General features: G+C 37.3%; 6 protein-coding genes and 1 long non-coding RNA gene across 10 annotated transcripts; 3 read left to right on the top strand and 4 right to left on the bottom strand.

Annotated features, from left to right (window-relative positions):
* Positions 1–9,892: 9,892 nt before the first annotated feature.
* Positions 9,893–12,162, top strand: LOC125490132 (protein ALP1-like). Its single transcript, XM_048628394.1, has 2 exons — positions 9,893–10,338; positions 11,221–12,162. The coding sequence occupies exons 1-2, from the start codon at positions 10,037–10,039 to the stop codon at positions 12,098–12,100; spliced, it is 1,182 nt and encodes a 393-aa protein (XP_048484351.1). The 5' UTR covers positions 9,893–10,036; the 3' UTR covers positions 12,101–12,162.
* On the bottom strand, positions 10,333–12,605 carry LOC119692320. The gene is made up of 2 exons (XM_038112483.2): positions 12,164–12,605; positions 10,333–11,151 (listed from the first exon to the last, which is right to left on the bottom strand). Exons 1-2 carry the CDS (start codon positions 12,339–12,341, stop codon positions 10,382–10,384), a joined length of 948 nt encoding a protein of 315 aa, XP_037968411.1. The 5' UTR covers positions 12,342–12,605; the 3' UTR covers positions 10,333–10,381.
* A 4-nt stretch (positions 12,606–12,609) lies between these two features.
* LOC119691677 lies at positions 12,610–18,263 on the bottom strand. Its single transcript, XM_048628398.1, has 3 exons — positions 18,088–18,263; positions 13,663–13,900; positions 12,610–13,588 (listed from the first exon to the last, which is right to left on the bottom strand). Exons 1-3 carry the CDS (start codon positions 18,109–18,111, stop codon positions 13,368–13,370), a joined length of 483 nt encoding a protein of 160 aa, XP_048484355.1. The 5' UTR covers positions 18,112–18,263; the 3' UTR covers positions 12,610–13,367.
* A 23,546-nt stretch (positions 18,264–41,809) lies between these two features.
* On the top strand, positions 41,810–44,190 carry LOC119692431 (protein ALP1-like). The gene is given in 3 exon segments (XM_048628393.1): positions 41,810–42,309; positions 43,269–43,392; positions 43,394–44,190. Coding segments are annotated over 3 exon segments (1,194 nt in total). The 5' UTR covers positions 41,810–41,992; the 3' UTR covers positions 44,147–44,190.
* Positions 44,191–44,694: 504 nt separating this feature from the next.
* On the top strand, positions 44,695–46,682 carry LOC125490134. 2 transcript variants are annotated; one of them, XR_007267481.1, is made up of 4 exons: positions 44,695–44,855; positions 44,959–45,149; positions 45,588–45,729; positions 45,888–46,682. It is a non-coding gene; the product is annotated as an uncharacterized LOC125490134 (long non-coding RNA). The 2 variants fall into 2 exon arrangements; XR_007267482.1 differs by lacking the exons at positions 44,695–44,855; positions 44,959–45,149 and adding an exon at positions 45,282–45,411 and having other exon boundaries at positions 45,888–46,681.
* Positions 46,683–46,866: 184 nt separating this feature from the next.
* Positions 46,867–48,866, bottom strand: LOC105393317 (probable basic-leucine zipper transcription factor N). Of its 3 annotated transcripts, XR_007267480.1 has the most exons (6): positions 48,836–48,866; positions 48,457–48,523; positions 48,163–48,295; positions 47,882–48,063; positions 47,711–47,783; positions 46,867–47,467 (listed from the first exon to the last, which is right to left on the bottom strand). XR_007267480.1 is itself a non-coding variant. In XM_048628397.1 (3 exons), exons 1-3 carry the CDS (start codon positions 47,933–47,935, stop codon positions 47,028–47,030), a joined length of 567 nt encoding a protein of 188 aa, XP_048484354.1. In that variant the 5' UTR covers positions 47,936–48,860; the 3' UTR covers positions 46,867–47,027. The 3 variants fall into 3 exon arrangements, 1 of the variants encoding a protein (XP_048484354.1); XR_007267479.1 differs by having other exon boundaries at positions 48,457–48,860; XM_048628397.1 differs by having other exon boundaries at positions 47,882–48,860.
* Positions 48,867–59,424: 10,558 nt separating this feature from the next.
* On the bottom strand, positions 59,425–61,362 carry LOC125488581. The gene is made up of 3 exons (XM_048628400.1): positions 61,174–61,362; positions 60,911–61,083; positions 59,425–60,447 (listed from the first exon to the last, which is right to left on the bottom strand). Exons 1-3 carry the CDS (start codon positions 61,274–61,276, stop codon positions 60,379–60,381), a joined length of 345 nt encoding a protein of 114 aa, XP_048484357.1. The 5' UTR covers positions 61,277–61,362; the 3' UTR covers positions 59,425–60,378.
* Between the last annotated feature and the right edge of the window lie 3,369 nt (positions 61,363–64,731).

Here is a 64,731-nt window from a genome sequence, read left to right as displayed (position 1 = left end):
TTCTAGATCTTGTCATTGTTTCTTCTCCTAACCTCGTCCTCGAGCATGGTCAATTAACTGCTGATTGTTTCTCCTACCATGATCTTCTTTATCTTTCTTATAAGGTCCGCACTCCTAAACCAAAAAAGCGTACAATTCTCCAGCGTGATTTTAAGAGAATGGACATGCAGCAGCTTTGTGAAGATGCAAAGACTATTGATTGGGCACAGCTGGATAGCATTAATGATATTGACGCGAGGGTCAATGTGTTTAATTCTCTCTTGACCAACCTCTTCGATAAGCACGCCCCTCTGCGTCCATTTCGTGTGAAGCAGCTGCCTGCTCCTTGGCTTACCGATCATATTAAAAGCCTTATGACAAAACGCGATCATGCCAAATATCGCTATAAAAAGCAACCGACTGATGACCACTTAAAGCAGTATAAAGAGCTGAGGAATCGATGCAACAGAGTGTGTAGAGATGCAAAACGCCGATACATTCATACTTCCATTGAAAACTGTGATACCTCGCAGTTATGGTCGTTTCTTAGAACACTGGGCATAGGAAAATCTCAGACAAACTCTAATGTTGATACAGACCTCGATGCACTCAATAAGCATTTCTCTACCCCACCTTTGACTATTAATGATCAAAACAAGGCTGAGGCTCTGTGCAATCTTGCTTCTACACCGTCCATTGATTGCCCTCCATTCACTTTCAAATTGGTCTCTGGTCGTGACGTTAAGAGATGTGTTTCCCATATTACTAGCAAGGCAACGGGAACTGATAATATTAGTATCCTGATGATTAAACCCATTCTCGAAATAATTTTACCACATATAACTAATATTATGAACCTTTCCTTAATCTCATGTTCCTTTCCTAGCATGTGGAAGAATGCTTTTATTGTCCCTCTTCCAAAAGTTCCCAACCCAACCACATTATCCCAATTTCGCCCCATTTCAATCCTACCTTTCCTGTCAAAAGTCCTTGAACGCCTTGTATTCGAACAATTTTCCAACTTCCTATCCACTCACCATCTCCTTAACGAATTTCAGTCTGGGTTTCGTACCGGCCATAGCACCGTCACCGCGCTCATAAAGGTCACCGATGATATCCGTCTAAATATGGAAAATCACCAAGTAACTGTGCTTACCCTGTTAGATTTTAGTAATGCTTTTAACACGGTTGATCTTGACATACTCCTTGGAATTTTACGATCTCTTAACGTATCTCCGACAGTCACCACTTGGTTCGAATCTTACCTTAAGGGACGCCAGCAGTGCGTTCGCACCGACGCAGAGAGCTCTGCCTGGTGTCCGGTACTAGCGGGCGTCCCGCAAGGCGGCGTGCTATCTCCTTTACTCTTTTCACTATTTATTAATATCTTAGCTAAACAACTTACTTCTCTCTACCACCTCTATGCAGACGATCTCCAGATCTACACTAGTGCTCTTCCGGAAGACATTAATTCGGCAATTGATGTCATCAATCAAAACCTGGACATAATATCTAAATGGGTAAAGAAGTTTGGACTTCTACTCAATCCTAACAAGTCGCAAGCTATTATGATTGGAAGTCCGAGGCTGCTGAATAGATCGTATTTGTCCCTTGATAGCAAGCTGTACTATGACGGTACTGAGATACTTTTTGTTAAATCAGTTAAGAATCTGGGCGTAATTATGGATAGCACATTTACCTGGCTACCCCAAGTAGAAGCAGTTAGTAAAAAAGTCTTTGCATCCTGTCACTCCCTTAAGCGCTTGCAATTTTTCCTGCCTCATCACACTAAGATTACGCTGGCACAGTCACTACTGCTCCCGATTCTCGATTACGCAGACGTAAGCTATCTTGACCTCACAGAGGAGCTACTTAACAAACTCGAACGTCTCCAGAATTTATATATCCGATTTATTTTCGGATTACGTAAATATGATCATATTTCTGAGTACCGTGCTGTACTAAAGTGGCTCCCGATTCGCCTTCGAAGGAATACTCATATTCTTTGTCTTCTTTATAATGCCCTTAATAATCCAAATGCTCCCCAGTACCTACGAAGCAAGTTCACATACTTGTCTTCCCACGGACGTGCTTTGCGATCACAGGAAAATAAAATGCTGAGTGTACCGCAACATACCAGTGCGGCCTATAGTGGCTCCTTTGCTGTCAAAGCTGTGAATCTGTGGAACTCGCTACCAGTGGAAGTACGGCTATCGTCATCACTTAATGTATTTAAAAATAGTCTTAAATTACATTATTATAAGACCTTGGGATGGTAATTGTTTTATTCTATTTTATTTATCTATTTATTTATTTATATATGTAATAGTATATTTATATATGTATACTACTATTTATATTAATATAAAACATGATAGTTAATATATGTAGGTACATAATAGTTATTTATATTTATTTATTTTTAGCTAAGAACTTTATATGTTAGGTCAGTGTTTTTCAACCTTTTTCATGACGCGACCCCCCTGGTATAAAAAAATATTTCGCGACCCCCTTGACCGGCTTGACCCTTTCGGTTTTTTATCATGTATGTATGTTACAGTATTCCCAATATTCATTCCATACAACGTATTGATGGTCTCCATGATTAGGATTCAAAGTAGTACATACTTATCGGATTTAAAAACACATGATTTTAGTTTTGCTTACTTAGAATACGTGTGGCCATCTGGCCATGTACATAGGTATGTACGTACAACTAATGCCATTGCGACCCGGAATTTCTTTTTCGAAATTAGCTTTTTCTATCTGACTTTTTTGAGCATTTCAATATCATGAATAAAAGTTTTCAACGGTGAAATGAAAGTAAAAAGACAAACTACCTGGCAGACAAAATAAATACTTGTGGTCGTCGTCTTTGAACCAGGCAGGAAGGCCTACCCACGCTACGTTTGCCTATTCGTGGTCTCCACTCGAGAACTCGTCTATCCCAACGGTTATCGGTTCTTCGGCAGATATGACCAGCCCACTGCCACTTCGGCTTGCATATTTTGACAGCTATGCCAGTAATCTTAATCCTCTGACTGACAGAAAACCTCATTTCCGATAGGATTTACCAGAGAAACCCCAAGCATAGCTCTCTCCATAGCACGCTGAGCGACTTTAAATCGTTGTTATTTTACCGTCAGTGCCCACGTCTCTGCACCATACGTCATCACTGGCAGGACGCACTGGTGGAAATCTTTAGTCTTCAGGCTCTGAGGGATGGCCAAGGAGAATATGTGCTGACGAAGTTTTCCGAATACAGCCCATTCCAGTTGGATGCGCCTTGCAGCCTCCTTGTCGAAGTTGCTTCTGCCTAGCCGAATTTGCCTTTTGTCTCCCCGAGGTAGACATATCTTGCACAAATTCGATTGTTGCCTCAATCACTGGCAGGACGCACTGGTGGAAATCTTTAGTCTTCAGGCTCTGAGGGATGGCCAAGGAGAATATGTGCTGACGAAGTTTTCCGAATACAGCCCAACCCAGTTGGATGCGCCTTGCAGCCTCCTTGTCGAAGTTGCTTCTGCCTAGCCGAATTTGCCTTTTGTCTCCCCGAGGTAGACATATCTTGCACAAATTCGATTGTTGCCTCACCAACGATCATCGGCTCCAGTTCGATGTGAGCATTGTACCTATATGACTTTCGTCTTGTCCAGATTTATACCCCGAAGCCTACACGTTGGGAAGCAGCATTTAGGCCACTTCCGTCTGCCAGCTGAGTTCCTGCAGAGATTCTGCCATAATAACGATGTCGTCCGCGAAGCAGAGAGGTGTGTCATGTACTCGCCATTTATACATATGCCAAGTCCGGCGGCATCGTACAGACTCCTCGATATAGCGCCAGTCGACTTGAAATCTCTGCAACGCTACCAAAATTTCCCATGTCTCGATGGAGTTGAAGGCGTTTTCATAGTCCACAAAGGCTAGACACAGAGGCTGATTATACTCTTCGGTATTCTGTGTAATCTGCCTTACTGTGTGGATGTGGTCTATTGTACTAAAACAGATCCACGATGAGATAATTTAGTCAATAAAAAACAAGCTCAGCCTTCTCATTTAAGATTTTTTTATTTTTAAAGTATGAGTAAGTATTTCTTAATAAATTAGTACTAATTGTCTTTATTGTTTTTGTACTAAAGTTCCCAGTTTTTTCGCCCTTTGGCGACCCCCCTACAGAAGCTTCGCGACCCCCCAGGGGGTCGCGACCCACAGGTTGAAAAACACTGTGTTAGGTTATAGTCAGATATGTTTATTTAAATTTGGATTAGGTTACACTTGATTGTCTCTATGTATACAGTAGTTTTATTTAATTTTAAGAGTTATAGGCTTACTTTTATTTCCACACCATAAAAGTTGACTGGAAGAAATCGCGTTTAGGCGATAAGTCCGCCTTTGTATATATATACTTGTATTGTTCTTTCTTGTACTTGTTAACTTTTACTTTAAACTGTGTAATTTGTGTATACATACAATAAAGTGTTTAAATAAAATCTTTGTTTCAGGTGTAAAAAGCCCATATCATATCCTAATTACATTTACATTTATAAAATTAAAATTAAAAGATACAAAAGTAAATATCATTAAAGTTTAAAGACAATATTAATATATATAGAAGTGTCAATCACAAGCATTTTCGTAGTAAACACAGGGCCGTATCGGGTAGAATATAATACGGTAGGTAGGCACTTTTCTACCGATAAATTTTGGTTGATTAACTTAATTGTATTTAATAGAATATAGACTATATTAGTCTTACTGAGTCCGGCCCATGATATTAGTATTTTTCAAACAACTATAAGTCCTTATGACTCATATGAAAACAGCATAAGTCTTGTATGGGCATATCAAACTGCTATAAGTCCAAACTGTTTATTAACTTTTACGCCTTTCTATGAGTGTTATTGTTAATGGATTTGTTTATTAAAATACATTCTTAAGGTCACAAGTCAACTGATTAAATCACGGGGCAAGTTCTATGACCATTAAATAATAGAGAAAACAAAAACCCCCATTTCCCAAATTTTCCGTGGACGTGACATATGGCAGTTTGATATTCATCCACTCAACTGTAAATGTAATTTTTTATTCATTATGATCATAAATGTTAACATAACTGTTTTACACAAACATTCTGACGCGACAGCATCAGAATTATTCCTTAAATAACTTTTATCCGACCATTGAACAATCAGCGCTAAATTAACTGCCAACGAGCCAACATTAGTCGGTGGCAACTGGCAACACTGGATTAGATCTGTCTTGTCTGTGTCGGTCTGTTGTTGGTCTGTTGTTTTGTCTAACTGCCAAAAAAAAAAAATATAACCTCTATGGCGTTCCTCCCGTGCCGGCCTGTCTGCCATTTGCATTTTGCAAATTCTCGAATATCCCGGTAGTTCGATTTGCATTTGACTTTGACCATTTGGCATTTTGTTTTACTTGTGATGTGATGAGGTATTGTTGAAAATGGTGATAGTTGAATCAAATTTAATTTCACTGTGAGTTGCTGTTGATATTGGCAAACAAAATTTAAGGTGATACAGGCTTTGATTGCGAGGTTGACGAGATGACGAGATTCCTTGGTTGTTTTCTTCATGGCTGCTCTACCCATTGGCACGCTTTGTCGGGATAGCTGCCCGCTTTCATGGTGGAAACTTTCTGACTGACTCATGGAAGGATATTTAATGTGAAAGTATGGGTTGTCTCTCAGCCAACAGGTGAATGCATTCATGTCCCTAGAAAAAAGCACCAGATTCATAAGGGGGCCATATTTGGCATCGTTCTCACTAAACTGAAGGCCCGTTTCTTCCTTGAATTGAAAGGACATGCATGCCCTTGTGTAGCGTTGGTCTTGATGTGTGGGGCCTGGAAGTGGAGTGAATCGACGGAGGGAGCTCACTCTCTCTGGAGCCTGTCCTCTTTGGGTCGGGAGACTTGCTGCGAGTTGTATCCTAATTACAGTCTGTTAACTGTGAGAGTCCTGTGGTAACCCTGTTGAACGATATTGCTAGATGCTCTGTAGTTTGTCTAAATTTATCCTGCTGCCCCTCCATTTCATGCGATATTACAGATAGATTTGTAGCCAAGGAGGCTATATCTGCTGACTGATGGCCCTTTCCCCGTTTCTGGTGAATGCAGTGGAGTACACCTGGGCTGGAAATCCGGGACACTTTCCTGGAATGCAGAAGCTAGGTTCTCCCTGATTACCTAAATATCTTAAACATTATTATCAGGGGATGATTAGCGCATCATCCCCTGATAATAATGTTTTGTTGTTGAGATCTGTCCCTCTTTGCATTCCATATCCAGACAACGGCAGAGATAGCATTGTTGCTCTGCAAGTCTTCATTCCCTAATAAGATATCAACTAAGGTCTGAACGTGGGTCTCCAGAGGTTCCAAACTTTTGCCTGGGATTACAATGCTTATTTCTTGTCCTTGGGATGGATCTTGGCAAGGATGACATGGACTCTGCATGGTGAATAGGTTGCTTATGTCAAAAGTTAAGGAGAGTTGATATATTCTAGTGATGGAATTTTGAAAGAGGTCAGTCAAAATGCAAAGATATTATCTTGAGTTGCTCTTCACTCATTTTATGTATTGTTTTTAAATTTAAGATTGTTTTCTTTGATACAGATATTTTGTAGTATCATACTTTCTTAACTTGTTGCATTGGGTTGACTAAACCCATACTTCGATCACCTACTTCTAAGGTTTACTTCTTCATGGGATTTTCCATTTCCTATATTTAGCATTGATCCCTAGTAAATTACAGGATTGGTTGAGTAGTTTACTTGCGCTGTTATGTTGGTTTTTTACTGAATATTCCTCTTCAGTTAAAAAATAATGTGCGATGGTGTATCATGTTGGGTAGATCTCAGGTTGGATACCATTCACTATTAATTTGATAATGTTGGGGGAATCCTGTTCCCAACCAATTGCTGCAAGGTGCGCCAATCTCCCATTCATGATATAAATACATATGTATAGGTACACCATAAATATTTCATTATAGAAAAAAGATAATACCTACTTGGTAAAAGCTGAGACTTTTACTAAGTAGGTAGATAACCCAAACACAAATGTTGCAATAGGACCAGAATTAGGGTGCTTTTTCACCAGAGATTTGCTAAGTTGTTATGGATGCATTTGATATCAACCAATCATGTACATTTTTTGACATAGCATACCACTATTAATACTTAACAGATTTTTCTAACATCAATGCAGCATACCTACCTGCATAGCACCCTTATTCTGTGTAAATTATTATGTATCCAGAAATATACCTGTGCTGAGTAATCTGAGTATACATAGATAGATGGATGGTTAGCACCCTTATTCTGTGTAAATTATTATGCATCTAAAAATATACCTGTGCTGAATATTCATACACAGAAGCCTGACTGCTTACTAACAAGCATAAAAATTAAAATAAGTAAAAATACGGTATTGCCCCTACAGTGGGGCACAACCGACCCAGTCCCTTTCCATAGGGGTATAACCGTTTCTAAAGAAAAAAAAAACATTTTGTCATTTTTTATTTTAGCGTCGATCGTTAATATCTGAAATAGCACATCGAGCAGCCATATAAAACATAATAAAAAAGTGATCTTTGAAGTAATCGCACGCAAAAAAGATAGATGAAAATTGTTAACATAGGTGTTTTCAATAGGTAAAAAAAAAGGTAAGCGTTTCATATTTTGTTTTATTAACTTAGAATTGTAGATATTTGAATGACAGTTAGGCATGAACGAGTAACCAGTCAGAGTGAACTTCACTCCCACTTTACTGGCAGAAATCACATATACGCAATAGCATTTCTACTAGTGAAAACTTGTAATTGGCTCTCTGTTGTCTATTATTTATAAGTGTTTTTGTCAAAAAAGCTAAGTTTTCCATTTAAAATAAAAAAAAGGAAAAAATAAAAATATATTATATTGTCGTCTTCATCTATGCCTGCACATGCCTCGTGAGCCCAACCAGGACAATTCCGACATTTTCACCAACCGTCACGTGATGGCGCTCCCTTAACCTACAATCATATTGTGCAATAAGATTAAATTGCGTTTTGTATCCAAATGACGTTTGCGCAATCTTCAATATTAACCCTAGACGATCAATTATATTGCACAATCTTAAATATTGCGCAATATAATTGATCGTCTAGGGTGCGCCTAGACTTGGAGTATATCTCCAGACAGTATATGCATTCACAGTCTTTGTCTCCATCTTCATCGTTACTATCTTGTTTTGCTTTCTTGTTCGATTTACTATTTTTTTTTGTATTTTCTTTCGTTTTAGATGTGTAGTACCTAGTTTCAAGCTTCTTCTTTTCTTTGACACTATCCTATCTACAATTTGTTTAAATGGCGCCTGGCATAAGTACCTACATATAGCTGAGTGTTAGGCTCCTGGTGCTATGCTTCTATCCTAACTTCTTCAATAAAACTCAGATAGAATTAAGAATAGACTGTATTGACTTTTAGGCACTGATTGTGTAAAGGCCGAGAAATATATTGCGCGGTCGCGGAGGGCTGAGCGAGTGTGTGTGCCGCGCCGCGATGTCTCGGAGCTCGCATCGCGCGAGTGGTGGAGACACGAAGATTGCCGAGGATTCCCGAGGCGATGTAGGCAGGTTGTAGGAACAACATATGTTCACTACATTTTGTCTGAGATAGTCATTCAGCATATGAGCCATTTTGCTACCTAACTTATCTGAGAAAAGAATTGACTCATAAGCATAAGGAGCTTCTAGAAGCAGAAAGGTAATCGCTGCTGAAGACAGGGCAATCTCGGGCTGGTCGCACGATGATGGGCTGCTCGTCGAGAAGGCTGGTTCGTCGTTGCAGACTGTAGCAAATGGCTGGTTATCATTAAGAGTACAGGCTGGTGGCAGCTGAGCGTCAGTTGGTTGGACACTACTCTACGTAATTGCGGGCTCGTCCTTGCAGATTGTAGTAGGTGGCTCAATCTCATCAGGGAGACAGGCAGGTGGCAGCTGATGCAGCTGAGCCTCAGTTAGTAGGACACTGCAGTCTTTTCCTTTTCTTCTTCTTCCCTTCCCCTCAAAAGGCCGGCAGCGCACCTGTGGGGCTTTGGTCTTGCAAGTGGCCATAGGCGGTGGGTAAAGCTCACCATCTGGTGTTGTTTCAATAAAAAAAAGATTTAGGGGTAAAAGAAAAAAGATTTCCAAAATTAGCTATTTCTATGTATAATAATGGAAATGGACAGGGTAGATACAATAACATTATAATATTAGGCGAGATAACAACGAGAGAGATAAAAAACTAAGATGTTGATTTTGTCCAGATCTGGCTTATGGATCATCCAGGTGAGGATCTGTAAGTTTTATTTTTTTATTTTATTTTATTTGGCACACACAACAGTATTAAAGACGTTTACAATATAACATAAAGTAAATTACATAAATTCTAGTCTAGTCTTAACACCAAAACAATGTGTACACAGCATGTTAGTGCAAAGAGCACAACCACTAATTACTTACAATAAATTAAATTTTTATAAATTAAATTTTAATACATAAAATTTAAAATTTTAATAATCACATACATTCAAACACATTAATAAATTAATTAGGATGGTCAATAAATTTAGATATTTTATTTTTAAAACTACCCAGTGAGTTTTGATATATGTCCGGCACTTCGCTTCTATTTTGAGCGTATATTTGATTAAACATGTTTGTTTCTATACGCGCTCATTATTTATTGTTTAGAGAAACCAACCACGTAGGTACTTTTTTATAATGCTTGTCACCATTATAATATTTTAATTTATTCAATCGTGAATTTTTAAAATTGAAATATAGTCTATAGAGATTTCCACCACTCTGCTCCAGCGATATGTTATCTCGTAACGTAAACCATTCGCAAAAGTGTACTCAAAACAAATGTAAACTTGGCATATGAGCCTGTCCAGACGGAGCGTTTTGCGCGCGTAAGCTCTCGCGCGTTTCAATTTATGTTGCGTCCAGATGCTGCGTTTTACGCGCGTTGCTACGCGCGGTGTCTGGCGGACGGATTCAGCCAGTTTTAAAAATGGAGCCTCTCACAGCGGTTGTGTTGTGGCTTGCGTACCGTCGATGGAAACGTCGTAAACGTAGAGAAAGTCGAAGATTTAACGTGCATCCAATTCTACGAGACAGAATGACGCAAAGTATGTTTATAACATTATACCCAAAGCTGAGAGAACACAACGAAAAGTTTTTCAATTACTTCCGGATGTCAGTAACATCGTTCGATGATTTGCTAAAACTTATACAAGATGATTTGACACCCAACAGAATCTATGTGCTAAAGGATACTGTTTCTGCCGAAGAAAAACTCGTGATTACTTTGAGGTAATAATATTTATTATTTTTATACTTTTTTCCCTTAATCAATTTAACAATCTCGGTATAGCTCCATCAATTCACTCTCTTGGGAATCTTGAGTAGACGCCGGTGATGGGTTATTGTAGTTAGACGCCGGTGATGGGTTATTGTAGTTAGACGCCGGTGATGGGTTAGATTGGGAATTGCGTTGTCCAGTGCAATAACGTGAAAACGAAGATGCTGAAGGGTCTGTTTCGTTATATCCTGTATCGTTAAAAAATCCTCTTTGTCCGCGGTGTGTCATTCCTGCTTGGTGATTATATTGTGGTGAAGGTGCAGGTGAAGGAATATAATGTGAAGGTGAATGACATGGGGCTCGTTGAGCTTTTTGGAGCACATTCATTAAATCAATTTTAGCTTGAAGCCTCATTTCTTCAGGTACTTTAATAAGCTCCTTATGCAGTGACAAACAAAATAGTTTATCATCATCAGACTCCGATGTTTGTGGCTGATTTCTAGGTGCTAAATTTTTGCTTATAATGGCAAGAAATTCCTCATCGGCTGCGTTCATTTTTTTTTTCTTTTTCGGCTGGCTAACTGGAGGTCTCATAACATCTTCCCCGTCGCCAGAAATGTCTTGTTCTTCAGGTGCAGCAGGCGAGGAAACGATGTTGCTATCAGTAGTTTTATTGCGTGTCGATCGTTCGAGGAACATCAAACGTTCAAAATATATATATTTATTTTTGCTGGCTTTTGATCCAGACGGTGTGGTTTTTATCCTTTTCATTTCTCTGACAAAGCCATCACGCAATCCTTTCCACTTCTTTTGCAATAACATTCCTGAAATAATAAAAAAAATATTGAAACGACCTTACTAAATATTTATATTTAATAACATTTTTTTTTCAGATATTTGGCTACAGGATGTTATTTTGCGGACTTGCATTATGCCTACAGATTGGGAAAGTCGACAATTATCGAAATAGTACAGAAAACTTGTTACGTCATATGGCTAAAACTGCAAAATATAGTGATGAGGGAACCTACGAAAGCAGAATGGGAAGAGATTTCAAAACAATTCCAAAAGTATACACATTTTCCAAATTGTATCGGCGCCGTAGATGGCAAGCATTTCCGTATCATAAAGCCTGACCATTCTGGGTCTCTTTTCTATAACTATAAGAATTATTTTTCAACTGTTTTATTGGCTGTATGCGATGCAAATTATTGTTTTATTTCTGTAGATATCGGCGCATATGGCAAAAGTAGTGACTCCACAATTTTCAAAGACTCCGTTTTGTATAAAAAACTTGTCGACAAAACTTTAGATATTCCAGACCCAAAGCCAATATCGCAAACAGATACAACTCCCTTGCCACACGTGATTGTAGGTGATGAGGCGTTTGGTCTATCTGAAAACGTAATGCGCCCTTATTGCGGTAAATCTCTAACAACCAAAAAAAGAATTTTCAACTATCGCCTATCCAGAGCCCGGCGTTACATTGAATGTTCCTTTGGTATTTTGGTAAATAAATGGAGAATATTTCATAGACCATTAAATGTTGACATTGAGTTTGCAGAAAACATCATTAAAGCTTGTTGTGTCCTTCATAATTACGTAAGGTTAAGAGATGGTTATAGATATGATGACACTCTGTACGAAACTTCCCTAAATAGTTTGAACTGTGAGGCAGTGAGGCCTAATGCGAGATCTAAGAATATAAGAGACAGATTCGCTGATTATTTTGTAAATGAAGGGAAAATCCCTTGGCAAGACAAGATGGTATAGTAGTTTGTAGTAGCCTACGTAGTTTAAGAAATAATCTTATTAAATAAAGTAATTGTCACTTACCCAACGTTTTTTTCTTTTCGTCGGAATCACCAGCTTCGCAAAAAATTTCGACTATTTCTTCCCAATTCCTACGTTTAATGAGTCTATTTGCGTAATCAGCAGATTCCATATCCCATATGGCTATTCTCTTTTCAACTTCTTCAATTAAAAGTTCGGTGTCGAAGTTATCGCGCTCCATTTCAAATCTAAATACGTCCACTCTCTATGGACACGCGCATACTACTGAACGCTCCAATGCCGCCAGAGTATCTCGACTCGCGCGGCGCTCGCGCGTAAAACGAGCGAGTCGAGAGTCGGGCGCATGACACGCGTTTTACGCGCGAGTTTTGAAACGCGCGAGAGCATCTGGACGGAGTGCTTGTAGCTCTAGTGCCTCGGGAACGCGCGAGTGTCTACGCGCGTAAGCTTACGCGCGCAAAACGCTCCGTCTGGACAGGCTCTATGTTTCTAGTCCTGTGTAGCTACTTCCCTGCAAGGCGTATATTTGAATTGTTAATTGTCGATGATTACCTTCACTTTCCCTACCTACTGTTTTATCCCACCGTGCCCTATAACGCTGTCATTATCGACATAGAGTAGAAACTTTAACAAGAGTAAAAATCGGTTAATGGACATCAAACTTCTGAAATTTGCCATGGACGTAACTCCCAATGACCAATATTCAGCAATACGCCCACGCACACACATTGCCATGAGGATCATTACCCACATTAGCCTAAATAGGTTGTTCCGCTCAATGTAGGGCAGTTGATTGATGTCCCCTATGAGGAGTGTTTCACTGGCGCGAGCTACTTGTATTGCCAACACTATGGACCCAAAATGGTTCCTGAGGGCTTCGTCCACCATAAGGCGTTTACACGATTCGCCCTCTTGAGTACCATTTGCTAGTAATAATGCCATAGTACCACCCGTGACTTGACTCTGTGTCCATATTTGGCTGCCAGTTTCTCTCTCAGATCTTTTGCTGCTTGAGCGGTGGTTGTGACCACTATGTTCCATCCACGTCAAAGTTCGAGACTATCCAGCAAATTGTGCATCCAAAGCATAATTGTGATAATGGGCCTTACCTGCTGTACGCAAATTCAGCTCCGCTAAATCAGCTTTTGCCTTAGCCTCTCTAATTTTCTGCTCAAGCAACATTAATTAATATTTGTTAATTTTCTCAGCCAGTGTCTGTCTCTGTTTATAGTCATTTTCCAATAAACTATTTTTGGTTTTTTGGAAAGATTGTGCAGCTTATGGTGGTAGTGGAGTTTGAGCAGATAGTGGAGTAGGTGCCGGTGGTGACTGAGGACGGTGGACCAGTGCCAATTCCACAACTGTATTGGGTGTGGAAACAGTTGGGGTATGGATGAAGGGAGGGGGATTCGTATGTGGTTTCTGAGACAGGCTGGGAATCTATGAATATGCCGTCATGTGTATTTTCTGAAACAATAGATGTGCATCTGTTATTTTATTTATTCATCACAGATAACAACTAAAATTATTTAAAAAAATACCTTGAGTGGTGTCGGTCTCCATAGCATTTTCGATCCCTACTATTAACGCTGGTGCCACCTGCGACACATCTGGGTCAATGGCAGGATCACAAATCGAGGGCCCTCCTCCGGTGCCAAGGCGATACTGCCGCTGTCTAGTGAGGGCCACCCTCTGGCCCCGCTGCCTCTCTCTAGTGAGGCCATCCCTCTGGCGCTGCTTGATGTTCATCCATAGACGCCTGAGTTGCTTGTTTGACATCTGAAAGGGCAGTCTTCTTCTTATCGTGTCGACGACAAACGAACAAAGTCGCTATCGCTAATATATAAAGGGCAGTGAGAAATGGGTTTGTTTTGTATAATATTATAGTTGGGAAGCGGTAAGTTGTTGATATGCATTAAAAACAAAAAGTTTGAGTTTCTGAGTGCTTGCATTGAAATCTCTAGTTAACTCTTCCCAGGCATCGTTTTTTGCTCTCATCGTAGCCCCAACCGTATTTTTATTTTCCGCACTCAAGATCGGTATCATGTGAGTAGACCTAAATAATCATCTATTAATTAGCCATGATCTTAAGAATATGCTGATTGTATCTTAAGAGCGTACCACCAGATATCTCTCAACGGAGTTTAGATCGTTTTATTAATAAGAGCTAACTTTACTCAGAAAATCCATTTCTAAATAATTTTAGCATGCGTCAAAAATATGTAATTCCATTCAGGCTTGTCATGAACCCTTAGGCTGGTTTCAGTGTCATGCTGACCAGCAGAGTTCTCTTCTTCCGCAACATTTTCGAATAGTACGGTAACTATATCCTCCCAGCATTTCATTCTAGCATCTTTGTTTTTATATAATTGATGGGGAGCATCCCACAATTGTCTCCTGTGGCGAACTTCGTCGATCACTCGACTCGTGTCTACATCGCGGTTCGTCATCACTGTATACGCTGACTGCGTCCGCTCAGCGCGACGGGTAAGTAATACGAGGTATAAAAACTAATAGTATAACATTGACAAGGTATACGCCCATATTATATAAATTTGTTAAGTATAACGTTCACTGTGTATCGTGTACGTTCACCGTAAGAAACGGAAGGTATAAAAATATTATGTATGTTCGTAAAAACTTAAATTCATTTAGTAAGGTAGGAGCCAATCACGGTATTGAGACCAGACCCAACAAAAATAAGTTGCTCTTCCCCACTCTCAGACTTTCGAAAACAAACACATCATTCATGGGGAAACACTAAACCTTACTGAGACATGAAGGGGTGTGATGACATCATCCCTTTTTCTTCCATTTCCAGTTAATCTGTGAATAAAACCACTTAGTTAAAATACATAGACATTAGAAGCATAATTTATGCAGAATATTTGCATTGTCCTATGCAGATATTTAACTATTAGTAGCTACCTAATGAAATTGATGTGCTAGTCTCCGATCTTGTGCAAATGTTACAATATGCCTGCATGATATATATGTACATATACTCCATCTATCTCATCGGTATTATTTAATAAAGAAGAGTTGATAGGATGTCCTTTACAAGGGGTGTAAAAAAAACACATTTGAATCATTTTTAAATGAAGATGGTAAGACCCCATTTATATACATACCATAATCGAATGTATTTATTAAATTTATCCAACAATAAAGTTTTGTTAAAAAGGAATAAATCTTCATAATTTAAATTCATCATTGTTAGACTATTGTACGCAAACACAGGAGTGAGAGTACAAATTTAAGAATAAAACATTTTTATACTGCAATTACCCACCCCCTCCCCACTAATATTCACACACCATCATTTATAATGGCCATCATATATAAGTATAAGTACACATCGAAACAGTAAAATAAAATAACTGTTCACTTACGTACGTTTCCTAATTTTCGTAGTCAGCTAAAGCCTTCAGTAGCTCTGCATCGTAGCTTGACGAATTGAGGGAGAGATCAATGTTTGCAGCTGAGTTTGAGAAGCGAAGTGTAGTCACCGTTCTATGCCGCGTGTTTATATAGTAGGAAATAGAGGGGCGTCTCTGTCGATGTAGTGTAGCTGTTTGTGAGGTCTGTGCGCCGTGGGGTCGTGGTAAATTATTATTTTTACTTCGATGTCTCGAGAAATTTTTTTTTGCAATCTTTCTTGGTAGCAATTTGTTTTGTTATAGAAAACATGCGTTGATTAGTATCATGGAAAAAAATATGATCAGAGGTGCAATACAGTTTGATTCGCATATCAGCTTTTTTCCAATGTTCGCTGGGTGGTAAATCTTAGAAAAAAAACATTTCGTACATTTCAATTTTTATGAGTTGTGTCCGACAGTCGAATATAATGTTTTGCTCTCAGATTTCTTCGAGGAAGTTTCAAAATTTGAATCAATATTTTCGTGAATCCGTTTAGTCGGTTTTTTTTCAGGAGAAGTGATGGTGAGGATATTTCACCATCACTAGGGCTCGGATAATAGTAATTTTTCATCGTGTAGTCGCAGTCGTCAATTATTGTTGATGGCTCAAACAAATAAATGTACTGGGGGGGGGGGGGTGAAAAGCAGATAGGGGAATGCTGGAATAGCGATATCATTGAACCTTTCCTTTTCGACCATTTCCTTTAAACCTTCACTCGCGTCAATAATGTTGGACAGTAGCTCGTTATACGAACAATTAATCAAAGACTTCCGAAAACAGCGGTCGAATGGCTTCGATAGCTATCAGAACGCACGGGGTCTAAATTAAATTTTTATTAACCCTAGGGCATGTTTTGTCATTTTTCAGAAATGTTGTATGTATACTTTGTCTCATTTTTCTCATTAACATGAGCTCGGTTTCTCAAGGGCAGAAAGTGAGACACTATTCAAAAATGGGCAAATCTCGCGATTGACTATACCCTTCAACATGAAATTGGCCAAATTGCACATTGATTGCAACAGTGCTACTCCACTATCACACGATAAACCCAGTGCAGCAGTTAAACTAATGAGCAGCTATCTATATCCCTCGCGATGTTCATTGGGAGGCCTCGGCGACAGGTAATAAGCTCGTGTTGACCCTGAACTGAAACGGTAGACGGGGATAGTTCCCAATACCTGTGATATCTAGTGTGAATCTTGGACAGACTTAGACGCCCAATATTGAAGATTGTGCAATATAATTGATCGTCTAGGGTTCCTAGACGATCAATTATATTGCGCAATATTGAAGATTGTGCAATATAATTGATCGTCTAGGGTTAATATTGAAGATTGCACAAACGTCATTTGGATACAAAACTTATTGCACAATTACCTACATATATTGCACAATATTATTTTAGGTCTAGGGTGCGCCTTAGACCTGTGTCGGTCAATCATTTGCCGTGACCAACGTTGATATTCGGACAAAGCAATTTATTTGGCCTGCGGTGGTGCACTCCACGATGCAGTGCATTGCGTATGGTCGCAGTCGTGCGTCATACTCCGCCGGCAATGCTCGGGTTGGTGTGGACGGCTGCACCACGTAGACTTCCTGCATGCGCCGCTGCTTGGCTTTGTATTTTGGCTGTATGTGTGTCGCGGTAATTTTGCTTGAGTAAAGCAGGTTTTTTTTCTTTTCTTCCAAGTGACACTATTTCCCCGTTTTGCCATTCATTTTAATTACTCCGTTATTAAGAAAATTGTTTCTTATCGATTTAAATAAGTAAGGTACATCATATATGATATAGATTACTTTCGTTCACAATGAAATTATTATTTGTCTCATGGTCTGGTACACCGGGTAACAGCTTTAGCAGTTTGAGGGTCCCCATATTTGAGCCCTAACGAGTTCCTTACGGAGAACCAGGAAGTTATTCTCTTGCTGAGAGCTCGCTTGCAGATGTCGCTTGTAAACTCAAACATTGGGTCCCTCTTCTTCTCCTCTTCTCGCAAGCAGCAGCGAAAGATCTTATTCGTGACTCGATCCATTTCGTATAGTTATTGGATGTCAGCTGCTTCCCCATGAGTACGAGATATATCCCCACAGCTGCAAATAGAGTAGCCTGAGTAAGAGCCTCCTTATTCAATATTTGCAGCTGATCATCTGATATTCCCATTTCTTGCTTGGCAGCGGTCCAGTCCAGGTCAACGGGTTCAAGGTTGTATAGAGTTATTATCTTCGACATCATTTTTTTTTGAGGAGGTGAATACACCAGTCACTAAGTTGATGTACATCTCAAAAATAGCCTCTGATTGTAGGTCTAGGTCTTGAAGGTTCATCGCTTCCATCAATTCAACTAACATCCTCTGAGAGGCGATAGCTGTATCCACTTCAGAATCATCTGGGACATAAAAACTAGATCAGACGCGCAATCATATCGTACGCATCCAATTTAATCAACGGTCTTGGTATCTTGATCCATTCCCCCCGCTTATGTAATCTAACGTGGTTCCGTCTCATATTTTTTTCTAATCAACTATTCCTGGCCAAAGGAAACTTACTTCTGTTTGGAGTGTGGTGAACATCTGCAATCACCTCTTGCACTGACAAAACCGGCACCTCCATTGTGTCAGTCTCAAAATCAGTAATTTCTTCAAATTCAATATCTGTAACTAAATTTAAATAAACGTTTAATAATCTGCATAGTATACATAATGTATATCAAACTAGTTTTAAGTAGTACCCCTGCCTCCAATTGCTGTTGTACAAGCTGTAAGAATAAGATCAACATGGTAAACAAATATAAATATCAAAAATAGGCAAATATGATAATGTATAATAAAATATGAACTTACATCTTCCTCAGGCATGGAATCAGGACAATTAGTTCCTGTTACGTAACTGCTTCCCAATATAGATATAATCCTCTTCTCCACCTCAGTGAGAGGAGCAGAGGTAACAGTTCGGTTGCCTGTTGCGTTCCTCTCCCTGTTTAATCTGGCAGCTTTGGTACACGCCCTACTTTTTAAATCTCTCCAAAACTGAAATTGGCATAACACATTTAATAAAAGAGTAAACAGAAATATAATCAAATGTATAAATCATACTTAGTTTAATTGTTAAATTTGTAGTTAAATTGTTTAATTTAGAGCTTTTCCTTTTCCTTTGACCCTAGCTCTTCTAAGTTTGTGGAAAGTATTGCACTCATCACGTAACACAGCGTATTTTTCAGAGACGATGCGCCCTTTAACCAGCGAGTTATGCGAGTGCATGCCGCAACTCGAGATTGATCAAGCACGAAAAGATGTCCACATACATAGATTCTTTCAACTGTATCAACAGTATTTCCGTCTCCTCATGAAACTTGGCTCCGTAATTTTCCAACAAAGCACATAGCCTATTTATTGCCTGGGCAATTTCTCGTTTGCCCTCAGCATTTTTTTCCTGGTTCTCTGCCATCTTCATCTGGCTTTCAGAAAGTTTGATGGTGGCTTCAGCCGGTCGTTGATGGCTTTCGGCCAGCTTCACCGTCGCCTTGGCGTTCTGGGCGTCAATTTCTGTGTGCCTTTGTTGAGCCTGCTCTAAAAGTGTTTGTTCTTGATCTGATGAATAAAGATTTGTTTGTGATTAATAACACTGTTTATTGTTACAGGTATTAATTAACAATAATCGGAGAATAATCATTTTAATATTATGTTATTATTATGTGATTAGAGTGAATTAATGTGCACTTTCTTTTAAAATACTTACATTTAGGGGATTGTGGCGGACACCAGGCAAAGGCTCCCCAACATCTTTCCCCAATATTGCGTAGAGACGCTCCTGAAGAGGAGTCAAGTCTTTTATATTATATTCATCTCCTCCTGGAACATATAAAAACAGCTTAAAACTGGGTATCCACTAGAGGAGACACTAGCTCAACCTGACGCTCACAAGGTATCGACGTGGTAAGTGAGACGGTTGGTTAAACTGCTCACGTAGCGGATCACAATGTGCTTCGAGACTAATTAGTATGTACTTGTATGTATTAGATGCTAGCAACTAATGTTGTCTGTTGTTCAATGCACTAGCAATTAATGCAGCCCCATCGCGAATTGCTGATGCTATGTTTTGCATAGCCCTTGCTATAAGCAACTCAGCCACCACACGCTTCAATGGACGCCATTCGGTCCACTTCGATATCTACTTGGGTACGGCGGCGCCTCGGTCTTTCCACTTTGGGAGGTGGATGGGTTTACCTCGGTGGAACCTCTACCTCTGCCTCCACATTTATCGTTGGCTCTGATGCCTAGAAAATAAAATTAAAGTACTTAATGCATTTTATTTACATTGTAAGAAATCATCAACAGTGAGAATAAGTCAAATATTTACCTGAACATTCGGAAGCTCTGGCTCTGCCTCAACTATTACTAGAATCTCAGCCATCTCTGGCACCTCAATTGGAGTGTGGCATCTTGCTGTCTAGAAACAAAAGTTGTATATTTGGAGAACAATTCTCTCTATGTATGGCACTTCAAATAACTATGAATAAACAAATATAAAATATTTGTGTATTTACCTCACGAGCAGGAAAGGGGTTGACTGATAGGTGTTGGTCTCCAGTGGCGAACTCCTCACCACCCATGACCGCCACCATACTCTGCTCAATTTCAGAAAATGAGGATGTGAGTTCGCTGGGTCCGCTCCCTGTGCGTCTCATTAGCCGGATCCACACCGGACGATCCATAATGGATCGGCGATCCCGCGATCCAAGATCGTGATGCGTGGAGCGAGATCTCGTCCTCCTCTATCGTGGTAGGATATTTTTTAGAATGCAGTGTCGTTTGATGCAAACGACACTGTACAAAATAATGTTCATTACGTTCATAATGGTCAGCGCAAGGTTTTAAAAACTTATTATCTACGCATTCTTTTCATTTTTTAATAATTTTATCAAGGATACCTCGTGCCCTATTTTTGGGAACATTTTATTAACTTCCGTTGCACAATATTCAATGTAATTAATAAATATTTTATTACAATAAATTAGGCTTTTTTGTTGAGCTGTGTTCTTTGCATGTAATAAATAAATGTTCTTTCTTCAAATTTTCTTTATTGTTATGTCCCTGTCCTTTTGGTGTCGTGGGAGTTGTTGAAATAAAATACAAGATTCGATAAATCTGTTAACTTTAATTCTTTGCCGATCTGGCTTACAACTCTTAACTTTAACACACAAGTTAATATTGTTCCGGAGAATAGTTGATGACGAGATGAAGTATGGATGACCAATGATGCTGTGGTTTCTGGGTGAGAGTTTTTATATTGCCAAATGATTACGTCAATTGGTTTGCAAAACAAGTCAATTAAAAGATAAGTTTCAGGAATTGAATTTAGGGATGACCTATGGGTCATCTAATATACAAAAATAGGAGAATTAAGATAAGGAGGATCTTATGATGTTGGTCACGCATTCTTTAGATCACGTGAAATGGTAGTGATGATATGGGTAGGTACATAACAATGGTAGTGATGGTAAGGGACATAACATCTCCCCTTTCGAAGTGAACAATAAGGAACGAAATTGTTTACAATAGGTAAATAGAATAAAAAGATGATTTAAAAACTAGAATGATTACAATTACTTATCCATATTAACTACTACCCATGATTGACTACTTAATGATTAACAGTGTAAACAACTAAACCCACTTAATAATTAACATGCATTAATTTTACAAAAACAATGGTATTACACATAACTACTACATTTTGCTTAATTAAAAATAATATTTTCGTGAATCAATTACTACTATACTTAATCATCTAAATTATAACTATATTTCTTATCTAACATTGGTGATTTAGGTCTTAAAGGTGATCTCTCTATATTTTCGATCGTTTCCATTATTATAGCATAATAACATTCTGTATACACGTGAAATTTTACAAAATTTAATTATTAAATAATTATGTTAATACTGCGATACATAAAATATATACTAACCATGAAACATGTTCCCTTGGAAGAAATGTGTATGCGTTTTGAAGGTTTTTATCTATTTGTTTCTCTAGACCTTTTAATTTAATAGAGGCTATTCTCAGGTCATATAATTGAATATTATTTAATTGTAATGGGATTAAATTTTGTTTAGTTACGTTTATCATTTTTTTATCACAACAAATGTCTTCGGTTAGGTCAAAGGTGATAGCGGGTGCTGACCAATTGGTCGCTAAGTTATCAGTAGCTGATAATTGCATTAAATTAGCGTATGCTTTACATCCTCTATTTAGAGATACTATGCCAGTGTTTACTAACTCGTATTCTTGTATTTCTTTTTGGTTGGAGTAATCTACAGTTAACTTTGTTGGGTTTAAATAGATAAAAAGCCATTTGTTATTTAATAGTTTTTGCCATATCTCGAAATTGTCATAGAGTAATTTAGTAATCTGAAGGTAAGGTTCTTATAACTTTAGTTAGTATTTGAGTTTCACAGGAGGGTTTAGAAATAGTTGAGTATTCGTTCAAGTCGCTACAAATAAAATGTTCAGGTGATAGGTTCTTACATTGACTTAAATCTTCAAATTGAACATATGATTGTTTATTTGTAGTCATACCTAAGTATCGTCTGTTTGGTTCGACTAATGCAAATATTTCATTGTCATGCACATGAGGTGTCGGTAACGGTAATACGTGGAAAAGTTCGAATTCGTTTAAACTAACTAAAGGAATATTTAAAATAAAGATTAGTTTAAAGTTTATGTAGAAAACGTTTAAAGTCGAAATATCAATTAATAAGTGAATGTTCTCTAGAGTTAGTTAATGGAAGTTCTTTGTTTTGTTTCATATGATGACGGTTTGCCGATAGTGCCTTGTATACTTGAGATGGGGTTATTATATAAGAATGGAGTACATTTTGTTTAGCAAACAAAATTGAGTTTAAGATCATGTCCAATTCATCATGTCATTCATCATGTTTCTGTTTTGGGGCATATTGCGATTATTATTAAAACCGTTACTTTGTTCTGTACTTGGACGTCTAAAAGGTACTGGATTATTCTGGTAATTGCGATTTGTTACATCTGGGTTGTTATAATTTGTCCTTATAAAGGTATCTTATTGGATGAATTTCTCTTGGGTCATACTGCTTGTTGCAGCATTTACTATATGACATTTGCGAATTTAATTTATGCGACATGAAGTCGCATATCTTGGTCATATTATATCAAATCAAGGCGTTTCTCCTGATCCTGAAAAGACCAAAGCTATAACTAAATTCCCGATACCAAAAAATCAAAAGGATATAAAATCATTCTTAGGTTTAATAGGATATTATAGAAAGTTTATCGAAAACTTTTCTAAGCTAACCAAACCTCTTACTAAACTATTAAAGAAAGATATACCATTAAATTGGACAGAAGAACAACAACAAACATTCGATAAGTTACGAAACATATTAATATCCCCGACTATATTAAAGTATCCTGACTTCACCAAAGAATTCGTCCTCACTACGGACGCAAGCAATTTTGCTATAGGCGCCGTGTTAAGCCAAGGAGAAATTGGAAAAGACTTACCAATAGCATACGCATCTAGAACCTTTAATAGTGCAGAAGGAAACTAAAACACAACTGAAAAAGAACTTTTAGAAATTAAATGGGAAATACAACACTTTAGACCCTACCTATACGGCAGACACTTTAAAATTGTAACCGACCATAGACCGCTCACCTGGTTATTCAACGTTAAAACCCAGGTAGCAAGTTAGTTCGATGGAGACTACAATTAGAGGAATTCCATTACGAAATTATTCACAAACCCGGTAAAGTAAACTCAAATGCAGATTGCCTTTCAAGAGTCATGATTAACACTCTAAATGTTGACCCTAAATTAGAAACATATACCGACCTTCAAAACTTTTTCGCGATTAAAACAGAATTCACTATTAAAAGCTTTGGAGAAATAGACGAACCACTTCTTTACGATAAACATACCGACGTAGCTTATTTCAATCTAGACGAGGAAGACAAGAACCTATTAGAAGTTTTTTCAAAGTATAACAACTTAGATAACTTAATAACGGAACCTAGAGAAATATATAAAATGTACAAAACAATGACAGATAAACAAAACATCTATCACTGTATATTTAAATACAATCATTACGACACCTTAACTCCAAAATATTTATTTTACACTTTACGAAACTTACGGAATCAATTAATTGAAGATAAAGTCAAACTAATTTACTTACTAGACTTCAAAGACTCTTTTAGTTCACTTCATCCGGATAAGGTTAAACAAATCATATTCTATGTTTTTAGAAACTTAGATAATATGTCAATCAGGATTTGTCATAACAAAATAATAACACCAAACGAAAATTTTATACCAACTATATTAAAAGAAAACCATGATGGCACCGCATCAGGACATAATGGCATTGTTAAAATGTATGCTCGAATAAAGCAAAGATACCAGTGGCCAAACATGAAAGCAGACATAACAGATTATGTAAAAGCTTGTAAGCGATGTGAAGTAAATAAAACTGTCAGAAAAAAGATTAAAGCCCCTATGATAATCACAACTACGCATGCTTTCGAAAGAGTTGCTCTAGACATTGTAGGTCCATTACCTGAAACAAAAAATAAAAACAAATATATTCTCACTTTACAAAAAAACAAAATTCTCACAAGCATTTAGTATACAATCGCATGACGCAGATACAGTATCTAGCAAACTTATCCTTTTTATTACATATTTCGGTATTCCTAAAGTTATACTGACTGACCAAGGAACAGAGTTTATGTCTAACTTATTGAAATAAATAACAAAAATCTTTAAAATTAAGAAATTGACATCTACTGCCTATCATCCCACTTCTGACACCAATTTTATGTTATGTTCCTGTCCTTTTGGTGTCGTAGGAGTTGTTGAAATAAAATACAAGATTCGATAAATCTATTAACTTTTATTCTTTGCCGATCTGGCTTACAACTCTTAACTTTAACACACAAGTTAATATTATTCCGGAGAATAGTTGATGACGACATGAAGTATGGATGACCAATGATGCTGTGGTTTCTGGGTGAGAGTTTTTATATTGCCAAATGATTACGCCAATTGGTTTGCAAAACAAGTCTATTAAAAGATAAGTTTCAGGAATTGAATTTAGGGATGACCTATGGGTCATCTAATATACAAAAATAGGAGAATTAAGATAAGGAGGATCGTATGATGTTGGTCACTCATTCTTTAGATCACGTGAAATGGTAGTGATGATATGGGTAGGTACATAACAATGATAGTGATGGTAAGGGTAGGTACATAACATTATCTACTATTAAAATATCTTGGCATCTAGCACACTCCATACCTAATTTTTTTTAAATAAATCCACTAACATATGCACATGCTTGGACTTCGCCATATAATTCTTCACAACTTCAAGACCGAACAATGTATCTAATTGCGCAGACATCTCTGCAGAATGTGGTCCCAAAGTTGTGTGATATTCTGTGCATGTTTGTGGATTCTTTCGATATTAATATTTTATTATTATTTATTATAGAGTCATAACAATCAATTTCGCACAGTACTTAATCCTAATTGTATACCTATATATTCATACTTAAAATATCTGGGTATAAGGAACATTGAAAATCAAGAAGCACATCAAATAAAACAAAAAAAAAACAAAAAACTTACGCTACGTACCGATTTGTGAACTTGAGCACACATCTATGAGATGCTGACGCAAGTTTCTTTAGACTGCCATTTATAATATTTTTATGTTGTTATGTTTTAATACGCGTCCAAATGACACTGGGTGCAATGTAGAATTGGACGTATCAGAGTCTGTAATTTTCTGGATACGTACAATGGAAGGGGCAGCATCAGTTTTATTATATGAAGACCTTCCAACTGGGTTGCAGGGTGGTTTTAAAGTTTCATTTTGTTGTGGTGATGTAGGGACAGTAATTTGTGGTGCAGATTGAGTATCCTGTGAGGGTTCACAATTGCATATGCTAGAGAACAGGCACAATCATGTTCCCTATTCATCTTTCCATGCTTTCTACGTTTTTTGTTGCAGTGCTTACACATGCGAGATGGCCTTACTCTTTTCCTTGTTGTTTTGATTGACGATGACGATACTGAGGCATCAGTATCCATACTACTCTCTATTGTAACATATTGACCGACCTCCGAAGGGGCCGTGCCCCCGGGTCAAGGGGCTCCATACCGGGCCAAACAATAAATACGTTTTTCTACTTACCTATATGTCAGCAAACTTTTTATATTTACAAATTAAAATATATGGTGGGTGTCAAAATATAAAAGTTCGAAAACAGATTAATCGTCATCGGTTTCCAAATATACCAAGAAATGTCTCGTTGCCGCTTTCATCAGCAGCGCTGTCATCCCTACAGCTGCTATCATCGCCTAAGCAAATCACCAACTCGTCTATGTCATGATACAGGACGTCCACGCTCGTAGTTTTCGAGTGTCTCGACTTTATTGCAAAAGTTTTTCCATGTTTCAGGCGTGATGATATTATGTGACCGAACATTGTGTGCTGCAACTTTTTGTTTTACGTTAGCCCAAATGAGAAATGAGCTCAATAGGATATAAGGCAGCGTTCCCACTACGCCGGACCGGCCGAAAACCGGACACCGGACAGAGTGTTCACATTATATCGCATCCCGGAAGAAATTCAGACAGTCCTCAGTTGAATTTGGACCTGCGCGCACAATGGACGACGAAATTGTTGTGTTGTGGTGGTATCTTAATAGAAGGCAAAATAAAAGAAATCATTGGGTACACCCTATTTTACGGGAAAGATTTTCACTTGGAACATTTGAAACATTAATGGGTGAACTTAGAAGAGACGAATCAAAGTTCTTCAATTATTTTCGAATGACAGCAACAGCAACCACTTTTGACGATTTACTGGGACGACTAGACATAAGAGTACGAGATACAAGTTTCAGAGAATGTATTTGCCCAGAACAAAGATTAGCCATATGTCTAAGGTAAGATTATTTTATGCACTAGATTGCGTAATAATAGTTTTGACGTAGGTACCTACTTAAGACTGTATGAATGAATGAATGTTTGCTATGTATGTTTGTTTCATGAATGTGAATATATATAATGTGTGTGTGTGTGTGTGTGTGTGTGGGAGGGTGTCCTTACCTTACCTTATCCCATTACTTGGGGTCGGAGCAGTAGGTATGTCTTTTTCTTCCATATATCTCTATCTTTCGTCATGTCCACGCTCACTTTCATTTCACTCATATCCTTATTTATACAATCCATCCATCTTTTTTTCGGTCTCCCTTTCTTTTTTTTTGCATCCATCCACATTCACTCGTCATTCGTGTATGTATTTGATAATCATTATGAATTAGGGCCGGTTTTTCAATGCCAGGATAAAACGTCAAATAACTATCTAACGAATAATTTTATTTGGCTGTTTATCGGCCTGGTAGTTGCTTAACCATTTTTCAATTGTGATTTATTCCATAGATAACTATCTTACCGATTTTTCTATTTGAACTCTGGAGAGATGAAACAAGTATATGCACAGACACTAGTGCTAAAGCAGGACAGACTACTATTTCAATTGTTAGTGACAACTATCACTGTCAAGCAAAGAGCAATCAAGCCACAAGCCAATGCACAAGCCTCACTGACTGTTTGGCTTCGACCATTTACAACCCTAGACGGACTCATCCCATACATCGCCTACATTGTAAACAGGCCAATATTTTATTACTTTTGTGCGTGACTGTACTGTCATTCCCTCCTGTCATGTCATTGTGTACATGAAAAAATGTGGCATCGTAAGAAAATTCTACTAAGTTAGTAGAAAATTCATAATAATGTGGTGATATTTCGACTGTAGCAATTAACAATGTCGTAACTGACTTTTGGCCATTTTTCAGTTTATTGCACTAGAAGGTCATAATATCAATAAGGAAGGTGTTAGGAAAGTTTCAGCTCTTAATTATGAATATTTCCCGATTTTTCTTGTGGAAAAAAGTCGGATCTGTTCATGGCGACCGCTTAACACTGTCGGTACGTATGTTGCGACACTGTTCCCGGGGCGGGCGATTGGGGCGGCCGGTCGCATCTACCACTTCCGGCCATGTTAGCGGGAGGAGCCCAAGTAGCGTTATACAATTTTATTATGTGGTCTTTTAGATCAATTAATTTATAAAAATAATGAAACTATAATGTCTTGCTCTAAATAATGGTAGACTTAGTGTATCAAGGAACGGGTAAAGATCTCAAGACAATGTATGACAGAATTTGAAGATTTGTGTACAAACATGTTCCATTAAAACGGATACAATTAAACAAATATATATTTTTATAGCATCTCACATTAACATGCTTGCTTAATACAATGTATTTTTTTTAACAATTAATATTTTATTAAATTTTCGTATGGAAGTTGTATAAACAGTACTGAACAGGTAACATTGTAGCAAACGGCACATCCAACAGTATTAACTGCGCATTATTTTAATTTTGAGTCGGATGTACCACATCCCACATTGTTACTTGCTTGCGTTTCAAGTACTACTGTTGTATATGGTATTACCGACTTTATTATTTGTTCTTCTTTCCCTTGTGATTGTCGGATATGGAAGAACCGACCTTGTTATTTGTACATAATGTTAAACTATTGAGTTGGATGTGGTAATGTACCATTATTTTCTGTTAACGTTGTAAAATCTCGACCGGCTCTCTATAAAAGTTAGAGCCCAGCCTCACTAGAACCTCATTGACCGCTTTACCAGCAACGTGTCCAAGCTGTAAGTATTGAAATTTATGGTACCTAACTCACTTGGCGACGGTGTGGCATCGTCGCTAATACCATACATTTCAATATACCTACTGCTTGGATACGTAGTTGCTGATGTGACCATAGCCTAGTAAGGAAGGCCTCTTACTGTAAATTTATTAAGGGCAGATTTTTCAAAAACAGTTAAAAGCTCTGGTATCTGCAAAAATAGTTTACTTTAATTTAACACTCACATCTTTAGAAATCCCATACATACTCGTAATATTCCAGAGTAGGTAATTCTGTATGGTAAACTGAAAAAAAATATAATTTTCGTAGGTATGTCCCTTAGACTTTTTTAGTTGGACTGAAGGTGTTCATGATTTCAGGAGCATTGCTTTTACATTCTGTATGTTTATAGGTACCGATATTTTATTATTTATTTGTTGTTTTTTGGATAACAACCGTCAGTAAAATTCCTATTGGATTTGAAGATGAACTAGTGCAGTCACGTGCACTGTAACCTGCAGGTTTCTCGGCCTCTTACTGTACAGCTGCAAGGATACGAGTATGCTAGATCTTTAGTGATAACAATAATAAATGACATCAGCGTAGGGAACAACACTCTCATGAACATCCAAACGAGCTTTTTGAGACACTTTCTGACTCCTCATTACAGAGTTCCAGGCTCCAATAAATTTATCTAATTTCCCACTTTCACTTTCAATAACCCCCTTACATCTCTCGTTAACAGGATACCCAAACAATACAAACTCATTCTCTTGCTGTAATCTTTAATTCTCTATCGTGATCTTACACTCAGTCACCGTTTCATCTCTTTCAAACATCATTACTTTGGCCTTTCATTCCCTTCATTTTTAAACATCATACTGGAAAGTTACTTATTTTTGCAGATGTTCTACCGACGATGATAGTAAGACTTAATTGTCAGCGTACAGCATGCACTTAAGAAGTAACTTTTCGATTCGCAATCCTCTTTATCATCTTTTATATCCCTAACATAACTTTCTTTAAATAAATGAAACAGCCAAGGTGAAGCACACATTAAGAAGGGCTTAACACCCCTGTGGATGCTAAACCAGTCAGTGTAGGCTCTATTTATCCTAACGCAAGCCAAAGTCCCTAAAGGGATCCCATTGGTCGCGTCAATTGTCTCTCCACTCCATAAACGGACATTGTGTCCCACAAATCATTCCTCCTTACTATAAAAGCATTTCCTAAATCTAAGAAGGCACAGAACTCTGTTAAGTCAGGACCTATCTGTGACATTATACGTAGTGATAAGATCGTAATCCACAAATCCCATTCCCTTTCTTCAAATACCATGCCAACACATCCAAGATTTTTTATTCTCTGTCTCCCTATATACCCTTTCAATCAATATTTTTGCATACAGAATCAACGATACTTAAGAGGCTGATGCCACGGTGAATGTTGCGGACCTGGAGAGAGCCTGTCACTGTACCGCAACACCAGCACTCATTGAGGAGTTGGTAAATCTCAGTTGCAGCCTCTCCCAATGAGCGCCACAACACTCGGTTCTCGGACTTCCTCCTCCAACCGGCTACCCGCCTACGGTCCAGCGGGCAGGAGGGCGTCCCACCCTGCGTCTGTCTGTTCGTGGTCTCCACACGAGAACTCGTCTACCCCAACTGTTATCGATTCTTCGGCAGATATGACCAGCCCACTGCCACTTCAGCTTGCATATTTTGACAGCTATGTCGGTAACCGTAGTCCTCTGACGAATAACCTAATTTCTGATACGATCTATCAAAGAAACCTCAAGCATAGCTCTCTCCATAGCACGCTGAGCGATTTGGAATCGGTGGACCAGTCCTACCGTCAGTGTCCAGGTCGCTGCAACATACGTCCTCACTGGCAGGACTCACTGGCTGAAGACTTTTGTCTTCAGGCTCTGAGGAATGGCCGAGGAGAATATGTGACGAAGTTTCCCGAATTTCCCGTTCTAAGCATGCCTTAAGAAACTGCGACATTCAGTTTTGTGTCTGGAACTATAAGCAGATTATCGTTGCATTATTATAATTGATAACTAAAATTTATCTTAGAAAATAGAAACAAAATAATGGAAAACTACAATTTTCATGGAAAAATTTATTCAGGAAAGCATAAATCCGACATCGTAAAGAATATAAAGTCCACTTAAAATAGCAGGATTTCCCACTTCCGACAAAATTTTGAGTACTAAGTTCAGTGAACATTGTTGAATCTCCCACTACCAACAAAATTTATAATACCAAGTCCAGTTAACATTGTTAGATCTAACTCTTCCGACAAAGTTAATCTGGGATTTGACGGTTAATAATGTCACATGTGCCTTTTTTCACCTTTCCTATCAAAAATACTAACTTTTTATCTTACTACCTTGTAGCACATTTAAAACTAAGTCACCATGCCGAATTTGGTTAAGATAGATAGAATAATGTAAATTTTAGAACTATTTTAGTCACATTTAAAACTTAAAACGGCTCTACTGAAAAGTAGCGGTTTTTCACTTACGACATTGTTAATTGCTACAGTCGATTTATTAGGGAAATTTAAATTAGTTAAAATCGTTAACATTATGATTTATCCGACTCACCCGAATGGGTTACCACCGCTGGTAATAAAAATAATGCCTGGAATGTGAAATGTGGAATTAAATAATTTATTTATCTATTAAGTTCACATTTATAATAATGATTGTAGTTTTACAATGTGTCCCACAAAACTGTTTATATACAGTTTGTCTGTGGGATCGGAGTCTCTTTTTACAAAACAAATTACTTAAGTAGGTATTTTTGTACATAATTGGTAATATCACAACAAATAATAACTTTTATTCTGAGATTAACTTATATCAAGATAGGTTATATAGATTTAGATAATATAGGCTCTTGTCGTATATCCTGAGGTAAACTATTAAGGAGGCTGCTGGTTTCCAGTAGTCCTCTCCGCTGCTTTTTCTAATTATGTATTTCTATTCATTTGCTTCGTATAATGGGATCATTAGGTATCCTGATAATACATGTACGTATATTAGAATTTAAGCTGTTAGTGATAAAATTACCTTTGGTACCTATAGTAAATTGTGTTAGATTTAGTTGTGTAAATGTTTACGTTTTCTCGAATACAATTTCGCCTCACCGGAAACTATCACGAATATTTAGACAAATATGATCTAGGTATACAGATGGCAAAAGAATACCGACACTTTCTCGTTTTCGTAAATTGCAACACCAACAACCATAGAAACGCAGAAAAAAAAAATGATTTTAATTAATTTTAATAAATGATTAAAAAAATGCGTATGATTTGCAAATTCCATGCATTATTGAAGGCGAATAGAATAAATAATAAATATGTGGGGACATCTAACACACGGCCATCCGACCCCAAGCTAGACAGAACCTGTGTTATGGGTGTCGAACAGCTGATATAGCTTACACAAATACATAGATAGATATAAATAGACATACTAAATATAAATATCAACAACCAAGACCCGAGTACAAATATATTCTGCCTTTAAATAAATATCTGCCCCAGCCGGGAATCGAACCCGGGACCTTCGGCATAGCAGTCAGGGTCACTAATCACTACACCAGTCGCCGAATAGAATAGAATACTATTTATTTTGCACCATTAAAGAAAAATAATATAAAATGAATTCAAGGTAAGAACCTAATTCCAATTTTAAGAATCCAATCGCGAAACAATTTATGGTAGGTACACTTTTCATGTCGACCGGGTGTCGACAGGACATTCAAGCGGTTCATATAAATTATCATCACTTTTTGGTATTAATTTTCAAGAAAAAACTGGCAACACCGACGAAAATTATATCAATATTTACTTTCTTAAATTATTTATATTAATACATTATTTACAGATGGTAGGTGACCCTGTATGTCGTTTTTAGTCGACCTTTGTAGTTTCTGCACAATTTTAAAGCACATACACGCATTTTAAAAGGACAAAATTGAAATTAATGCTAACTGTCAAATATGTGTAGCACCGGCGATGACACAATAGACACTGCTAGAGCGAAATTTGAACCGGGGCAGTAGTGCCCCAGTTTATGTATGGCCGCAATGGCTTCTTCTAAGGGGAATCTAGGGTTGTATATAATCAAAGCTGTTTGGTTTGGTTGTTTTGATTTTGGTATTTAAATTTGTTATTTTTGAATCACAATGGTTTCACAAAAAAGAGAGCGTTTAGCGAATTTTAATAATGCTGAAGTTACTGTGTAGTGAGTTTGGTAGATATATTCAAACATGTCATAGAAAATAAAAAGACAGATGCTGCAACAAATAAAGATAAGGAGACTGCATGGAAGAAAATTGAGTTTTCTTTTAACTCCAGTGGTAAAACCACAAGTGTCCGCTCATGGAAAACCCTTAAGTTAAAGTACGATGGCATCAAAAAACAATGAAGAAGAAGTCTTCCCTGCAAAGGCAGGAGATGTACAAAACTGGAGGTGGGCCCTCAAATGCACCTCCATTTATCGATGTAGAAGAAAAGGTGTTAGGCATTTGCTCCAGCATTACCATTCAACATATCCTTAATTTAGAATTAACAAATAAAAACTGAAAGAAATAATTATAACACCTGTGTTTTATTATCAAGTGCTGGATGGTTTCTCTCTTTTCTCCTCAGCCTATAGCAGTCCAATACTGGACATTGAAGATCATCCCGCCAAGCCGGAGGGATGTCTTAGATACTTATATTATATAATATATAGCATAGGTTACCTACTTATCGTAAAATGAAAAACTATATGTACCTTAATATTTTTTTATGAAGGAAGTGCTGCTACATTCCTGTTTTATAAAATTAATGATTGAAAATAAATCAACATAATGTTTCTAGTCTGGTGCCTTTCGGCGATGAAATTCTTTTGCATCCCCCATACTATAATGATCAGGCCTCGTTTTGACGACTGTGACTTTCCTTTCAAATGGATTAATATATTCGTTCATTACTGCCTCTTCTTCGATCGCCATATCATCAATATCATCGAAAATATCCATTGAAAACGACGATTATTCTCTGCGCTCGGTAGTTTAGAATTGGTATAAACGCAAAAAAGAACTTACTTAATAACCTCAAATGTCAAATTATCAATCGAATAAGCCCTATCTGGCGGCCCAAGCAGCAGATAGATTTATTCTCCAGTTAACTGAGTTATTGGACGAATAAGTTCTATCTGACATTTGAAAAATGTAATATTTCGCTATCTGTCGAATAAACGCTATCTATCTGTCTATCTGAGCATTGAAAAATCGGCCCTTAAAAATGCAAACAATTTATTTAAGTATTTATTTGTACTCAAACTTAAATCCCTTCAAAATCTAAGTAATCTGAGTCTTGGGAATGTATGGAACGATTACTAGATGCTGATGGCGAAGCTGGAATCGGATTCGATGTCTGAGATGAAGTTGATGGTATAGATGTTGTTGCCTGTTGATTGCTACTATTATATTGCGTAGAGTATCCAAGGTAGTGTTGATCTTGCGTAGGTATTGGCTGTTGATTGACGCTATTATGTGTGTAGTATTCAGAATACTGATCTGGTCCGGTCATCTGATTATATGAATCACGCCAATGTCCGTAATTTGGTCTCTCATAATTCCTACTTTTAATTTTTTGCAACATTGTCATGACGCTAGCTTGAAATTCTAAAGTCTCTTCGATAGTTAAAGTGTTCAAGATTGGTATAATGCCTTTGAAGAAAGATAAATGATGGTTTTCCTTTTCTGGGTTAATTCTGGAGTCAAAAAACTTTACCATCCTGTCATTTACCTCTTTATTATCAATTTTTCTTTTATCTTTAATTAAAGGTGAACGAAAATCTGATTCCATGCCTACTTCAGTCTCGGTTCTTATTATTTTAAATATTTTATGTGATTATTGTGAAAATGTTTTACTTAATAAATTTTAAGTACATTATAATATTCTATGCATGTACACCTTTAAAGTGAAAGTAGTAGAAGTAAAGGCTTTTTTATTTTTTTATTAGCACATAACTTGAGCCGTGGACGCCTCATTTGCTCCGTTCTGCGCAATAACCACTTCCTCCTCCTTTTTTCTATGGAGTATGTTTTACTCATTATTACAAAAAAATAATAAAGTTACTTTTACAATTGTTCTTATAGAGTGAGTGATTTTCGCGTCCTGAATGAAGCCTGTTGTCTCTGGATTCGTAGGTATAGTGTATCCATATAATGTTACGGGAACATCCACGGTCAATACAGTCTGTGTTTTTGGCACGCCATCAGCTAGTGTGACGTTTACTTGCTTTTCGTTAAAACGGTAACCTTTTTCTTTGAGGCAGAAATAAAAATTGTAGGATGCGATGCTTGTCTTGGCGCATGTATCAACGTAGGCTACACCGTATACGTCGTCGACTGATATGTATACAACCGGCCTGGGTCTGGAATCGGTCCGTACATTTACTGAACTAAAGCTAATGTTTTCAACTTTTGGTGAATTCTTTTTAGATGAACATGTCTGGCAATTTGTATAGTAATTTTACAAATGTTATTAAGATGGTTTCGCAAAGTCACTTGAGACAGATTTTTTAACGTAGTTTCATATCGTAAACGAACCGTTACATATATTTCAATTATACACTCGCGAGCAACCAAATCGACTCAAGCCTTGACGGCGCAAACATACATTAATACAAGTAAAATTATGAATAGAAATAATAAAAATGATATGTCATTTAAAAGCTTAAGATGTCAGCTTTAATTTGATATCATTATTATTGAAATCCATTCATCATTTTTGAAATAAATGATGTCTGAACGCAATTGTAGGAAAAACGGGAATTTAGGAAAAAAGGGTATGGGTATCGTATTATACAAATTAAACAAAAAATGTTAAGATAAAAATTTATTTATTTAAATCAATACTTTGTATTGCCCCCTCTTGCCCTAATTACAGCCTGCAGCCTGTTTCTCATAGACCTTATCAACTTTTTGACAGTTTCCTGAGGAATGCCGTCCCACTCCTCTAATAAAGCTGTCTTCAGCTCGTCCACGCTTGCAGGGACTGGATTCCTGGCCCGAACTCTTCTTTTGAGCTCGTCCCATAAGTGTTCGATGGGATTCAGGTCAGGACTGAGCGCAGGCCAGTCCATCGTGCGCAATTCCTTCTCTCTCAGAAACTGCCGACTGACTCGTGCCGTGTGGCAGCGGGCATTGTCGTGCATTAGCACGAAGTCTTCACCGACAAATTCTGCATAGGGCACAACATGACCGAGTAGAATGTCGGTGATGTACCGATCAGCTGTTAACCCGCCTCCTCGGCCGCCTCCAGGCACGAAAACAAGTGCGGTTTTTCCCTCTAGAGAAATACCAGCCCACATCATGCAGGAACCGCCGCCATATGCTACTGTTTCAGCGAAACAACATTGGGCAAATCGTTCCCCCGGACGCCGGTAGACCCGGCCTCTCCTGTCACTGCCATGCAGACACACTCTGCACTCATCAGTAAACAGGACCGACCGCCATTGCGCAATGCTCCAATCGAGATGCTCTCGAGCAAACTGAAGACGCGCTTGTCGGTGGCCTGCAGTCAATTTGGGGCCTGATGCAGGTCTTTTTGGTGTCAAGTTGGCTTCCTTCAAGCGTCTTCTCACTGTCCACTCGCTGACAGCCACTTGTCGTACACGTCTCAGTTCTTGCTGCACATCAACGCCCGTAAGGTGTCGATTGCGCAGCGAGGTTGAGACAATGAAGCGGTCGTCTCTCTCTGAAGTGCAGCGGTGGCGGCCCGTTCTTGGTCTTCGATTGAAGGCACCAGTCTCTTGGAACCGTCTGTATACTCGGGATACAGCAGACTGGCTCAAGTGGAGCTGGGCAGCGACTGCTCGCTGACTTAACCCTTGTTGCAGCAAGGCAACAACTTGAGCAGCTTCTTCTGGTGTGGTATCCATGGGTTTGCGAAAACAAGGAATACAATGCAACGAGATGTGTACCGGTCAACTTGCAACAAGCGACTGATAAGGTACACCGGATGTGGAAAGGTTTTATAGCGGGATCAGGTAGCGCAAGGCGTGGATTCCTAATGAGGTAATTAACACTGACGGGCAATTAAAATGCGTCATTAAATCTGCGCTTAGTTTTTTTTTATGGTATTGATCTTAATTGAAAGCCTAATTCTTCAGCTTTCGAATGACATATCACTTTTATATTTACCATTTATCGTTTTAGGAAAATCAATGTATATGTGCGCCGTGAAGGCTTGAGTCGATTTGGTTGCTCGCGAGTGTATATTACTGTCGGGTACCCTACCCGACAGCGGCAGCGATCTGGCCAGCATCTTCTTTTTAGTTTAATTTTATATAAGTTACTTTTAGTTCTATGTAACTAATAAAATTTACATAAAAGTAAAAAGTACAAATTATATATTTAATTACAAGATATCTATGCCTTTCAAAAGTGTCTTGCTCGTAAGAATGTACTGTTAATTGCTCAAAAAGATTGAAAGTAGGTGTATCAATATGGCGTAAAAGTTTCAAAACTATTTCATTATATATTCGCTTATCTTCTTCTTCTTCCTAGCCTTTTCCTTATTTAGGGTCGGCTTTGTGCGTCATGTCACGCCATTTTACCCTATCCTCTATCATATCCTCATTATATATTCGCTTATCGAAGTTAAAATTTGTTTTTATAAAACGTCTGAAATAATGTTCACACTGTTCACAAACAACATATTATAATGTGCTCACAAACCTTAATTACTTAATAGTCTTTGCAAAATTTATTTACAACTTTATCTAATGATCTTAGCACTGACATGGCTATATTTTGCAATTCTTTGCGGGAGTCCAATCCAAGTCCATCCATTTGGTGGAGTCTGTGCTTCTCCCAACGCAATGCCATATAGTCGTTGTGTTGCGTTCTGCGGAATTCCCTCCACTGCTCCTCTGAATTGAGGAATTGCTGGGCCTGACCTTGATGACCTCCTTGGTCTTACAGTTCTCCGTGATGGGCTCCGACGTCGGGCCTCCACTATGGACCTGAACGATTTTCTTGCTTTCTCTTACGGCTTTCCGATTATTTTTTGTATAAGATTCCTTGTTGGTCGTTCTTGTTAAGACTGCAGCATGCTGTTTCCGAGACACACACGGCTTTTTTATCTGATTCGGTACCTTGTTTGGCAGGGCATCTTTGGCAGTTATAATTCATTCATATCAGTATGAGAAAGTCTATGAGGTGGAGTGGTAGTAAAAGTAAAACACAAACTTAGGGTAATACACAAGCTCACTGTATTGTCAGGTTCTAAAGACACGTATTATAATATGCATTTGAGGTACTTTAATGCTTAGAACTAATAACCGCGAAGGCGCAAGCGAGCGTGGCCGGTAGCGCGAGCGGGGGTGCGCGGGGCGCAGAGGTGAGGGCGCGGGATGCGGTCTGCGCAGTAAAGCTGCGCAAAGAAACTGCGCGACGGCGTGGGACGCTAACCGTTTTTGATCACCTAAACTGATCGTTGTCCTCGATATCTCTTGACGGTTAGACATTTTTTAGAAGACCACGCACCATGAAAACTTCCTGTGGTGAGTAAATTGTGGCTCTTTTTGGTTTCCGTCGTCGACAAAGTCTGTAATTTTGTTTCTTTTTTCGCCATAAGTCAAATGTGCTTTCAGTGAAACTTCATCAAACAATAGTACGCACAATTTGTCTTCCTGGCTCATTTTTGATGTCCGTTTTTTTAATTGGTTACAAATATTTTGATTTATACCAGGCTGTATATTACTTTACTGCACAAGCTTGATGAGTGTTTGCGGGGCAGGAACGATGACAATCCGGAAAAACCGATAGCGGACTCTCGGACTCTGTTTCATTATGGATAAAGCCAGAATTTTTTCTTCTATAGTAAATCTCCGTCCTTTTATTATTTTTTTATTTTCCCTGCATTGGATCTACATAAATAATTTTGCAGTGCTAGTGCAGTTTTCAATTGTATTAATTATAGCAGGGGTTTCATCAGCTTTTTTCACTTTTTATATCTGATATTTGTTTCTTGACTTTGTTTTTCATTTTACTCAATTTAATTTTGAGAGATACTATTTTGTTCTTCAGTATCTTTTCATTGTCCCTTAAATGAAGCCTCCGGGTATTTTATTTTTGGTCTGCTTGCTTCTGTAATATAGAAAATGTAGAAAATTAAAGTTGAGTTAAGCATTAAGTGTTCAGCTGTTAATTTTTTTTCTCTAATCACTTTCTGTAACTCTAATTGGAATGGTCCGATAACGGCTTCATAATTTTTCAGTTTTTCACCGGCCATTTTTAAACGTCTAATTCCGTGGAGTTTTTTTAAATTTGTCCAACCATCCCCGGCTTACCGAACCCGTTATTGGAGTTTGTAATCTGGCGATGAAAAATACGACCTTTCTCAAAAATCATGATTTTTTCTAAATGTTCTTTAACTAATGCCATGGTGATGTCTTGGATTGCCAAAATACATTTCACTACTGACTCAGTGGGACTGAAAAGCCAGTTGCGACTCGCATATTCCCTATATTATATGTATTCTACTTCTTCAGAGGCAATAACGTTTTCTGGACAGTGTTTGCACCCTTTAAACATGTTTTTTTATAATTTTTAATAATGTTACCAACAATTTATTATATTTATTTTTTTCCAGGAAAATATTTATTATATCGTCGTCTTACTTTCTCAACCTCGTATCTATAAAATCGCAAATGTTCAAGAGACACAAAAAACTGTTATTTTTTTAAACTACATTTATAAAACATTCTTAAACTACACTTGATTAACACCTGTTGAATACTACTTTTGGAGCTGGTTTTACCTTAATATAATTATAATTTATAAGTTTATTTTTATAGATACGAGGTACCATGTGGCTAACTTACGTGGTGATTGAATTAAAAGTATGATATTATTAAAGTATTTTTATTATAAAAACAAACAAATCGTGGTCAAAATGCAGTTTTTATTCTATTTTAGAATCGTGCCCGGTCTTATAGATTTTTTATAACAATTTATTTTAAATAATCAATAAGAAGTCATGATTAAGACTGATCTTGTCTAGCAAATTGTCGTTAGGAGTGATCAGGGCAGGACACTCAGGGCACTTCCATTAGGAAGTGAAGAAGATGGAGAAGAGATGATAGCCTGATGGGCAAGTTTGTCGTATCCAGGACGAAGGGGAGACCTAGGCCTGCGTTGTGTGACTACAGTTTTTTTGTAGGAACGGTTGGGAGACTGGCCATTTGGTTTGGTTGAAGCAACTTCAGCAAAAGACTTTTTGCTTGAGGGTAAGCGAGCATCTGCCTCAGCAAATGAGATGCTGTCCTGCGACATAAGCACTTTAATTGATTTTTGCCTTGACTGTTCAGGGCAATTCTTGTCAGTTGAGGGATGATTACCAGAACAGTAAAGGCATGTTGGTTGGGGAGTATTGCACGATTCACCCAAGTGTGGTTGAGCACACTTGAAGCACCTTGGTTTTGAACGGCATTGAGCCTGGGTGTGTCCAAATCTACAGCAGGCGTAGCATTGAATTGTGGGGTAAGTATACCTCACAACTACTACTACAGCCCGGAAGGAGTAAATTTTCTCAAGTAGATATTGTCCCCTGAATGTAATCACTACATTTTGTGTTGGGACGTGTGTTGTTATACCTTCGTTGACCACCTTTCGGCTGAATCTGCGGGCTTTCAGGACAACCCCGCAGCCATGTGGGAGATCAAGGGAGTTGACAAAGTCATCCAGTGAGAGATCCACCGGGACTCTTTTGGCAACACCTATTCGGGTTATGTTGTATGTGGGGAAGATTCCAGTGAACCCACCACTGAGGAACTAGCACGGCAGGGTGGTCTTCAAGCAATGGCAATATCTGTTGAAAATAACTTCTTTTGTGAATAGGTTAGAAACTTAGTTAAAAAAAGTCCTCTTAATAATATACATATCCACATAGATTGTTACTGAAAGTTATCGATGACACTGGTACATCTTCTGTACCATATATTGATGTTTTGCTGATGAGGGAGATTATTTTCTCCTCGATGGGGTTATTATTATTTTAAAGATAAAGGATAAAGGTAAAAAAAACTTTATTTGACATAGACAGCAATACTGATAAAATCAACCACACAAATCACATTTAAACATAATAATTTTTGCTGTCATCGTCAAAAAGGCTTCCACTCAGCTAATGCAGTGCCCTTGGCTAGGTCAAGGACACTGCGCTGGTATTTCAGTGGAAGCCTTTGTGTTGACGCACTACGTGTAGGAGTATTTTACTTGGAGGGCCACCCCCTGTGCCAATGCGGTGCTGCCGCTTGTCAGCATTTTTATAATTTAGATTTTTTGGTCTGCCAGTAAAGTGAATAAAAAAAAACACATTACATAATAATGTATATGTATAGTACTGGTACAGAAGTTCCACAGTGGAAATGACAAACAATTAACGGTCGGCTGGTCCGTCTTCTCCATCATCGTCCTACACGCCTCTCGTAGGCACCTTGTCTTAAAATGATACAGCTTGCCGTCACGTATTTTTCGCCACTCATGGTACTTGTCAATTCCTCAAAAGGGCGTAGGACAAGGGCTCAATCCACTAAAGCCATCGTGGCACGTACCGCTTCCTAAAGCTACAAAAATCGCCTCAGCATATAGTATGGAGAGTTCCACCTGGTTTGCACGTCTTGGATGAGGCGTAATGGTTGACAGTTTTGATTTTGCTGGAGTTGATATTTGCTCAACCTTCCCGAAGACACCGTACTTTTTAATCGTGCCGGTCATAGATATGCTGTTCCAAATCCCACAATATTTTTCCAGATTCGCCTAACATCGCTGGAAAACTTTAAAAATTACTTCCCGCGTACCACTCCGGTTCGCTTTACTCATTTTACAAACTTATCTGCGTAGTTTGGCCCTAATATATTGCTATTTAATCAATACAATAAAAAATATGAAAGGAAAACTGTTTCACAACATATAGACAGACTTTAGTAATTTATGATAACTATCTGAGGTATCTGTAGGCCTAGACAAAAGCCATTCTACAAACGTTAACGACTATCGCTAAAAAAAATTTGTTTGGATTTGACATTTGGTTACGACAGCTAGCGAAAACGAAAAAAGAATGATAGCCAAAAGCCGGAATTCTTATCGTTAAACGAAACGTCCAACTTTCTACAGCGTCATACGACTATTTTCAATAGAAAGGGTAGCCAACATCCAAATTTGACATTCGATATCGCTGCGTGGCGTTAGAATTTGAACGATAACCGAGCGTATGTCATTACCTTGTAGAAAGGGTTGATATAAGTGTCAAAGTACTCTAAGTTTCTTTTGCAGTGCAAATTATTGTATTCTCGTGCAAATACCTAATAAGTAGATCTTGCAGTTTTGTGATACGCCGCCGGTTGTTTGTTTTAATTATGCTGGCACTCCGTATGTTGTGGGCTGCTCATAATGAGGAAGTCTGGCGAAGACGCCAACTAAGAGCCCTCGCACATTACGGCCACCAGTCGCCGCCACTAAACGCGACCACCAGTAGTTCGGCTAGACCACTACACGCCGCCACCAGTGGCAGCCACTAGTGGCCGCATCAAGCCACCAGTGGCTGCCACTTGCGTCAGACACTAGCTGCAAGTATCTCGACAGAGGTAGACGTGTGTTGCCCAAGAATGGACGCACTCTTGATTTCGCTATTGTTGCTTATTATTCTAAAACGTAGAAAACGGCGCCGAATTCAGAACCATCGACGACCAATTCATCGGCGTCACTGGGTACATCCAATTCTGACATCACGCAATAAAAATGGACAGCACAAATTGCTGTTCGAAGAGTTAAAATGTTATCCAGATAAGTTCTTCAAGTATTTTAGAATGAGCGTGAACTCATTCAATGAATTACTTAGCGTTTTGCACGATGACCTCAAACATCAAGATACACGCATGAGAAAAAGCATCTCTCCAACAGAAAGGCTGGCTATAACTTTAAGGTAAGTATCATTCATTCGTATCATTTTGCTTCTATTAGTTTGCGACTCACGTGGATTCTAGAACGTAAAACAAACAATTAAAAAAGCCAAATTGAAATAGAAATTATTTATTAATGAGAATTGAAAAATCGCAAACTAAATCAAGTTACATATCGCAGATATACAGTTTTTATAACAAATACACATTTACTTTTACATAGTCAGTTGTCAAAAAGATGTTCATTTATATCATCTGACAAAACAGAATTCATAGTATTATCAGATGCAGATGGCGAGGTAACGGAAAAGTCATGCTCAAAATTTGATTGATATCCCATAGAAGGTGGACGCGAAGCCGATTGATATCCCAAAGCAGATGGACGCGGAGTCGGTTGATAACCCGAAGTAGATGGTTGCATAGTATGGTATGAGCGTGGTTCCTGAAATGATGATGTGAAATATCCATGTTGTTGATTCTGTGATGTTCGCATATACTGTTTATAATTTTTTAGTACCATCAATACATCGGTTTGAGCATCCAATTTAAATTCATTGGGTATTTGTTTAAAGTGCGGGACCAAGGACAAAGCAAAGTTATGGTCAGCGTCTTCTTCATGCTTGTTAGAATGACGAGATTGTAATTGTTCTGAAATACTAACAAGTATATCAGTTTCTGCTTGAATGTCTTCATTATTTGTCTTGTTCTTTTTTGGCCTTTTTCTCTCAGTCGCATCGTGTACCTCGTTCGGTAATGGGCTGGGATCACGTCGTGTGTCAGCCAAGTTTTTTAAAAAAGATAGTTGTTGATAATATATATACGGCTTGCGACTCGATGATGCAGATCCACTTTTAACGCTCATTTGTTTAGAGTGTTCTCTTTTGAAGCAGTCACGAAGGCTTTTCCATTTTCGCTGCAACTGGGATGCTGAAACATAAAAATAACATAATCAAAGGTTTCTAATCTGTTCTTTTTGTTGCAGGTACCTTGCTACTGGTTGTTCATTTGGTGATTTTGAATTAGTATATCGATGTGGTGCGTCAACTGCGAGATTGATTGTAAAAGAAACATGTAAATTGATCTATGCATTCACTTCAAGATATCTGCGTACCACAACCAACTGAAGAGATGTGGAGTAAAATAGCTAAGGGGTTTGAAGAATATGCTAACTTTCCAAATTGCTGTGGTGCAATTGATGGAAAACATATAAGGATTATTAAGCCTCAAGATAGCGGATCCTTATATTATAATTATAAACACTATTTTTCCATCGTACTTCTAGCTATCTGTGACGTGAATTATAAGTTCACATTTATTGATGTCGGCTCTTATGGGAAAGCTTCAGATTCGACTATCTACAAAGAATCGAAATTATTCAAAAAATTGGAAGACCAATCCCTGAATTTACCTGCACCAAAAGCAATTTCTAGTAGTTCTGGTCCTGTAAACTACTGTTTTGTTGGTGATGAAGCTTTTGGTCTTGCAGAACACATGTTGAGACCTTATTCAGGAAAACACTTGAATATTGAAAAAAGAATTTTCAACTATAGGCTTTCTCGAGCCAGGCGTCATATCGAGTGTGCCTTTGGGATATTAGTGAATAAGTGGAGAATACTACATCGACCATTGAATGTGTCAATAGATTTCGCCGAAGACATCGTGAAGGCCTGTTGTATACTACACAACTTTGTTCGTCAGAGAGATGGATTTAATTTCCATCATACATTGACTGTACCAGGACTTCACGATATCGATAACGCCCACGTGCAATCTCGTCGTTCATTAAACACCAGAGATATATTGAAAGATTATTTTATTAGCAACGAGGGAGCTGTACCTTGGCAAAATAATAAAATATAATAAATATATAATAATAATGTAAAATAAAATTGTCCAAAAACTTACCTGCTTTGTTTTTTTCCGCTACATTTTTTTCACTAAAATTTGGAATAAATTTTAGGCACAATTCCTCCCAAGCTTCAGTTTTCTTACCCCTGTCGCTATACAAATCTGACTTTAAATCCCAAATAGCGGGTCGCTCTTCGACATCGGAAATAAAAGCGTCTACATCAAAATGAGGAATCGGATCCGTGGACATCATGCACGTGCATTCAGTACGCAGCTTACAACAAGACTAGACCCGGGAGACGGGATTGGGGAGCGGCGCGCAGGGGTGGGAAGAAGCCGGCAACTGTGGCCGTGTATGCGCACGAGTCGAACGACAAAACGCAGCCACAAGTAGCGAGCGCGCTCGACTCTCGCAGCTTGTGGCTCGGACGCGGCCACTCAAGCGCTCAGTGTGCGCCGATTCTATATAAAATGTATGAAGAAACGCGTCCGCAGGTTGTGGCGGCCACTAGTGGCTGAAGCGTGGCCGCCACTAAGTGGCCAGTGTGCGGGGGCTCTAAGACAAAGAAATCGCAGGCGTCTCGAAAACATTGATGAGATGCCGGATGTTTCCTTTCAAGAAAGGTTTCGCCTGGACAAACCAACGTTCAGAGAACTTTGTGGAGACCTAAGGGCTCGTACAAATCTGCGTGGTACAAATGCCATTCCCATTGAAGTTAAGGTAGGTACATAACCTAACCTATTATTATTTTGTATCGTAGATGTAAATAAATAAGTACTTTATTAATCGATAGACCATTTAACTATCATATTTTATTTTCCAGATATTATGTGCCCTAAGTTTTCTGGCTACAGGGTCCTACCAGAGAATTGTTGGTGTCACCCAGCATCTGCCACAGCGCACAGCCAGTAGATGCATCCGGCAAGTTGTTGAGGCACTGAACCACCCCAGTATCACAAACAAGTGGATAGTGTTCCCGCTAACACGACAAGAAAGAGTGAAAATAAAACAAGAGTAAGTACCTAGTTGTAAATTAAATAAGAGATAACCTCCAAAAATACCAATACATAGTACAAATATATGTATTAATAATATTATTACCTTTATTAAAAAATATGAAATGAATGTCATATTTTTTGCCAGATACCAAATGAAGTTTCGTTTGCCTGGAGTCATTGGCTGTATTGACTGCACTCATGTGGCCATTGTAAAGCCAAGTCATGAGGAACACCTTTTTTTTAACAGAAAAGGGTATCATTCTTTAAATGTACAAATGGTAAGCGGAGTTGATTTTAAACAAGGTTTATATCATCTTAATTCTATTTGTGCGTTGGCGTTTGTGCATTCTTCATAATTCCATAAAGTCTAAGATCCCCATGATTTAAATGTACAGTTGAACAAGCTGATTCATGATCCTTAGAACCTTAATTAATAAATATTTTTTTATTGCAGATCTGTGACAGCAATTTAAAAATAATGAATGTAAATTCAAAGTTTGGTGGAGCAACACATGACTCGCACATATGGGCTGCAGGTCAAGCAGAACCATACATGCGTGAATTGCATAGAAATGGAGAACAAGTTTGGCTATTAGGTAATTTGTTATTAAACTTTAATAAATTTAACTGTAGTAACTAGGTAACCACTAACATGAATTTTTGTTTAATCCTTTACTTCAGCACCACAACAAAGAGGAAATTAACAGACTATGATATAGTTAATTACCTAAGATTGCCTTTGTCTTTATTTTAGGTGACTCCGGATATGCCCAGAGAGCCTGGCTCATGACGCCTATACTCAATGCTGCAGAAGGTTCGCGAGAAGCGGAATACACAAGGCGGCACATCCAAGCGAGAAATTGCATAGAAAGATGCTTTGGTGTCCTTAAATCACGGTGGAGATGTTTACTACGTGATAGAACGCTCCATTATCACCCTTATGTCGCCAGCAGAATCACAACTGCATGTGCTGTACTGCACAATATTGCATTACATGCCCGCATGCCCGAACCTGACGAGCTTCCACCAGCCAACGATGATGATTTTGTGCAAATAAATAATATTCAAAATCATAATGATTTAATCCAGGGCAGAGCCATGCTAAATATTTTAGTTAATAGATTGTAGTTTGTTAAACATTATGACAGTTTGGTTTTTATGTAATTAGTTAGGTTAATTGGTAATAATATAATTAGGTTAGATAAGTAAAAACTAGGATAATATCTGGATATTCTGTTTAATCATATTTTTGAAATACTAAATAAACACTGATCCATCATACAATAAAGTCTTTCAAATAATCAACCTTAATAAAATAAATGTTATTTTGATGAAATACTGATAAATACTAGGGTTTTCACATAACCATGCAAAAAAACAAGTCATATTCAGTGTTCTAATCAACATTATCCACAGAAAATCTAACGATAGTCTTTATGTTTATTATTAAAACTTCTATCACACATATTAATTAAAACATAAAATAAATCAAACAAAACATTAATTATTATTAAAACTTCTATCACACATATTAATTAAAACATAAAATAAATCAAACAAAACATTAATTATTATTAAAACTTCTATCACACATATTAATTAAAACATAAAATAAATCAAACAAAACATTAATTATTATTAAAACTTCTATCACACATATTAATTAAAACATAAAATGAATCAAACAAAACATTAAACAAAAAAATCAGTCTTTAGTTTTATCATAACTTCTAAAAGACATACTTACTAGTAACATGCTTCTAACTACTATAGTATATTTGAATTAAAATCTTAACAAATAATCAACCAACTTATACTATAAGATTCTCTAAGATAGAACGAAGGCGTCTGTAGCTGCAGATGGAGAAAGAAAGGGAGAAAATGCACCATAATATTATACGCCTAAAACGTTTAAAATATTTTGATTGACTTGTAGCAAACTGTTTAGAAGTTCATTTGTTCTTACTGCCACTTGAATTCTTTCCGACTCTAAATGCAGCCGCAGCATTTCCCTTTCGTGGTGCATTTTCTCTTTTTCTTGTTCCATCTGCAGACGCCTTCGTTCTATCTTGGTGAACTCCATACACGCCCTTTCAAACGGCGTTTCTCTTCTCCTGCGTGTTCTTCGTTGCGGAGTAGTGGGTGAGGACGAATGGGGCGACTCCAGCTCCCTGTGTCGCTGTCGCCGAGGCGCAGCATGGCGTTCTCGAGGCTGTTGGGGGAGCTCAGCAGGCTGTTGGGGGAGCTCAGCAGGCTGTTCGGGGAGCTCAGCAGGATGTTGGGGGAGCTCAGCAGACTGTTCGGGGAGCTCAGGCTGTTGTGGGTCATTGACTTCTGTAATAAATCAATCTTCTTCTTCTTATCGTGTCGACGACAAACCAACAAAGTCGCTAAATAATACATGCCCAGAACTGGGCCACTGATACTGCACCGCTGGTAGCGGTCATGAGCTCTTCCCGCGTACAGGTGTAAATCAATCAATATATATTATACAAGATTAGTCTTGATATAATTATATACCTATACATAGAATATACTTAAAAAATTGTTAAAATATACATATAAGGCAAAGCTTACCAGCTTGAATGATGATAGACGAAGCATCTTCTCTATGCACTAGATTTGCATGACTTGGATTCACTGGACGTCTCTAAAAATTAATTTTAGTTATTAGGTGCTATCATATTGTAGGTAATATGTATAATAATATAAATCAAATATTTATTCTAAGTATGAGAAATAACTTACATTGAATCCCAACTCTGAGATGTTAGGCTGACCCTCCACAGCATTAACTCCCATTATGGCAATCAGCCTTTCTTCCGGCGCTGTGAGGGTCAGCCCATTACTTGGGCCTCCCCCCGTTCCAGACGTGTGCCGCTTAATCAAGATGGCTTTTTTTTAGTTTTAGTTTTCCAGTCCGCCCATACCTTAAAAGAATTAGTAATTTAATAAATAACTTGTAAGATGATAAGAATTAATATTATAATATATAGAGCCAGTATTCTAAGACAGTAATCTAGACATACTTTTTTCCATTTTTCGGTGGATTTTAGTACCCCCCCACCCATGGAGTTCAGAAGTTCCGTTAAGTCGGTCCATAATTGGTTTGACAACAACCGCCCTTGTGGACCAGGCTGCGGTTTTGCCAAGTCACCATGGCTAAAACAAAGAAAAAACAATTAAAGTTATAACCACCACCCATGTGACACTTGCAATCAAATTTAAATTACAATTTACATCTAAGAATGATACAAAGTATGTAGTCTTAAAGAAAAACCAATAATAGTATAAATTTATATCCTTGTAAAGGTAATACATACTTTTCCATAAATTCTAACAGCGCCATTTGTTGTTCCTGGCTCGCTCTCCCTTGCCTTGGCTCCATTTCTGAAAATATGGATATAAAACCATTTATTTGCATTTGTAGGTACATATGAAAACATAACACACAAATATGGATGTTCAAATGTATGGGTATTAGAAATGATCTCATTGCTAATGGTTATCCCCCTGTATTTTCTTTATAAATGTATGAATTTGAGACAGTATTATTATGGTCTTAAACAATGCCGTATGATTAAATTTTACTTCGAAAATCTGCTTCATTTGCCCTTAGTACATTGACGTATATTTTGCCTTAGTAACATTAGTATGTAAAGTCGGCGATTATTTATAAAAAAATAGTAGGTAAGTACTTACTGATACGTATCAATGATAATTTTAAATCACTATCAGTTAAAAGCCAAAGTTTTTGTTTTGATGAGTTTTGAATGCTCAAACTGAGAATGACATTTAATGACAATTTGTTTGACAGTTCGAAAGACGAAAACCATAGACAATTTAAACTTTTATCGTACGACGCTGTAGAAACAACGTTCGCTAAGCGCATTGGCGTTTGGCTAGCAAATTATAAGCGTAAACGCCTAAGCGTCAACGACTGTAGAAATAGATTCGCTCCGGAGCGTATGGCTTTTGTCTAGGCCTACTGAGCTCTATCTGTCTTTAATAATTTTTCTTTCAGGCAAATACTCGCATTAAGTTGGGACATAAGGTCCATGCCAATTAATCCGTCGTAATTTCTATGTACATCGTAAATATATAATTTATGATGGACGTCAGCGTTAAATGTCGGAAATAGCGGAATAACTGCTACTTGGTCGTGAAAACTAGACTGTTTACTGTAAACTCTTCGTAGTACTGTGGTCTAGCAAATACTGAGAGGCTTTTCGTGGACTGATAAATGATCTAGTACTACCTGTGTCCAACATAAATTTGCCATCTACTTCCGGTAAGTATACATAGGGTAGTCTAAGGGTGGCATCGTAATTTAATTCTATATTAATAAGTGTTCCTAGGTACTTGTACTTACCTACTTATACATACATAAATGTTAATTCTTAGCTAAATTCACTGTATGTACCTGCATACATCTACCAACGTAATACTAACTTCTGGTATTGTTTTTTGCACTTGACGCTGTTGCTGAAATAACTTTTTATAACTATAATGTTAATTTATAAATTATTTACTTATACGCTGTTCTAGGGTAACAATCTAAGGCTATTAAAATCTCACCTAGTAAGTAGATTAAGTCCTTGGATCTTGTAAATCAAATATTACTTATTTTCTTAAAATAAACAGTTTAATTTTTTATTTTTTTTTGGGATTTTTGAGTTACTGAAATGTGAAGAAAATCAGCACTGTCAGTGTTAGTTACAGGGGATGTTACAGGCTCCTCTGTTACGGTGTCTAACTCTACGTAATTTTCACACGATTCATACTGCTACTGTTCAGAGTCAATGGGAAAATCTGTTTTCGAATTTTCATATGTATAATACAGTTCATTATTTTGGAACTGCATAGGTGTCGTACGCATCGACACATCGGTATATACTTGCTTTGGTTGAAACCGATAACCGAAGTTAGTTTGGGGCTTGTACACAAATTGCCCCGGCTCTAAAACCTGTGGGTTGGAATGGTGGCCTTTGAAATTGGGGTGGTTTGTAGCCAAACGGTTGTTGTGGTGTCTTTAATTGTAAATTAGGTCTAAACCCATGTTGCTGATTTTGAATGTTAGGGTCATTGTTATGAGGTATCACAAATTTACATTGATGTTGCATTGGTGGTTTGATGAAGGATTGCTGTGTTGGAATTGAATTATTGGTACTAGAAGTCTGTGGGGTTGGATTTTTATTTGATAGCATCTTACTGCATAAGTTATATTGCTCTGCGAAATTTACTTCTTCCAATACGGTGGATAATGCATCCTCTAAAGTGCTAAGACTTTTTAGCCTGACTATGCGTAGCATCTGCTCGGGCAGATTATATAAGAAGACATTCAGTGATGTACTATTGTAGAAGTCACATTTGTTTTATAAGCGCTGTAAATAAAATAGATAATTGTTTTTGCGTTAATCAAATTGGCATCGGTTAATTGATGAACCTATAATAAAACAACGTTTGTTATGATGGTGGTTCAACGACTGACTTTTTATTTTTTTTAAAGAGTAGTAAATATTGTATACACTGGCAGCATACAGAGCATATTTTAGATATTAACATTTCATCACCCTCACTATATCTAATAATATGGCCAAACATAAATTATACAATTTGCACACCTAATCTATTTAAAAATGTATAATCTTGAGCAACAAGAATTGTAGGCTGTATTATATTAGTACTGTTTTAATTTTTAATTTTCTTTGTTGTAACTGTTGTTGTACCTGTAACTTAATAGCTCGTAAGTAACTCTTTTATCCACCAACAAAGGTTGGCTGGAAGAAATTGCTTTTTGGCAATAAGCCCGCCATTGTATGCTTTTACTGTGTTTATAAATTGTTATGTATTTATGTTTTTTGTGTACAATAAAGTGTTAAAATAAATAAATAAATAAATAAATCTTTATCGGAACATAAACACTTGGTTTTATTAGTTAAACATTCTCTAGATACTAAAATGGTATCTGATATCTATGTGTTTGGTTCTTTTGTGGAAAACTGGATTAACAGTTAACTTTTGCGCACTTTGATTATCATTGAAAATATCAATAGTATACATTTTTTACAGACATGTATTACAGATTCCAGTTTATGATCTCCTATCAATTACATTACCTCCCCAATCAGCATCTACAAACCCTTCTAATATTGAATTTCCTGCAGCTGAATACTTCAAACCATAACTTCTAGTACACTTCAAATATCTCAATAATCGCTTTACATAGGAACAATGCTCTTTGGAATAGCAGTTATTAAATTGACTTATAAAAGCTACTGTAAACACATTATCAGGTCTTGTCAATACAGCCAAATACATTAAACTTCCTATGATTTTGTGATATGGATACTTATCTACACAATGTACATTATTAGATATATTTAATTTCACTTCCATTGGAGTCTGTATAGGTTTGTATTCACTCATATTAAATTTATAAAACAGCTGATCAATATAAAAAAACAACAGTAACACGAAGTTAGGAGAACCAATCAGCTTTATGCCCGTGTACCACGTGACTTCAGCCTCACCACAGCCGAACGATTCCGAGTCTTCACGACCAGCAGGAAACGGAAACTGCGTCAACGCCAACCGCTATATAATATGTGTAACGCCTTGTACTATAGGTATTTTAATGAAATGTTTATACAGATACACTCACTTAAATTTTTAATTTTACTTTAATTCGTATTGATTGTCCGACACGTGTTGTTTGTATTGCTTGCCTTGTGGCGATGGGTCGACTCGTCGGTTATATGGACCTCATTAATGCGAAATCCACCGGTTTGTTGTTGGGCCGGTTTAAAGCGGCGATTAGACTAGACTACATGTAGTCGACTACATCATGTAGTTTCCTACGTAAGGACAAGTGTAATCACACGTAGTCATGTAGGAAACTACATATCGGAGATTTGCGGGTGCTACATCCCAACTTAGGACAGGTGTAATCACATCATGTGAATCATGTCATGTAGTGCGCTCAGTCGCCGGCCAACATTCGATACGTGAGGGTGTATGTATGCGTTGTTTTGCGGTGACATAATGTCGTCACAAAAGGAAAAGACGTTTTGTTAAACATTATAGATATGTACAAAGATGTGGATAGATATATAGATACATATGTTTTTGTGGAGCAAAAGCCATCCGGACCAAACAAGTCGGTGAGACTCGAAGGATATAGAGTTCTCTTAGAAATAAACAAAAATTCTTACCGATAGGTCCAAAAGTGTCAATGGATCTGGAGCTGCTTTCTATGATGCAAATGTACATAAATCTAGAAGTCTTAAAATTACAAACTGTGACATTACTATTATGTCCTTGGAGCTTGTTGCGATCTTAGAAGCACTTACACATTTAAGCGATCATGTTACGGACAGTCGGAAGTTTGTTATTTTTACAGATAGTAGAAGCGCCCTCCAACATTGCCTCTGGTGTCAGAGGCGTGCCGTTAGCCTACGATGTGCTGGCTTTACTTAATAAATTTGACAAAAAAGGGTTGCAGCTGAGATTGCAATGGGTTCCATCTCATATTGGTTTACTAGGGAATGAAAGAGCGGATCGCTTGGCAAATAATGCGTCAATTACGGGCACATACATAAATATAATAACGTGTTATTCAGAAGTCCTACCTAGGTAAAAGAAAGAAGAAAAAGAAAGTCACAACAAATGTAAAACACATTTTGATGAAAGATCTTGTGAAAAGGGCATATGGTATAGAACAATGCAAAGCGAACCACCTCACATTCCTTGGTTCGCCAATCTAAATTTAGATAGAAAATATTTAACAATAGCTTTTAGAATTCGATCAGGTCATATCCCGTTTAATAAATTTAACTTTTTGATGAAAAAAAACGAAAGTCCAAATTGTAATGTCTGCAGTTCCGTAAATATCCTTATCATATCTTAGTAGAATGCCGTCGGTATGCGAACTTAAGACAAACATTACAAAATCAGTTAAAAATAAACTTTGTTAATGTAGGTATTTTACAAAGTTATTTATCTGAGCCTAGCAGTAGTGAAGCAATGTACGTGTATAAATATGTTAAACACTGTACTTACCACCTGTACGCTGACGACCTTCAGTTGTATGTTTCATGTGGTCCCGATGACGTCCGTGAGTGCCGATCTCGAAGCAGTCAAAACTTGGACAGCTCATTATGGTCTCCTTGTTAATCCCTCAAAGACGCAAGTTATGTTTGTGGGCAGCAGGTTTCACCTGGCCAGACTTGGTCCATTACCACCTGTCGTGTTCGATGGAATTAGCTTGTCATATTGTGACAATGTGAAAAATCTTGGTCTCCACATACAGAGCAATTTGTCTTGGGAGCTGCAGGTTTCTGAGGTCAGCCGTAAGATCTATGCATCCATGCATGGACTTAAACGCCTGCAGAACTTCCTGCCGTACTCTACCAAAGCTACGCTAGTCAACTCATTGTTGCTCCCAATGATTGATTATGCAGATGTGCGCTACCCTGATCTCGGCTGATTGCGGCACGGGTTCGAGCCCAGATGAAAAGCAAAAAGAATTTAAATTTTGTATTTCATAATATTATTGTTCTATGAATTCGTTAGTTTGTGTAAATGATGGATATTATCTAAATGATGGATATAAATAGGAGAATAGTAAAATAGTTATATATCTGTCTATAGACACGAGCACTACCGCAACATACGTCAACTAAACAACAACTCGGAAACTAATGCAGCCGCGTCATTAGTTAACCTACTCGTTATAGAGTGATAAAATTATAAATTTTGAGTGTCGTTGCCTCTATACTTGGCTATAAAGTATTCGCATTTTCTGAGAAATAGATTTAATAGCCGTTTGTCTCCATTAAACGTGGAGATCAACTTCAGCATTTCCGCTGTTATAGGCGTGAGAGTTGCCATTTTACACGATTTATAACACACACAATAAAAATACAGGCAATAAAAGTCAGAAAGAGAAATATACAGTAAGTAGTAAAAGTAAGAGAAAATTGTAAAAATTGAACACACCATGTAAAAATAATTACCAATAAACTTAGGTAATAAAAATTACTGATTTTGAAGTACTTAATTATTATGTCTACTTTGGAACTTACTACAAAATAGCTGATTTTGAAGCGAGACTGTGTATATGACCTAACTACCTTATTTATTACAGAGTCACTGATTTGGAAGCGAGAATGTGTATAACCTATCTCAAAACAGATAATCGTTATATCGGGAGATTTTCGATCCCTGGAATAAAATTGCCTGCAGCCTTTACAATGAAAAATACAGAAGGGAAAGGAAGGCGAAGAGTTTTACTCACCAACCAGCCACTGCCATACTCGTTGCTATCTTGCGTTTCACTTGACGAATTTATTTGTTCGAGGGATTGCTGTAAAGCCTATTCGCGCCGCTATATCCGCAAGGTTAGATAGAGTTTTATACCCAAACCGATAATCGCGGAATTGAACGTGCAAGCTATATGAAACAGCAATCCTGTCCGCAGCGCCAGTCAAGTTTCCGCGTAACGCGAAAAACTTTTTAAAAACTGTTTTAAAACTACCAGGCGACACCGCAAACAACAATGAACGGGGGTAACCTGTATGGCTTTACATATCGCTCATTTGCGACAAGAACGTTACAAAGTAAAAATCTTAGTTTGTGGTAAAACCCATTTGAAAGTTTAAACTTCCTGTAACTTTTTAATTATTATGTTTTGACTATTCAGCTTAATACCACATACATAAATTGAAGTATTTCGTTGTTTTGTAGCATTTAGAGTATTTAGACCTATAAGTCAGTAATTAAATTTATTATTATTATTTATTTAAAAAAGGGCACCTCGTGCTGCTTTATCCTTGTAAAAAAATTGCAGTATTACAAAACAATAAGAAATGTACCGGTTTTTTGTAAAAAAATAATAATAAAAATCTGAACCTAGTGTGAGGGGCTGGTAAATTAAACTCACATATAAATTCGTTTTAAGTGGACTGTATTCAAATAATTGTTTAATTTGGCTAGGCTAAGTACATGAGAAGTTAATGCGACCGCGGTAATGAGGTAACTGAACTTAATCTATAGCTACTTACAGATACTAACATATATGCTATACATCTGTTTACTATAGCTAGCTATGTAGGTATAAATCTATATGTGCGTTTCGTACATAATTGCGCCCAACGGCAAAGATATATCCTAATGACTTTACATGAAAAAATTAACACCTATACCCATGTGATAGTGATAACAAACAATTTAGAAACTTTGATTGAACCAATGTATAACTACTTAAGCAACTACTTAATTTAAACACATGGAGTAAGACATTAACGACACCTTATCCTATAATAATAGTTAATAACTACAGTTAAGTAATGTTACATATCTATCTACGCAGATTACATTGACTAACATTGCTCACACAAAATTAGCAAGTACACACAGGTAGACACAATCATGCATTCATAAATTTTATTAAGACACATTAATAGTTATATACTTATAACAGGTATATGTGTGAACTGACCAACCAGTTACACCAACTAATTTGTGACTGCAACCTATTTGTGCAAGTGAATAACTTAGATAATTAATTTAACTATGTTTAAAGTAACTGTAACAGAATAACATGTATAAAACTTATATTTTTATTAATCACACTGCATTTTATTGACCTTTACACGAACTTACTTATGTTTACAAATACATTTATCTACTATGGCATATCATATCTTTACATGCATTTAGATAGATAGGTAACATATCATCAGTAAACATAAATGGGAAATATGTACAAGTATAATGAAATACAGCAATGTACCTAGGTACATTTTAACTTTACACCTGAACAATAAAGACACAAATTTTAAGTTTAATAACAATTGTAAGTCTTAAGATAAACTACTGTAACCTATTTAGCCACATAATTATATTGCTTTAATACAAACTAAACAATTTTTACAATGTAAATTAGTTGAGTAAGGCGAGCCCAATGAGCACCACAATGGAACCACCACGTTCCAGGCTTATTTATCGATAGGTAGTACACATACTTTGGTAACACTTGTCCGTATCACAGTACCTTTTGTTGTTTTGACTGACAATGCCCTAACTTTGCCATCTGAACCTGGGAACGTTTCAACAACACGTGCCATTGGCCAACTCAAAGGAGGAATGTTATCACTCCTCAATAAAACTAATGTTCCTACTTCGATATTAGGAAGAGAATTCTGCCACTTAGGCCTATTTTGCAACTGTACTAAGTACTGCTTGGACCACAACTTCCAAAAACTTTGCACCATTTGGGTACACTGTCTCCAGAATGACAGCCGATTGGTAGGTATATAAGTAACATCTGGGTCTGGAATGAACGATAGGGGAGCACCCGTTAGAAAATGACCAGGTGTTAAGTACGACATGTCATTTGTATCAGCTGTTAGCAGGGCAGTTAATGGTCGTGAGTTTAAGACTCCTTCGACTTGAACAACGACAGAATTTAACTCTTCGTAGGTAAGTACCTGATTTCCTACTACTCTCTTCAAGTGATACTTAGCACTCTTTATACCACTTTCCCAAAGACCACCAAATATTGGGCTATAACTAGGTATAAAACTAAATTGAATACCTATTTGTGAAGCATAATTAATTACACTGTTTTGGTGATCAACATTGTTATGTAATTTATATAATTCGCTGAGTTGAGTATTAGCTGACCTAAACGTAGCAGCATTGTCGCAGTAAATTACTGATGGTTTATTTCGCCTGGAAATAAATCTTTTCAGACATTGAAGGAAGCTTTCTGTAGTCATATTAGATACTAATTCTATATGTATCGCTTTCGTAGTGAAGCACACAAATAAGACAATGTAAGCCTTATAAATCAAAGGTTTCCTTACTCGATGTAATTTGACTGAAAATGGACCACCATAATCTATTCCTACTATTTCAAATACACGGTTTGGATTGACCCTGTCAGCCGGTAAAGAACCCATAAGCTGTTGTGACGTTTCAGCTTTCAGCCTAAAACATATAACACACTTGTGTATAACCTTTTTAACTTCCCGTAAGCCATTTGAAATATAGTATCTCTGACTCAAGCTTGCTAATAATAATTTTTGTCCAGCATGCATTAATAGCTTGTGCTCATTTAATATTATTAATTGAGTAATGACAGACCCGTTTGGCAATATAATTGGATGTTTTTTAAAGAACGGAACATCGGCATGCTGAAGCCTTCCAGACACTCTTAATAGTCCAAAACTATCTACAAACGGATTCACCTGTCTTAAATTAGACTTAATTGGCTTGTCAGCACTTAATGCACCTAACTCAGGAGCAAAATGCGTTTTTTGATCCTGCCTAATAATTACCTTTAGAGCAAAGTCTAGCTCTTTGCATGATATCTGTGACAGAAGCCTATCTTCTTTCTTTGTTCTACAGTTGTTATAGAATCTATAAATTAATGCTACTATTCTCGTTAGCGTATGAATACTCGAGTATTGAGATAACAAGTTAAACTCATCTTCCTGCACACACGCAGTATTGCAATTTTTATCTCGGGCACCTCTGTAGGTATATCTATATCTTCACAAGTATGTAAGTAATTCGCACTTGTTAAGAATGATGGCCCGTGAAACCATAACTCATTATTTTGCAATAAATGAGGCTTCACACCCCTAGAAAGACAATCTGCAGGGTTATCAGAGGTGTTCACATACAACCACGAAATGCCTTTTGTTAATTCTTTTATAAATTTGACTCGGTTTGCTACATAAACAGTTAGTTTTATAGGTTCTGTATCTAACCATGCTAGTACTATCTTAGAGTCAACATATAGATACACTCTTATGTTGAATTTTGACTTCAAACATTTAACAATCCTTTTAGTAAGTGTTGCAAGCAATAATGCACTGTTAAGCTCTAGCCTAGGAGTGCTCAATGGTTTGATGGGATTAATTCTCGATTTAGAGCATAAAAGATTAATCTTAACATTACCATGCTCGTCTATGGTACGTATATATAAACAACATCCATATCCCTTGTGTGATGCGTCAGCAAATCCAATCAACTCAATCAATTTGACATTATGTGTATTTATGTTTCTATGGATTACTATGTTTGTCATATTTAAATTATGAACAAATTCCCTGAACTGTTGATTTAATTCAATTGAAAGTAAGCAATCCCAATTAATTTTTAACAAGAACGTTTGCTGCATTATAAGTTTTGCCATAACTATAATTGGTCCCACAAGACCAAGTGGGTCATACAACGTACTGAGAATGCTTAAGGCCTTTCTTTTAGTGTATGAATCTAATAATCCTTGTTGTTGACAGCTTATAGAAAGCGTATCAGTATTCACATTGTACTTAAGCCCCAATGTTTTAACAAATGCAGTCTCATTTTTTCCTAACTCCAATTCAGTAAGGTTAAGCTCGGCTTGTGGAATATTTTGTAATAATTCACTATTGTTGGAACACCACTTATGCAATTGGAACCCGCCCAAGGCAAGCAGCTCAATTAATTGTTCTTTGATTTTACCTAATTCTTCTAAGCTATTGCTAGAAGCTGTTATGTCATCAACAAATGTATTGTTAAGCAACATATCGGAACCTAAAGGATACTTATCCTTATATCTATGTGCTAATTCGTTTAGGCATCTCGTTGCTAAATAATTCGAACTTTTTAATCCATATGTAATTGTTAATAATTGAATACATTTAATTCTTTCTTGTGGGCTACTACGCCATAGTATGTTCTGAATTGAGCATTGTGATGGATCAAGTTTAATGTTTCTGAACATCTTTTTTATGTCAGTTACTAAGACAAATTTATGCAATCGAAATAATATTAATATATTAAACAAACTGTTTTGCACACAAGGTCCATTTAACATTAAGTCATTTAATGAAATGTTTCGATCGGTCTGCATTGAACCGTCGAAAACTACCCTTAACCGCGTAGTTTTACTACCTTCATTAATCACAGGGTGATGAGACAGAAAATATACAGGATCCTCTTCTAAATTGTAACTTTCAATATCAACATATTTCGCATGCCCAAGCGAAACATATTCATCAATAAATTGTTTATATTGCTGAAAAAGCAACGGATCCTTTAAAAACCTTTTTTCTAAGTTATAGAACCTCTGTAAGGCTCGAGATAAAGAATTACCGAGCCTGACTTCATTAAACTCTTGCTTTAAAGGTAGCTTTACCTGAAATTTACAGTCTTCTAGCTGGACTGACTCCTGAAACATTGTTTCTGCTAGTTCCTGCTCAGATGAAGCCTCGCCTTATAAATCTGCGGCACCTGCTCGCACCGCCACAGCTGTTTGAGTGAGCTATCAATAGATGTAAGAGTGTCATCGACCTCACGTGACCTAATTTCATTGTCAAGGTTACAAAAGTTGCTAACAGCTGTTATCTGTTGTGACGTGGTGGCCGAGCTTCGTTGTAACGGTAATTGTCCTGCCACAACATAACCAAAACGCGTGTCATGTAAATATAACCCGCCAGGAATTATTGGCAATTGTTCACGCAAAAGAATTTTGAAAAATATATCACAACCCAATAAAATTGATATTGGTTCACTTTTATTGAAATCCCTGTCAACTAACTTGATGTGAGTCGGTATGTTTAAGCTACCAATATCTACATCAAATTGTGGTAAATCGCAAGTTATTTTTGAAACAATGCAACATGTTAGCTTTAAGCTGTAATCATTATTTTCAGAATATATTGTAAACTTAGCCTTCTTTGCAGTTTTGTTTTTCCCTTGACATATGCCACTAATTATAGTTTGCTCATCTTTTAATTCACAACTAATTTGATCAGCTAAATCTGATGAAATGAATGATATTTGACTACCTGAGTCACATAAAGCCTTGGCATAAACCATATTGCCAAGCTTATCTACTAAACCTACCTTAATAGTTGGTAGTAATATATTGCCATATTGGCCCATTGATACCGATACCTGCTTAGGTATTTCTGGTACATTATCTACGTGTAATAACGTATTATGACGCTCCTTACATATGCTACACTTGAATGCAAAGAAACACTTTCTATTGTTATGCTGATTTAAGCAAAGTGAACACAACTTATTATTTTGAATAAACAGCACACGTTCAGTTGGCAAAGCTAATTGAAACTTTTGACATTGATACAACTTGTGATATTTAGACTTACAGAAGTCGCAGCATCTTGTGCTGGAGCTGGTGGTACTCCCTGTGGTGGTTACGAGGCTCGCTCCGTGGCTCTTGTTCACTACTCGGGTAGGGTGAGCATGGCTATGGCCAGCCTCAGCCACGGTCTCAAGAATGGTTGCACGTTGCTCTAAAAAGTTTAGAAAATAATCTAGCTTAGGCAATGTATTTTGTTTAAGCTCTGAATGGAAAAACCTAAACGTGCCCTGATCAATTTTCCTTTGCAAAATGGAAATTATAATTAAATCCCAGGATTGAACTGGTACATCAAGTGTTTGTAAGGCAGCTATGTGTTGTTTTGTTTGTGAAACAATGTTTCTTAGCATTGAGGCTGAGCACTTATTTATTTGCTGTATATCTAAAATTGATGAGATGTGAAAGTTAATGATTCTAAGCTTATTGTCATACCTTTCAGCCAGCAAGGATAAAGCTAGTGAGTAATTAGCATCAGATAGGCTTAGGTGTTTCACCAGTTCAGCGGCATCTTGTTCGAGCAATGATTTTAAATAGAAAAATTTGTCGCATTGTGACAGACGGCCATCTTGATCAATTACACTTTTAAATAATGAGATAAAACTGTGATAATCACCCACCTGTCCGCTGAACCTCGGTATTTCTATCCTGGACAACTTAGTCAGGTTGCTGCTGCTGGTAGATGGTTTACCAACCTCACAATTTGTATCAGGAGTAAATTTTTCATTAATGGCAGCCATTATTGCAAAGTATTGATTTTCGATGCGCTCGAAATCCTCGCAATTTTGTGAATCTAGAACAGATATATCTATATTTAAATCACAATATTGTTGGAAGGTTTGGACCAACAATTCCTTTTTAACCTTCAATTGTTCAAGCGTACCTTTTTTAAACTCGGTTTCATTACTAATGAAATTATACAATCTTGTAATTGTGCCTTTTAACTGGCCTCTCGCAGCTATCAGCCTTTTTAAGTCTTGTTCCATTATGAACTTTTTACTAATAAAACTATTAAATAGTAATAATCGTAGTGATTAATCACGAATCACTTTACAAAAAAATACTTGTTGCGCCCACGACACAACGAGGTTACAAAATAAAATACAAATGGCGCAGATTCGGCAGCAGGTTATTCTAGTCTATGGTGCAGATGGCACCACTGAGCAATGGATGGCACACGAAACTTGCACGAAACTCGGAATAATAACTAGGTAGCCAGACGAAACTCGGAAACACGTATTGAAGTTGGTTCCGCTAGCCAATGAGAGACTACGATGCGGCGCGGCGAGTGTCCACGAAGCAACACGAAGTGCATGAACGAACGATTCCGAAGCCTCACGACCAGCAGGAAGCGGAAACTGCGTCAACGCCAACCGCTATAATACGTATTTATGTGCAACGCCTTGTACTTTTGGTATTTTAATTTAATGATTATATAGATGAATATGCTACACTAGGTGCACTTCACAATGTCCACAATGCTAATTGAGCATGCGAAATCAAACACTACGCGCGATTTATTTATAATTCCGACCACAGTTCTTCGGTAGGTTATACTTAGGTAACCTATATAAACGTCCTTGTCGCACTTAATGTTCCAGCGAATAGCACCGGCAACACCAATGTCCCGGGACAGAGACTGTGAAGGTCCGTATAGATGAAGCACTGTATAGCAGTAGCACGCACCAACAGCCTGAGAGTTCTGCAGCACCTTATAGAAGTGGTAACAGTCCTCCTGACCAACGTCCACGAAGACAGCCGTTTTATAGAAACAGCACACGACGCGATGACACGACACACGCTTTGACGCAACTCGAAGAAGTCAACGGGTTAAAGCACACGTTAACTACGCGTTAACTTAAATGTCCCAATATGGCGGTTTAAACGTTGAGTTACACACACGACGGCACCACTTTTAAACGTCCTTAGCCAGCCCTTTATTAACGGCGAGAAATGACCATTATGTGAGGGGCTGGTAAATTAAACTCACATATAAATTCGTTTTAAGTGGACTGTATTCAAATAATTGTTTAATTTGGCTAGGCTAAGTACATGAGAAGTTAATGCGACCGCGGTAATGAGGTAACTGAACTTAATCTATAGCTACTTACAGATACTAACATATATGCTATACATCTGTTTACTATAGCTAGCTATGTAGGTATAAATCTATATGTGCGTTTCGTACACCTAGTTATGTCGTAGAAATCTCTTTAATTTTTTTTTGTTTTACAAACTTATTTTTCATTTTGTTTTGTTTTACATAATTTCAGTGAAGTTATTGTGCAACTTTCGCTGAAATGCAAGTACCTATCACATTTAAAATAATATTATCATTATAAAGACACTAATATCTGTAGTTTTACTTTTACTCCAAACCGTTACCAATTATAACGTTATTAAATATTGAGGAATGCCATATTAGCATAAACATCACAATTAAGCCTCTGCTTATTTCAGTAATATTAGGAAACAAATCTTAATTAAGTCTCACTTAAATCAAATAAACATCTTAGCAAAACAAATCACAGATAGGTAATTCAGTACAATGATTATCCTCTGATCTTAAAATATTAGGAATATCAATTATTATTTTTGCTTTTAGTATAAAGATTCAAGGCATTTCTGAAATCACAGTTCACTTAAATCTACAAAGATTCGTAAAAAGGTCTGTACTCTGTAGTACCTTGAAATGTGTTTTTTGTGTCATCAGTTCCATAAGATCAGCCTTCTTTCTTTCAGCTATTCCTGCTTTAGTAGTGTAGGCTTTTTTAACCTTAATATCAATTTCTTTTTTCATCTTTATGACTATAGCTTTTTTAAACTCCTCTTCTGTGTATGATTTTTTGTAATAAATTGCCCGAGCATCATCCTTAATGACTTTTATCATCTTGACTTCACTTCCCTTTAAATTTTGACGAGGGTGTTGCCTAATCTAAATAAATTCTTAGAAACTAGGTACTTTATAACAATTGTATAGAAATTAATGTCAGATCACCAACCTGTAAATTTAATCTAAACACATTCTCCTAACTAGTTGATCTCGCACAATTCTTCCTCTTTATCAAATCTGTTGTGTTGTGTGTTGCTATTGCTCTCTCTGTCTCTCCAACATTGAGATCTTCATTATGAGCTTCTTCCACATCGTCTTCTAGAAAAAAATATTGAGTTTATTTAGGAGTTCCATTAATTATAAACTTTGAGACTACTTATCTAAATTTAACTATACCTATTATAAAAAAAATATTTCATAATAATAATAGCAACAGTAATAATAACCAGCTGCAGGTAAAAAATCCTCCATGTCTGCCATTCCATGCTTGAGACTTACATTGTGCAGTACACACGTACACAGCATGCTTGGATAATTTGTCTTTTTTGCTGCATCGCCACCTATTTTTCAATTTGCCAAAGACATTTTCAATGACCACTCTGGCCCGCATTTGTTTTTCATTGTATTGTGCTTCTGCTGTATTTAAAGCCGCATTGAGTATTGGTGTCATAAGCCATGGGCGCTGTGGATACCCTGAGTCTCCTAAAATAGTAATAAAAGTATTAGCCTGAATGAAGAATGAAAATCAAGTTCATTACCTAATAGCCACACTTTTTCCTTATTTTCATGCAATGACTGCATATATGGGTTAATATTGCTATTCTCCCATATGAATGCGTCGTGGTTAGCACCCCCAAACTTAGCATTTACATTTAAAATGCGGTAGTTATCGTCACAAATCTGCAAAATAATGATAATAATAATCAGAAGTGGATAAACTAACATTAAATATGTATTTTACTTTCATAATATCAATGTGGCTTTGAAGGAATGAGGTGGTCAGCATTGCGATTCTGTAAACTCACTTCGATCTTCATTCTCCCTTCACCTTTCACTTCATTTTCGAACAGTAATTACATTATAATATGTCATCTCATACATTATTTGTCAAAATCTCGAAATTGCTTTAGTTCTAATCACTTCTGACATTGTGTACGGAAATTACAGAATGCCAATTTGAAAACTCACTCCGGATTCAGAGTCGAGTTTTGACTGAAAGAATTTTGATTGTAGAATGATGGTAGTACCATCATTCTACAATCAAATGATGATGTCAACTGTGTGGGCTTTGACGTTGGGGTTGCTTTTTTACATTTTTTAATCGTTGTTTCTGGACTGGTATTGAAATTTGATGTTAACTTCCTCCAAAACAATGCTTAGGGCACTTTCAATACAACTGCATTCTTTTAACCGTACAATTCTAATCAAATCCTCAGGCAAGTTATAGATAAATTTTCGGCTAGATTTTCAAAGATTATTTTTTTTTATTATTATTTTACTTTTTCTTAATAGTTGATCTTCCAATAGGTTGACCTTTACTATTAAGGCGCTTTGAACATGTTGTATCCGACTATAAAAGCTGGAAACGTCTTCCTGTGGATTTATTTT

Source organism: Plutella xylostella, chromosome 20 (assembly GCF_932276165.1).
Source record: "Plutella xylostella chromosome 20, ilPluXylo3.1, whole genome shotgun sequence".
NCBI lineage: Eukaryota > Metazoa > Arthropoda > Insecta > Lepidoptera > Plutellidae > Plutella > Plutella xylostella.
This window is presented reverse-complemented; position numbering and strand designations above follow the sequence as displayed.

Excerpts from the sequence above, each read along its gene's own strand:
- LOC125490132 (XM_048628394.1), top strand. The coding sequence starts at position 10,037 with ATGGAGCCTCTCACAGCGGTTGTGTTGTGGCTTGCGTACCGTCGATGG. Across the intron at positions 10,339-11,220 it reads AAACTCGTGATTACTTTGAG|ATATTTGGCTACAGGATGTT; the intron begins GTAATAATATTT and ends TTTTTTTTTCAG.
- LOC125488581 (XM_048628400.1), bottom strand. The coding sequence starts at position 61,276 with ATGGAACAAGACTTAAAAAGGCTGATAGCTGCGAGAGGCCAGTTAAAA. Across the intron at positions 61,084-61,173 it reads TGAAACCGAGTTTAAAAAAG|ATTCACAAAATTGCGAGGAT; the intron begins GTACGCTTGAAC and ends TATCTGTTCTAG. Across the intron at positions 60,448-60,910 it reads TACCGAGGTTCAGCGGACAG|AGCAACGTGCAACCATTCTT; the intron begins GTGGGTGATTAT and ends TAAACTTTTTAG.
- LOC119692320 (XM_038112483.2), bottom strand. The coding sequence starts at position 12,341 with ATGGAGCGCGATAACTTCGACACCGAACTTTTAATTGAAGAAGTTGAA. Across the intron at positions 11,152-12,163 it reads CGAAAAGAAAAAAACGTTGG|GAATGTTATTGCAAAAGAAG; the intron begins GTAAGTGACAAT and ends TTATTATTTCAG.
- LOC105393317 (XM_048628397.1), bottom strand. The coding sequence starts at position 47,935 with ATGGGAGTTAATGCTGTGGAGGGTCAGCCTAACATCTCAGAGTTGGGA. Across the intron at positions 47,784-47,881 it reads TCTCAGAGTTGGGATTCAAT|AGACGTCCAGTGAATCCAAG; the intron begins GTAAGTTATTTC and ends ATTAATTTTTAG. Across the intron at positions 47,468-47,710 it reads GTCTATCATCATTCAAGCTG|AAGTCAATGACCCACAACAG; the intron begins GTAAGCTTTGCC and ends GATTTATTACAG.
- LOC119691677 (XM_048628398.1), bottom strand. The coding sequence starts at position 18,111 with ATGTTCACCACACTCCAAACAGAA. Across the intron at positions 13,901-18,087 it reads TCACCACACTCCAAACAGAA|ATGTCAAACAAGCAACTCAG; the intron begins GTAAGTTTCCTT and ends CTGCCCTTTCAG. Across the intron at positions 13,589-13,662 it reads GGAGACCGACACCACTCAAG|AAAATACACATGACGGCATA; the intron begins GTATTTTTTTAA and ends CTATTGTTTCAG.